The 72,089-nt window shown below is 38.3% G+C and overlaps 1 protein-coding gene and 1 non-coding gene across 2 annotated transcripts; one reads left to right on the top strand and one right to left on the bottom strand.

Moving 5' to 3' along the window:
- Nucleotides 1-16,081: 16,081 nt before the first annotated feature.
- LOC138897963 (uncharacterized) lies at nt 16,082-57,941 on the bottom strand. The gene is made up of 8 exons (XM_070183990.1): nt 57,860-57,941; nt 57,176-57,558; nt 56,946-57,089; nt 18,536-18,827; nt 17,973-18,396; nt 17,544-17,912; nt 16,965-17,126; nt 16,082-16,325 (listed from the first exon to the last, which is right to left on the bottom strand). The coding sequence occupies exons 1-8, from the start codon at nt 57,939-57,941 to the stop codon at nt 16,082-16,084; spliced, it is 2,100 nt and encodes a 699-aa protein (XP_070040091.1).
- A 1,057-nt stretch (nt 57,942-58,998) lies between these two features.
- LOC117280211 (small nucleolar RNA R71) lies at nt 58,999-59,103 on the top strand. Its single transcript, XR_004510697.1, has one exon. It is a non-coding gene; the product is annotated as a small nucleolar RNA R71 (small nucleolar RNA).
- Nucleotides 59,104-72,089: the final 12,986 nt, after the last annotated feature.

Genomic DNA, 72,089 nt, shown 5'->3' with positions numbered 1-72,089 from the left:
ACGGCAGTTGAACAAGGTCACAATCAAGAACAAGTATCCTTTGCCTCGTATTGATGATTTATTCGACCAGATTCATGGAGCGAGGGTGTTCTCCAAGATTGATTTGAGGTTCTGTTATCACCAGCTAAAGATTCGGGATTCAGATATTCTCAAGACAGCTTTCAGAACCCGATATGGCCATTATGAGTTCTTGGTGATGTCTTTTGGGCTGACCAATGCCCCAGCAACATTCATACATCTGATGAACAGTGTATTCCAGCCCTAATTGGACTCATTCATCGTTGTATTCATTGATGACATCCTGGTGTACTCTCGTAGCGAGGAAGAACACGCTCAGCATTTGAGGGTTGTATTGCAGAGATTGAGGGAGGAGAAGCTTTATGCAAAGTTCTCTAAATATGAGTTTTGGCTCAGTTCAGTAGCATTCTTGGGACATGTGGTGTCCAGTGAGGGTTTTTAGGTGAATCCGAAGAAGATAGAGGCGGTGCAGAATTGGCCCAGACTGTCCTCAGCCACAGAGATTAGGAGCTTTCTTGGTTTGGAGGGTTACTACCGTCGCTTTGTGGAGGGATTTTCATATATTGCATCGCCCTTGACCAAATTGACCCAAAAGGGTGCTCCATTCAGGTGGTCGGATGAATGTGAAGAGAGCTTTCAGAAGCTCAAGACTGCTTTGACCACAGCTTCAATGTTAATTCTGCCATCAATGTCAGGTTCTTACACCGTGTATTGTGATGCCTCGAGGATAGGCATTGGTTGTGTTTTGATGCAGGAGGGTAGGGTGATTGCCTATGCCTCGCGCCTGTAACGACCTAACCGGTCGTTTCGACTTTTAGAACCCCGTTTCGCTAAATAAAACTCACCGAATATGTTTTTAATGATTTATGACTTGCGGGGATGGATAATTCGGGATTTGGAAGTGTTTTGGTTGAAATCACAACACTTGGTTCCTTAAGTTAGCCTTAAAATGACAAATTTTACTTCGGTCAACACTTTGAGAAAACGACCCCGGAATCGGAATTTTAAGGTTCCAGCAGGTTCGTATGTTAATAAGTGAACGCGTTATATTATAAGTGATGTAGGGTCTAAGGAGAGCCCTAAGTCTTAATCAAGTTGGAAATTACATGATAGACTAAAGTTTCAAATAAGTACACACAAAAACCTAAATTTGGACGAGCATGCCCCTATATATATAAGGAGTTATATGGTGGACAACCTATCAAATGAAAGATCTTCGAGTCTAGTTTTTAACGCTTTTGACTGTTCGTCATTTGGACATTTCTACAAGGACTTATGGACGTTTTAGTAAATGGTGTCTAGCAGGGCAAAACTTGTAATACGAGGTACAACCTACACAGCGCAAGGTACAACTCGCTGAAGCACCTGTGCCTTTATAAGGTAGTCACGGGCAGCAGCCATTTTTGGGGATTTCTTTGAGCCAGGGATTGGTCTTTCATGGTGGATTCGACCTTGGGGACTACTTAAGAATACAAGGTGAGTTTATTTGGATATTTTAAGTTAATAACATCCTATTAACACTAGTATTAACATCCTTCAATTTTGAAATCCCTAGAAATCTTTCAAGTTGTTCAAGAACACCAAATTTCCCAAACATTGGAATTTCAAGGAAAAGTTTCAAGAAGGTAATACTAATGCTTCAAGCTCATTTCTTATGAGTCGGTGATAGTAATTCTAATAGTTATTTCAAGTTGTTATGGTTGGATAATTGATTTCATAAACTCTAGTTCATGGCATGAATAGTGTTCTTGAGAAAATGAGGGAAAGATAAATAGTGTTCTTAGAAATGAAATTAAAAGATGCAATGAACCTATGGAATCATATTCTAGCTTAGTTGAAAGTATTCAACTAAGTAATCACCAAAATGAATGTTTTGGAAATGTTGGTTAAGGAAGACGATGAATAGTAATTTGGCGGTGTTGGAGAATTAATGTAGTATCATTGATGACTTCAAATGAGTATTGAATGATAAGAGTGGAGTTGAATGTACTAGTAAGTGAACCTATTAGACGATTTGAGCTGGAGGCTTGTAGCCAACTTGAGAGCCATAAATGAATATTGATAAATATTTTTGAGTCATATTTTGATTGTAATTGGGATTGTAATTGTAGATATCAATTTGTTGGTGGCGTATGAGTATTTTACTCAATGTTACGATGTCGGAGGAGGATTAAAAGCTTGTGAATGTTAATAAAGCGAAAGCGAGTTTTGGAGCGTTGGGCATCGGTCGATTTATTTGAAAGGCTTGGGAGCCGGCTATGGAGCTTCGGAGCGAGGTAAGTCTCTTGTCTAATCTTGTGAGGGGAAAATTACCCCACAGGTGATTAAATTAATAATGGTTGTTAATTGTGGGGGCTATGTACGCACGAGGTGATGAGAGTCCGTACGTAGCTACTATTAATGCTAAAGTCCGGGTAGTTTAGGAAACAAAGCATAAATTACTTGTGTAAATTGTATTCTTTGAATTATTTGATATATAAATTGTGAATTGTTAGGAAATATAATAAAGATGAAAATTTCATATGCTTAATTTTCTGTTTAAATTAATTAACTGTTTAAAGAAATTGTTCATCCTTCCGAATTTATCTTATAATGAATATACTCTCCTTCCGGAGGTACATAAGAAAATGTCCTCCTTTCTCTTGGAGCGGGCCGAATGCCTCGGCAAGATAGATGTATCTATGGATCGTGCCGCACATCCCTCGGCAGTGTACACGAAACTCTGGATCGGGCCGTACGACCTCGGCATAAATCGTGCTTAATAATAATAATAATTACACGATACTTGGACAGTTTATTACAACTTGTAAAGCTATTTGATAAACTAGAAATTTATTGAAATTGAATTGCAGCTTGTAAAGCTATTTGATAAATTGGAAATTTATTGAAATTGAATTGCAGCTTGTAAAACTATTTGATAAATTGGAATTTTTATTGAAATTGAAGGATTTAATTAATAGACTAGAAATTATTTGAATTGAAGGAATTTAATTAATATATTGAGAATTATTGGAATTGAAGGAATTTAATTACCTCTGCTGGTACAATAAAATTATTGTTAACTCTGTGAATCACGTTGATATAAATATTTCTATTTTCATGATTATTTAATATTATTGACCCATAGTGAGTGTCATAGTCGGCCATCTCGTCTCTACCTCTTCGAGATTAGACTTGATACTTACTGGGTACACGTTATTTTCGTACTCATACTGCACTTGCTGCACATTTTATTTTGCAGGTACATATATGTATAACAGCCTTGTGGGCGCAGAGGTGTGGTTAATAATTGTGGGGATATAGGTGAGCTGCATTCTTTATTACAATCCGCAGCTAATAGAGTCTCCTTCAGAGTTATTATATTTTCCTATCTAATTTGTATTCTAGACAGATGCTGTATTTTATTTTAATTCCCTAATAAATGCTCATGCACTTGTGACACTGGGTTTTGGGATGATTATGGGTTGCAATGTATTGGAAATTTTTAAAGATATTAGTACGTATTTGGTAAATGTCATCTTCTGCTATTTAATTGAGGGGAACAACTATGACTTCAAAAATATTAAAATGAGAATTTATTTAGTATTTATTGTTGGCTTGTATGACAGCGGTGTCTGACGCCATCACGACCTATAGGTGAAATTGGGTCGTGACAACATGGTATCAGAGCACTAGGTTCACGTAGGTCTCACAAGTCATGAGCAAGTCTAGTTGAGTCTTGCGGATCGGTACAGAGACGTCTGTACTTATCTTCAAGAGGCTACAAGGCTGTTAGGAATACTTCCCTTTTTGATTCCATCGTGCGATTCGATTCCTTTGATGCTTATGCCTTCATTTCCTTCCTACTCAATCTTATGCGATGTGAAGCGCTTGTTATAAATTGGGGATCGAGAAAATTTTTAATGGTACTATAGATGTAGTACATGATACTTCTCTTTATGTAATTAATTGGGCTTTTGTCATCACCTTACGAAAGGCCGCTCTGTCATTTCAAATTAAATATCAGTACTACTTAAGGTTTTGAGATTTGGCATTGATTGTTATGACGATTCGTGCGTTGTTATCGCACAATGTTTATGAAATAGAAAAAAAAATGTCCGTTTATGTGTCAGGGCAGTAAACGACTTGAAAAAAAGGTTTTTCTCAGTACATAATTCAGAGGTTCCATGTTTTATTTCTAGTAGAGAAAAAGACAATCGGGCTATGAATGTTCAGGTTTGGGGTTGATAGAGTCACGAAGCCTGATATTTTCGAGCGTGGTAGAGTTCTCAATTTTGATGTGGTGTCATCGCCTTGTAAAATGCATTAAGGTTCGCCGGTGTTATGATTTTCTTCAACTCGCCTTCATGACGGGGTGTTAGGAATTGGTATAGGGGAAGTAGTCATTAGAGATCGCGGTGTGCAGTGATTCAGGATCGAAGCAACATTTCTAGTATTGATGTCTCGAGAAAGATGATCGTCAGAAAGGTTTAAAGCTGGTAATGAGCTATTGGTTCAAGTGCTACAGAGACGGATTTTGAGTTAAGGCAACAACTGGGCAGCGAAGGATGAGGAAGGACATGTGGAAGGTGCCTTGCGGTGGTTAGGTTCCGAAAAGGCCAAGTGTAAGAAAACAGAAGTCAAGTAGTTGCTTAAAGGAGAAGGGTTTGACCAAAGTGGGAGAGTGGCAAAGTAACATATGGGTTACATGGTAGGATGATTACACATCTCGAGGAAACGTTTGAGTGATTTGGGATGTAGAATGGATAGTGACTAGGTCTATGGACTTAAGTTGTAATATTAGCCGCTACATTGAGGAAGATCAGATACAACAGGAGGGAGTTTCTTGATATGAAGAAGGATACAATATGACTTTGGATTGGAATGTATTGTTGCACCTTTAGTTGATGTCCACGAGGAGTGAACGGACTGATGCAGCTGGTGAATGAGCTTGGACTCAGGATGATCTATTGATTTCGTAGTAATTATATCCAGTGCAGCGACATTGGAATATGTCAGCATGTAATTTCCACAGGTGGGTTATCTCCTGTAAACAGGTTAGCGGTCGCGTGGTGTTGACGAAGCTTCTGTGAAGAATTCTACTGGCTACCCGGTAAGAGATTTAATATGTAAATGTGGCTAGTTGTTAGGAGTGTCTATTAAAGGTTAATAGAAGGATTTCGAAAATAAATAAATAAATTGGCGAGTTGCGTGTACAGGATCATGTCAACGATGAAGAAAGAATCTCGGTGGATTACAAAATTTTGTAATTGTAGCTTCAAGCTAAGTGGGAGAGCCCCACTGTCTATAACTGGATTGCGTAGTGTCAACTTGTGCTGTTTCTGGTTACCGGTGTATTGGTGGGTCATTATGACTAAGGAAAGAAAACATCGGTGGTAACTTGAGCAAAGGATTTGGGGAATGTGTGCCACATTTGGCCTTATCAATTCATATTCAGGTTGGTGGGAAGACTCAGAGTTTATGCTTCGTGTAGATGTAATGCACAGGGAGAGTGAGACAATCGGGTGTTTCCTTGAGAAAGTGTCCATGTGCTAGCAGGGCCTTGGAGTTGATCATGTATGGGAACTAGTCAGAGTAAGTGATTCTCAATAACGGTCCTAGTGGATTCAAAAATTTATAGTGTGGTGTCTAAGGATCTCGAGTCTATAGTATGGTTGAGTATCGAGCTTTTCCAGCAGATTATTAAACGGGGCTTGAAGTACTCTACGTTATCTTTAGGTTGTGGTGTAGCATTGGAAAAACGGAAGAAAATAACTTCGGATTCATAAAAGAAGTATCAGAATGGGTGTACCAGTTGAAGATGTAAAAAGTGCGCACAAGAAGGGATATGAGATAATTAGTGGGTTTTGAAATAGCGTGGTCTCGTGAAATAAGGTCACTTGGGATGAGTGCGGATTTGAGTTCGTGATGTAATGAATGGAGCTATTATTATTTCTAAGGCAAGTTGAGAGTAAATTGAGAAAAGACGGATCGGCTAACAATGGTTGAATCGGCACGATAGTGGCAATGATCAGTTCCTTCAATGCATTGAATTATGCATGTGAATTGTGGCGGTACGTGCGAGGCTTGACGGCCGCCGTAATTGATTTTATTTGGAGGAATTCAAGTATTATAACATGTTATGTGTAGAGGGATCCCAGAAGAGTTATGGTGGTTTAGACCACTACTTGAGGCCGGTATTTTCTACGGATATGGGAATTCAGTCACGTGTTGCAATGGTTCTCTTGAAATGAGTTAAGAAGAAGGTTTCTATATGATGAAGTGTTTACCCTATTAGTGGTTCGGGAGTTATGATGGAATTCTTGTACTCCTGCGCATTGGCGTGGTTAAGTGCACTAAGTAGCATGGGATTCGAAAGTTGAGGATTTAAGATTTCAGTTCGGTGTTGACAAGGATGCCATGAGCTCGGATGAGCAGGAAAGGGATTTAGATGTTTAAAGTAAAATGGTATTGTTTTTGGCATCATCTAAGGTCGATGTCAGATGTAAGAGACCTTGTGTATTGATTTGTGGATTCTTGATATGCTTTACAATATTTTGTGTAACCGGTAGCATGAATGTGCAGACTTGTTACCTGGTGTGGAAGGTCGTGGGAGCATGTCTCACGGAAATATTGTGTAAGAGTGAATATTGAAACCAAGTATGAAGATTGTGGTAATATCGCTGATTCGAAAATTTATGCTTGGAGGCCGCTTGGTTCATTTGGTTGTGGATTGTGAAAGTTTGTTCCGATTATGACGGCTATTCATGTGTGTTATGGGAAAAAGGGTTATTATGGATCCTTGAAAGGTTATTAGCCTAGACCTCAGAATCGGCTTGAGATTTGTGGATAGATTTAAATATGAATACGGGCTCTATATCAGGCCGGATGTGTTCATTTCAGCATAAAAGCTCCCTATGAAGGAGTATTCGGACGTTGGATATCGTTCCGTCGTCCGTTATTTCATGTAATACTATATTGTTCCATGTGAGTTATGAAACGGCTTGATAAATTTATTATGTGTTGAGGTTCCGCATAGCGATGGTGTTTTGTGAGCAGGATGGCTCTCGGGATTCAGATTATATGTCGCACCTTAGTTATGCTTGAGTTTTGTAGCGTATGGCGATGTTGGTCCTTCCAGGGATGGTATTATGCACTTAGCGTGCTTGTGTCCGATATTCAGATATTTTGTAGTAATGAGCATTCTAGCTCGGTAAGTATTTCCTTATAGATTCTTTATGTGCGGATCGGGTGGCACGCCGCCACGGGTATGTTGTTTGGATTGGGTTGCACGCCGCAACAGTGTGATGTTGAGTACAGTCCCCTATATTCTATTTTGTGTGTTTTGTGTCCCATTTTCTGAGGAAGGTTCATGACACCTTTTCAGATGTCTAATTAGTCACGTGGGTCGAGAGATCCTTTCCAGAGTTCGTGTTTCTTATATATCGCAATCGAGTCCGTAGCTTATTAGCTCATTGTGGCATCATATGAGGTTTTTTGATCGTGTCTGAGGTGGTTTATTGCCTGAGCAGCTTATACTTGGTGAGGCGAGATTATTGGATTCGAGATTAGTGCGATCGGATTATATTAAGTGTAATAAAGAGCAAATACCATTATTTGGTTATAATGAGGCAATGATTCTTGTCAGAAGGAGAAACTCAATAATTATTGACTCGGCAGTTGGTTATGAATTTCTACACATTTCTTCCATCGTGGAAGTATTTCAAGAGTTAGAACAGGACTTATATGTATCATGAGGTGTGTTGTGAACATCAGATTCGTGGAATTTTAGCTATTGTTATCGGAGGATGTTATTATAGTCATGTGAATGATGCAGTGCATGGTCTAAATTCAACAAAGGTATGCAACCCTGTATTGGTGCATCATGTAATGATAGATACGACATTCATAGGTTGGAAACAGGCATGGTGGAAAATTCTTGATGTTAGAATTGGGCTCTAAGGCTTATTTGCCTAAATAAAGAGGAGAATTTTCAGATTGGCTCGAGTTAATGTGCTCAACTGGGTGTGGTAGCACGGGTAGGTGCACGAGGTGTTAAAAAATAATTTTGGATAACTCCGGAACACTCCTTAGCACGTTCGAGGACGAACATATATTTAAGTGGGAGAGAATGTAACGACCCAATCGGTCGTTTCGACTTTTAAAACCCCGTTTCCCTAAATAAAACTCCCCGAATGTGTTTTTAAGGATTTATGACTTGCGGGGATGGTTGGTTCGGGATTTGGAAGTGTTTGGGTTGAAATCGGAACACTTGGTTCCTTAAGTTAGCCTTAAAATGGCAAATTTGACTTCGGTCAACACTTTGAGAAAACGACCCCGGAATCGGAATTTTAAGGTTCCAGCAGGTTCGTATGTTAATAAGTGAACGAGTTATATTATAAGTGATGTAAGATCTAAGGAGAGCCCTAAGTCTTAATCAAGTTGGAAATTATATGATAGACTAAAGTTTCAAATAAGTACACACAAAAACCTAAATTTGGACGAGCATGCCTATATATATATAAGGAGTTATATGGTGGACAACCTATCAAATGAAAGATCTTTGAGTCTAGTTTCTAACGCTTTTGACTGTTCGTCATTTGGACATTTCTACAAGGACTTATGGACGTTTTAGTAAATGGTGTCCAGCAGGGCAAAACTTGTAATACGAGGTACAACCTACACAGCGCAAGGTACAACTCGCTGAAGCACCTATGCCTTTATAAGGTAGTCACGGGCAACAACCCTTTTTGGGGATTTGTTTGAGCTAGGGATTGGTTCTTTCATGGTGGATTCGACCTTGGGGACTACTTAAGAATACAAGGTGAGTTTATTTGGATATTTTAAGTTAATAACATCCTATTAACACTAGTATTAACATCCTTCAATCTTTGAAATCTCTAGAAATCTTTCAAGTTGTTCAAGAACACCAAATTTCCCAAACATTGGAATTTCAAGGAAAGGCTTCAAGAAGGTAATACTAATGCTTCAAGCTCATTTCTTATGAGTCGGTGAGAGTAATTCTAATAGTTGTTTCAAGTTGTTATGGTTGGATAATTGATTTCATAAACTCTAGTTCATGGCATGAATAGTGTTCTTGAGAAAATGAGGGAAAGATAAATAGTGTTCTTAGAAATGAAATTAAAAGATGCAATGAACCTATGGAATCATATTCTAGCTTAGTTGAAAGTATTCAACTAAGTAATCACCAAATTGAATGTTTTGGAAATGTTGGTTAAGGAAGACGATGAATAGTAATTTGGCGGTGTTGGAGAATTAATGTAGTATCATTGATGACTTCAAATGAGTATTGAATGATAAGAGTGGAGTTGAATGTACTAGTAAGTGAACCTATTAGACGATTTGAGCTGGAGGCTTGTAGCCAACTTGAGAGCCATAAATGAATATTGATAAATATTTTTGAGTCATATTTTGATTGTAATTGGGATTGTAATTGTAGATATCAATTTGTTGGTGGCGTATGAGTATTTTACTCAATGTTACGATGTCGGAGGAGGATTAAAAGCTTGTGAATGTTAATAAAGCGAAAGCGAGTTTTGGAGCGTTGGGCATCGGTCGAGTTATTTGAAAGGCTTGGAAGCCGGCTATGGAACTTCGAAGCGAGGTAAGTCTCTTGTCTAATCTTGTGAGGGGGAAATTACCTCATAGGTGATTAAATTAATAATGGTTGTTAATTGTGGGGGCTATGTACGCACGAGGTGACGAGAGTCCGTACGTAGCTACTATTAATGCTAAAGTCCGGGTAGTTTAGGACACAAAACATGAATTACTTGTGTAAATTATATTCTTTATTTAATTAAATTATTTGATATATAAATTGTGAATTGTTAGGAAATATAATAAAGATAAAAATTTCATATGCTTAATTTTCTGTTTAAATTAATTAACTGTTTAAAGAAATTGTTCATCCTCCCGAATTTATCTTATAATGAATATACTCTCCTTCCGGAGGTACATAAGAAAATGTCCTCCTTTCTCTTGGAGCGGGCCGAACGCTTCGGTAGGATAGATGCATCTATGGATCGTGCCGCACGTCCCTCGGCAGTGTACACGAAACTCTGGATCGGGCCGTACGACCTCGGCAGAAATCGTGCTTAATAATAATAATAATTACACGATACTTGGACAGTTTATTACAGCTTGTTAAGCTATTTGATAAATTGGAAATTTATTGAAATTGAATTGCAGCTTGTAAAGCTATTTGATAAATTGGAAATTTATTGAAATTGAATTGCAGCTTGTAAAGCTATTTGATAAATTGGAATTTTTATTGAAATTGAAGGATCTAATTAATAGATTAGAAATTATTTGAATTGAAGGAATTTAATTAATATATTGAGAATTATTGGAATTGAAGGAATTTAATTACCTCTGCTGGTACAATAAAATTATTGTTAACTCTGTGAATCACGTTGATATAAATATTTCTATTTTCATGATTATTTAATATTATTGACCCATAGTGAGTGTCATAGTCGGCCATCTCGTCTCTACCTCTTCGAGATTAGGCTTGATACTTACTGGGTACACGTTATTTTCGTACTCATATTGCACTTGCTGCACATTTTATTGTGCAGGTACATATATGTATAGCAGCCTTGTGGGCGTAGAGGTGTGGTTAATAATTGTGGGGACCTAGGTGAGCTGCATTCTATATTACGATCCGCAGCTAATAGAGTCTTCTTCAGAGTTATTATATTTTCCTGTCTAATTTGTATTCTAGACAGATGCTGTATTTTATTTTAATTCCCTAATAAATGCTCATGCACTTGTGACACCGGGTTTTGAGATGATTATGGGTTGCACTGTATTGGAAAATTTTAAAAATATTAGTACGTATTTGGTAAATGTCATCTTCTGCTATTTAATTGAGGGGAACAACTATGACTTCAAAAATATTAAAATGAGAATTTATTTAGTATTTATTGTTGGCTTGTCTGACAGCGGTGTCCGACGCCATCACGACCTATAGGTGAAATTGGGTCGTGACAGCGCCAGTTGAAGACAAATGAGAAGAACTATCCTATCCATGATCTTGAGTTAGCAGCCATTGTTCATGCCTTGAAGATTTGGCGTCATTATTTCTATGGGGTTCATTGTGAGATCTATACAGATCACCGGAGTCTGCAGTATCTGCTAAAGCAGAAGGATCTTAATTTGCGTCAGCGGAGATGGTTGGAGCTTCTTTAGGACTATGCTATCACTATTTTGTACCATCCAGGGAAGGCCAATATGGTGGCCGATGCTTTGAGTCGCCGGGCAGAGAGTTTGGGGAGTTCAGTATATCTTCTAGCAGCAGATAGACCTTTGGCATTAGATGTTCAGACCTTGGCAGGCCAGCTTGTCAGATTGGATATTTCAGAGCCTAGTCGGGTATTGGCTTGTGTGGTCTCCAGGTCTTCTCTTTATGACCGTATCAGGGAGCGTCAGTATGATGACCCTCACTTGCTCGTTCTTCAGGACAGGGTTTGGAGAGGTGATGCTAGAGATGTGACTATTGGTGATGACGGAGTGCTGAGAATGCAGGGCCGGATATGTGTGCCTAATGTAGATGGGCTTCGAGAGCTGATTCTTGAGGAGGCCCACAGATCGCGGTATTCCATCCATCCGGGTGCCGCAAAGATGTACCAGGATTTGAGGCAGCACTATTGGTAGAGGCGGATGAAGAAGGATATAGTTGGGTTTGTGGCTCGGTGTCTAAACTGCCAGCAGGTTAAGTATGAGCATCAGAGACCGGGTGGCTTGCTTCAGAGGTAAGAGATCCCAGAGTGAAAGTGGGAGCGGATCACTATGGACTTTGTAGTTAGGCTCCCACGGACTTCGAGGAAGTTCGACGCTATTTGGGTTATTGTGGATCGGCTGACCAAGTCCGCACACTTCATTCCAGTTGGTACTACTTACTCTTCAGAGCGGTTGGATGAGATTTACATCCGAGAGGTTGTTCGCCTGCATGGTGTCCCAGTTTCCATCATTTCAGATAGGGGTACTCAGTTCACATCGCAGTTTTGGAGGGCCGTGCAGCGAGAGTGGGTACTCAGGTTGAGTTAAGCACAGCTTTTCACCCTCAGATGGACGGGCAGTCCGAGCGCACTATTCAGATATTGGAGGACATGTTGCGTGCTTGTGTCATTGACTTTGGGGGTTCATGGGACCAGTTTCTGCCACTCGCTGAGTTTGCATATAACAACAGTTATCAGTCGAGTATTCAGATGGCTCCGTATGAGGCTTTGTATGGGAGGAGGTGTAGATCTCCGGTTGGATGGTTTGAGCCGGGTGAGGCTAGGCTCTTAGGTACAGACTTGGTCCGGGACGCATTAGATAAGGTGAAATTGATTCAGGAGCGGCTTCGCACGGCACAGTCTAGGCAGAAGAGCTATGTGGATAGGAAGGTCCGTGATGTGTCTTTTATGGTTGGGGAGAAGGTTTTGCTGAAGGTATCACCCATGAAGGCTGTTATGAGGTTTGGGAAGAGAGGCAAGTTGAGCCCCCGGTTCATTGGGCCTTTTGAGGTGCTTTAGAGGATAGGAGATGTGGCTTATAAGCTTGCCTTGCCACCCAGCTTGTCGAGTGTGCATCCAGTGTTTCATGTTTCCATGCTCCGGAAGTATATTGGAGGTCCGTCCCATGTTTTGGATTTCAACACGGTCCATTTGGAGGGTGATATGACTTATGATGTGGAGCCGGTGGCTATTTTGGATCGGCAGGTTCGAAGGTTGAGGTCAAAGGATATAGCTTCAGTGAAGGTGCAATAGAGAGGTCAGCATGTGGAGGAGGCCACCTGGGAGACCGAGTGGGAGATGCGGAGCAGATATCCACGCCTATTCGAGACTGCAGGTATGTTTCTAAACCCGTTCGAGGACGAACGGATGTTTAAGAGGGGGAGGATATAACGATCCGGACGGTCGTTTCGAGAATTATAACTCCGTTTTCCCCATTTCTACTTCTTTTTGTGTTATTCAACTATATTATGTTATATCGGGTTAGTTGGTTCGGGTCCGAAAGGAACTCTGAATGAAATGAGACACTTAGTCTCACAATTAAAAATTTTAAGTTAGAAAAGTGGACCGGATATGGACCTATGTGTAAACGACCTCGGATTTGAATTTTGATGATTCCAATAGCTCCGTATGGTGATTTTGGGCTTAGGTGCGTGTCCAGAATAGTTTTTGGAAGTCCGTAGAGGAATTAGGCTTGAAATGCCGAAAGTTTTATTTTTGAGAAGTTTGATCGGGGGTTTGACTTTTTGATATCGGGGTCGGAATCCGATTCTAAAAATTGAAATACCTCTGTTATGTCATTTGGGACTTGTGTGCAAAATTTGAGGTTAGTCGAACGTGATTTGATAGGTTCCGGAGTCATTTGAAGAAATTAAAAATTTCAAAGTACATTAGGCTTGAATTGGGGTGTAATTCATGGTTTTAGCGTTGTTTGAGGTGATTTGAGGATTCGACTAAGTTCGTATGATGTTTTAGGACTTGTTGGTATATTTGGTTGAGGTCCCGAGGGCCTCGGGTGAGTTTCGGATGGTTAACGGATCAAAAATTTAAATAGAACAGCTGCTGCGATTTCCTTCTGTTGGAAATTGCTTTTGCATAGAAATCGAGCCTAGATCAAGCTCAGGGTCGAGGGCCACGATTGAAGCCATGATCGAGCCCAGAGTCGAGGGCCATGATCGAAGCCATGATCGAGCCTAGAGTCGAGGGCCACGATCGAAGCCATGATCGAGCCTAGAGTCGAGGGCTACGATCGAATGCTTAATTGAGGGCCAGGACCGAGGACCAGGATCGAGGACCTCGATCGAAGGCCAAGATCGAGGCAAAACCGAGGATGTCTGGGCAGAATTATAAAAACAGGGACTTCGTCCCATTTGCCATTTTTGACAAATTAGAGGTTGAGGAGAGGCGAATTTTGATATATTTTCAAGAAAAAACTTGAGGTAAGTCCCTTGTGATCCTTTCTACTCCATAATATTGGATTATCATCGAATAATCCGACTAGATTACATGATTTTGAGGTGTAAATCGGAGATTGGAACTTAGAAATTTGAAAATAAGATTTGTAGATTTGAGGGTCGAGTTGGGGTCGGATTTTGGTAAAATTGGTATGGGTAGACTCGTGGTTAAATGGGCTTTCGAATTTTGTAACTTTTATCGGGTTCCGAGATGTGGGCCCCATAGGCGATTTTTGAACTAACTTCGGGTTTTAGTCTAATTTTGTACCTTTTCTTGTGGAATTCATTCCATTAGCACGTATTGATAGTATTGTACTGGTTTTGAATAGATTCGGAGCATTTGGAGGCCGAGTCTAGAGGCAAGATCATTGCGGGATAGAGATTTGGTCGGTTTGAGGTAAGTAACGATTGTAATCTAGTCCCGAGGGTATGAAACCCCAGATTTCGTATCATTCTATTATTTTGAAGTGACGCACATGCTAGGTGACGAGCGTGTGGGCGTGCACTGTTGGGGATTTGTGACTTGGTCCGTCCCGAGCAACTGTAAAGTTGCATACTTTGTTGAAACCATTGATACTTATATGATTTAGAAAGATTTTCTGTAAATTGGGCTGAATGCCATGTTTGGACCCTTAGGGGCTGTTTCTTATCATCCTCTCACTATTTTTGATTGAAAATCTATACTCAGTCATGTTTATACTTGTTTACCGCATAACTCAGTTTTATGACTCTATTTTGATACATATAAATGTTTTGGGCCGAATGCCCTATTTTACTGAAATGCCCGAGTGGCTTGATTTGTGAGGATGAGTGTGGATCGGGGCTACCCGCCTGCAGCATACTTTATGACTGAGTGTGCATATAACGGACTATCTTCTTGAATATCTTCCGGGTGAATGGAAGGTCCTATCATCGAAGACTCGCCTCTGAGAGATATTTTCTTATTAGTAAAACTTTTTCTTCCCATTTGTATAACTGGGGAGTTTGATGTGGATCCGTATGACGATCCTGAAGGGGATGTTCTTCCTTTAGAATGTAGGGACGAGATAAGAAATCTGGCAGAAAATTATCAATTCCCTTTTTGTATTGAATTTCAAAATCAAAAGGGGCCAATTGAGCCTGCCATCTTGCGAATATCATTTTTGAGGCATCATGTTTAAAATCTTTGTCAAACATATATTTAACAGATTGTGCGTCAGTTTTTATCAAAAACTTTTGATTGTATTAATCATCTTGGAATTTTAAAACACACTTAACTATGGTTAACATTTCATGAGCCACAGTAGCGTATTTTTTCTAGACTTCAGACCATTTTCCGGAGTAAAATCTAATCAAATATTCATGCTTATTATTAAAATTTATCTGTTTCAAAATTCCTCCGTAACTAATATTGGACGCATCAGTCTCGATAAGCTTTTGCCATGCATGATTAGCAAGGGTCAAACAAGGTAAAGATTTAACACGTTCCTTAATATTTTTAACCAAAATAGTATGACTATTAGTCTAAGGGTTTTTATAATCCCTTTTTAGCCTATCATATAAGGGGGCTAAATCACGAGATAAATCTTTATAAAAAGGTGATATATAGTTTAAACTTCCCAAAAATCTTTGTAACTGAGTTCTATCAGTAATAACATCGGAAAATTTTGAAGCAAAATCAATAGATCTTTGAATCGGAGTAATTTTTCCTTGACAAATATAATGTCCTAAAAAATCGAATATTAGTTTGGAATAAACTCATTTTTTATTTTGAAATAACCAAACCATTTTGTATAACAATTCTTTTAAAAATATCTAAATGCTTAATATGCATTTCAAATGTTTTTGAGAATATCAAAATATCATCAATATAAACAATGATAAAATCAAGATAAGGATTGAATATACCATTCATGATTTTTTGAAATTCAGAAGGGGCATTCTTTAAACCAAAAGGCATAACATTCCATTCATATTGCCCAAATGGAACATTAAAAGCAGTTCTATAAGTATGCTCTTTAAATATTTGAATCTGCCAATATCCAGATTTTAAATCAAAATTTGAAAATATATTGGCATCATATAATCTTGACAATAAATCCTTTTTATTGGGAATTTGATATCTTATCCACTTTAAAACTTATTTAAAGGTTTATAATTAATAACCAATCTAGGAATACCATGTTCCTTTTTAACAACATTATTAACATAAAAAGTTGTACAAGACCAAGGAGATTTTGAGGGTTTTATCAAACCCTTTTGTAGCAAATTATCAATCACTTTCTTGCAGAATTCTACCAGTTCAGCGTTCATCTGACAAGGTCGAGATTTAGTAGGAATATTATCCTCAGAGAAATTATCTTCATATGGCAGAGTGACAATATGCTTTTTTCTATTCCAAAAAGTACTGGGATGCTCAACACAAATATCAATAGCAATATTTTCGAAAATTAGTTTAATCTTTTCTTGCACTTTAGTGGAATTCAAAGTATAAAATATATTCATACTAAACAATTCCAATTGTAGTGAATCAATATGCCTTTGCTTCATATCAATTAAAGCATTTATATCTCTAGTTACGGGATCTGTAACAAAAGTATAACTTATTTCTTTATCCTTATAAGTAGCAGAAAAACCTTTTGAGTCTATGCTAGTGAAAGGATAAATAGCGTTAATAAACGATGTTCCAAGTATAATCGGAGGACATAACTGATTTTTCACTAAGAAAAAGAAGTGAGGAATGCAGACTTTATTCTGACAAATACCAATATTAGATAATTTATACTCTATATCTAAAGCATGTCTTGATGCAGACTTTACCATATGAGTAGTTTTTTGAAAATATTTAGTAGGTACTAAACCTTCTTGAATATAGCGAACATCAGCTCCACTATCAATCATAGCAATATTTGTGATAGAAAAACTATTATCAATTAGAATAGTACATTTAATATACCATCTATGAGCAGTAATAATTTGCATCATTCCCAAAAATATATCATGTTGAGAATCAATTTTAATAGGTTTTTCTTTAATATCATTTTCAGAAATACCTTTGTTTTTATCATCAAATTTCTCAGCTGGAGAATTAATTTTCTCAATCTGAGTAATCCTATGATCACAAATCATTTGATTTTGTTTAAGAGATTTGATCTCTCTTTTCAAGTTTTCAACTTCAACTTTTAAATCATCGAAAGAAGAATTTTTTGCTGGAGTTGTACTTTTATTTAAAATACGGTTATTAATCTCTAATAAAGAATAAGGAGCAGAATATTCAAATTCCTTTTTTGAGTTTTCGAAAGGTTTTGAAGAACTTGAACTAGTACTTGCAACCAAATTTATAAATTTATCACGAAGTTTATCATCAGTAACTTCTTTTAAAAGTTCTATTACATTATTAGATTTAATAGTTTTCATGTTCAAATCCTGGAACTGAGATTGCAATTTATAAAACTCATCATCATCACAGGTACATGTATTACCTTTGCAAGCTGCACAAGTATTATCAATATTATTATCACTATCAAATAAATCAAGTAAATCTATTTCAGCTTCAGATTCTGAATCAGAATAATAATAATAATCGGATTCTGATCCAGAAGTGTATAACATACCATAAACCTTATCACGTAACTCATTGTCTAGTTCTAAGGTTTTCAGCTTTTGAAGCTTACAATTTGGAGCTATATGGCCAAATTTTCCATATTTATAACACCTAATATCAGCAAGATCACGCTTAGACCTATTTTTGGTAAATCTAGTGGACTTGCGATGGACTTTCTTAGTGTCACGCTCTTCTTTGGATCTATATCTAGATCTCTTTTTCTTATAAGGACTGTCTGGGTTAGGGTATCTATGATACTTGTGTTTCTTCTTCTTATGAGTAGGAGTCTCGGGTAAATCGAACTGGGTGCAAAAGTCTCCTAATTGTTTTCTTTCCTTAAGCTTATCCATCTTAAGCTGTCTAGATAATTTTAACTCATTGCACAGGTTTAACCATTCCTGTGTGCAAATCCCTATCAACTTACCATAGGTATAATCTTTGTACGAAATTTCACCAAAGCTACCTCTTAGAGTCTTTCTAACTCTTTCAGCAAATAATGAGGGAAGGCCATCTATAAACTTAGCTTTCCAATGGTCGTACTTATTTTCTGGTAATTCCATAATTCTACTCATAAAGATGTCTTTATACAATCTGAATTCACCTAAGGTCCTACATCTAAGACCATTAAGTAGAGTACGAACTATCTCATGCTGATTGGTAAATCTACCATTGAAGTATTCTAATATTGTAAGAATAAAGGTATAAACATCATCTTCTCTATTTTTCACAAGAGCCATGCCTAAGTTATCAATTCCTTCGTCAGTGGCTATAACATTAATAACCATTAACTTTTCATCAGCAGTCAAATAATTATCCCACCAGCCACGAAGTTGGCCAGTAAAACCTGCAACAATTATTTTGTAAATAGTTCTATCTGTATTTTTCACACTCTTACAGATAAGCATACATAAGCATTCTATGCACAAGAATAGTTAATTGTCTATCAGTTAATCCATCAAGATTCCACTCATAAATTTCGGAACCACTATAAGACGTATTAGTCTGATTCCAATCACGTTCCTCTATCAAGACATCTTGAGGAGTAGGACGATCGTAATAATAAGTTTGCATTCTGGGTTTATCAGCATGCCTACTATTCTTTTTGGGATAACCTCTGAGTTTATTAAACTCTGACCAAACTTCATTTTTGTAATCAAAAGTAGTATCTAATTTATCAGCAAAATCTTTTGATAAATCAATAGGTTTGATATTCAAACCGGATAACTTTTTATCAAAAAGATCTTCTAAATCATTTAAAGACTTAAAATTAAAATCCTGAATCTCAAGGGGTCTTTGAACACGAGTAAGAACAATTTGAGGTTCTCATTTGCTTCCAGACGTAGAGGCAATATCAGTTGTCTTCTTGCTAGTACTCATATCTTTTATCAAAACAGTTAATTCATCAAGTTTTTTATCAAGAAAACTGATTTGTTCACCCAAAACTTTAACATATAAACTCAAATAATTATTTTGAGAAATCAAATTATTAATTTCTGCGATGCTGACTGCAGCAACATCTTCATCAATAAATTTTTGAAATACAGTAAATGTAATACCTGTATTATTGTCACGACCCCAAATTCCCTCCGTAGGATGTCGTGATGGCACCTAGTCTCTAAGACTAGGTAAGCCTATTAATGCGGAATAATAATAAATATCTGAAATAAATAAACTACAATTCAAATAATTTCAACTCCCAAAATCCGGTAGAAATAAGTCACAAGCTTCTAAGAATTTATTCTCAATGTGTCTATATGTCAAGGTCTAGATAAAATATAAGGAAGCAACATAAAATGATAGAAGGGGACTCCGGAGTCTGCGGACGCTGGCAGATATACCTCGAAGTCTCCGTGCGCAGGTAACTCAACGATGTCTAGGCTGGTAAAATGTACCTGGATCTGCACAAAAAGATGTGCAGAAGCGTAGTATGAGTACACCACAGCGGTACCCAGTAAGTGCCAAGCCTAACCTCTGTAGAGTAGTGACGAGGTCAGGTGAGACCCTACTGGAATATAATAATGGCATGGTAAAATGTTTATCAATGTAGTAAAATAAAATGACATTGAAAATGAATCAAATAGTATGTCACATTTAATGACACCAAATAATTGCAAATAATATCTCGTGGAAATCAAAACAGAATTTCCTTCAACTTTATGAAAATCACAACAATAATCAAAGGCAACTACGGCCATAAATCAATATCAACAAGGGCACTCCCGAGGTACCGCCTCGTAGTCCCAAATCATAAATAAATTCACAATATCTCATTTTCTTATATCACCGCGGGAGCCTTCACAATTTATTTAAAGAAAATATTTTTCCCGAAATAGCATCCCGCGTTTTATCCACCCTTATCACACCGCATGACTTCTAGTAGTTCCCCTACTAGCCACGCGTATCAAGCCACCCTTATCTCACCGCATGCGTTTCAACACCCAGACCTTATACCACCGCATGCGTATCAATATCACAATATATCACAATTTGCACCTCAAGTGCTCAAATAATTTAACTTGCCAAAATAATTCAACAACAATATTTTTCCACAATAAAGAGCTCACGGCTCATGCCAAAATAAATCATCAATAATAGTTTTCCACAATAAAGAGCTCACAGCTCATGTCAAAATAATTCATCAATAATATTTTTCCACAATAAAGAGCTCACGGCTCATGTCAAAATAATTCATCAATAATATTCTTCCACAATAAAGAGCTCACGGCTCATGTCAAAATAATTCATCAATAATATTCTTCCACAATAAAGAGCTCACGGCTCCCTCACAATGAGTATAAAAATATTCAGGAGTAAATAATATAGGAAAATAATATTTCAAAATCTTTACTACGTTGCTTCAATATCAAGTTTAAAAATGTCAAATACTTCATATTAATAATATTTAATTTAAAGAAAATCAACCTTCAAATAATGCACAGAATAAAAGAAACCAAGTTTCAACTAAACAGGTAAAGCAATTAGTAAGAAAAGATCAAACAAATTTGAAGTATATATCTCAGATCAATGATGAAGAATATAACAAGATAAAATAATTTAATAAATGCGCAACAGTGATCTACACAATTTAAAAATAAAATCTTTCGCAATTTATCCCGTGTACACACTCGTCACCTCGTGCACACGACTTTCAACACATTTCAATAATCACATCAATACCAATCCTAGGGGAAATTTCTCCCACACAAGGTTAGACAAGTCACTTACCTCGACTTGCTCCAATTTAACCAAGTATTATGCTTTTTCCTCGATTTTCCGACTCCGATCGACTCGTATCTAGTCATAATTAATTCGATACAGTCAACAAAAATTATAGTAATCACTTTCATAAGAAAATATTACATTTTCATTAAAAATCCGAAATTAGCTCAAAATTTGCCCGTGGGACCCACATCTCGGAATCCGGCGAAACTTATAAAATCCGATAACCCATTCAATTACGAGTCCACCCATACCAATTTTTACCAAAATCCGATAACAACTCGACCTCCAAATCTTAAATTTTTGTTTTTGGAAGATTTTGCAAAAATCTTGATTTTTCTTCCATAAATTCACGGATTCATGATGTAATTGAGTATGAAATCATGAAATATAATCAATATAGGATAAGGAACACTTACCCCAATGTTTTCCTTTGAAAATTGCCCAAAAATTGCCCAAGAACCGTGCTCCAAAAATCCAAAACGAAATGAATGAAATGACCATTTTTGGTCCTTAAGTTTCTGCCAATCCGTCACAAAAAGTCAATTTTTCGTCACTAAAAGTTCACCAGAAACAGCTCTACCAGTCTTATTTCAATTGATCATAACTTAATATACAAATGTCCAAATGATACATGGTTTAACTTTCTGGAAACTAGAATCCACCGACTACAACTTTCATGTTTTGCAATTATTCTCATTCCTTATGCATTGCGAGATATAAGCTCCCAAAGTCGGCTACATGCATCAGAATTTCTGGCGAAATTTCTGGCGAAACTGCTCTACCAGCCTTCATTCAATCCATCATAACTTTCTGTACAAATGTCCAAATAATGCATAGTTTAACTTTCTGGAACCTATAATCCAACGAATACAACTTTTATGTTTTGCACATTTTCTGGCTCCTTATATATTGCGAGATATAAGCTTCCAAACTTGGCTCCACGCACGGAATTTCTGCAACAGAAATTTCTGCAAACAGAAATTTCCAGCACTTTGTCCGAAATCCATTCCGTTTACCTTCCGAAATCCACCCGAGACCCTCGGGACCTTAACCAATTATTCCAACATGTCCCAAAATACCATACGAAGTTAGTCGAGGCTTCAAACTGCATCAAACAACATCAAAACGACGAATCGCACCTCAAATCAAAATCAATGAACTTTGAACTTTCAAATTCTATATCTTGTGTCGAAACACATCAAATCAATTTGGAATGACTTCAAATTTTGCACACAAGTCATAAATGACATAACTGAGCTACAGAATCGGATTTCGACCCCGATATCAAAAAGTCAACCTCTCGGTCAAACTTCCCAAAAATTCAACTTTCGGCATTTCAAGCCTAATTCTACTACGGACTTCCAAATAAAATTCCGATCACGCTCCTAAGTCCAAAATCACCATACGGAGCTGTTGGAATCATCAAAATTCTATTCCGGGGTCGTTTGCACATAATTTGACATCCGGTCACTATTTGAACTTAAACTTTTAATTTTTCATTAAAATTTCATATCTCGGGCTAGGGACCTCGGAATTTGATTCCGGGCATACGCCTAAGTCCCAAATCACGATACAGACCTACCAAAATTATCAAAACACTGATCCGAGTCCGTTTGCTCAAAATGTTGACCAAAGTCAACTTAGTTGAGTTTTAAAGCTCTAATTCACATTTTAATTCATTTTTCACCTGAAAACTTTCCGAAATATTTTTTTACGGACTGCACACTCAAGTCGAGTAATGGTAAATAGTGCTTAGATCACATAATTAATCATTAAATTTAAAGATGACATTTTGGGTCATCACATTCTCCACCTCTAAAACAAACATTCGTCCTCGAACGGAGTTAGAAAAAGTACCTGAGCTTGTGAATAAGTGTGGATAACGGCTACGTATATCATGCTCGGTCTCCCAAGTCGCCTCCTCGACCGGATGACCCCTCCACTGAACCTTCACGGAAGCAATGTTCTTTGATCTCAGCTTTCGAACATGCCTATCCAAAATAGCCATTGGTTCCTCAACATAAGATAGATTCTTGTCCAACTGAACCGAACTGAAGTCTAGCACATGAGACGGATCGTCGTGATATTTCCGAAGCATGAAAACAAGGAATACCGGATGACCGGCAAGGAGACTAGGTGGTAGTGCAAGTTTGTAAGCCACCTCTCCAACTCTCTCAAGAATCGCAAAAGGCCCAATATACCTAGGGCTCAAATTGCCCTTCTTTCCGAACCTCATCACACCTTTCATAGGCGAAACTCGGAGCAATACCCGCTCATCAACCATGAATGCAACATCACGAACCTTCCGATTCGCATAACTCTTCTATCTAGATTGGGATGTACGAAGTCAATCCTGAATCAAGTCTGTACCCAATAGCCTAGCCTCGCCCGGTTCGAACCAACCCACTGGGGACTGGCACCACCTACCATACAAGGCCTCATACGGAGCCATCTGAATGCTTGATTGACAACTGTTGTTGTAAGCAAGATACACAAGTGGTAAGAACTGATCCCAAGCACCCCCAAAATCTATCACACACGCACGAAGCATATCCTCCAGTATCTGAATAGTCCGTTCGAACTGCTCGTCCTACTGAGGGTGAAATGTTATACTGAACTATACCCGAGTACCCAACTCATGTTGTACTACCCTCTAGAACCGTGATGTAAACTGCATACCCCGGTCAAAGATGATAGATACCGGTATGCCGTGAAATCTGACAATCTCGCGAATATAGATTCGAGCCAACTGCTCGGAAGAGTAGGTAGTCATCATAGGATTGCAATGAGCTGACTTGGTCAATCTATCCACAATCACCCAAGCTGCATTGAACTTACTCTGAGTCCGTGGGAGCCCAACAACGAAATCCGTAGTGATCCTCTCCCATTTCCATTCTGGAATCTCTAACTTCTGAAGCAATCCATTTAGTCGTTGATGCTCATATTTCACTTGTTGACAATTTAGACACCGAGCTACATACTCCACTATGTCTTTCTTCATCTTCCTCCACCAATAATGTTGCCTCAAGTCCTGCTACATCTTTGCAGCACCCGGATATATGGAGTACTGTGAACTGTGAGCCTCCTGGAGAATCAATTCACGAAAACCATCTATATTAGGCATACATAGCCTGCCCTGCATATGTAATACATTTTCATCTCCAATTGTGACTTCCTTGGCATCGTCATGCTGAACTGTGTCCTTATAGACAAGCAAACGGGGGTCATCATACTGACGTTCCATGATACGGTCATAAAGAGAAGACTGAGAAACCACACAAGCAAAACTCGGCTCGGCTCGGAAACATCCAGTCTAACAAACTGGTTGGCCAAGGCTTGAACATCCAAGGCTAGAGGCCTCTCTTCTACCGGTAAATATGGTAAGCTGCCCAAACTCTCCGCCTTATGACTCAAGGCATCGGCCACTACATTGGCCTTCCCAAGATGATAGAGAATGGTGATATAATAATCCTTAAGTAACTCCAACTATCTTCGCTGCCGCAAATTAAGATCCTTCTATTTAAACAGATATTGTAGATTTCGGTGATCGGTGTAGACCTCACAATGGACACCGTAAAAATAATGGAGCCAAACTCTTTAAGCACGAACAATAGCTGCTAACTCAAGGTCGTGGACCGATTTTTTTTTTTCATGTACCTTTAACTATCTGGACGCGTAGGCAACCAACCTATTGTCTTACATCAACATTGTGCCGAGACCAATACGCGACACATCACAATACACAGTATAAGATCCTGAACCTATAGGTAATACCAACATTGGGGCTGTAGTCAAAGCTGTCTTGAGCTTTTGGAAGCTCTACTCACATTCCTCGGTCCATCTGAACGGAGCACCCTTCTGGGTCAATCTGGTCTTAATAGTTGTTCATAATCAATTACAAAATCATCAATTAACTTCATGTTAACAAAAATCTCGTTGCAAACCTTCAAAATACTGATAACTAGATGCGAGGCATGAAGACCTCATAATTAGTTATCCGAATTAACGAGTCACATTTAACGCCACCTAGGCGGGCACCTACCTCGTAGGTTAAAAATTAATAATTACAATAAGAATTTGACAACTATGCACAGAGAATTTCATATAAGAATTTTCAAATAAGCCTAACAAGCATGACTCCCTATTAGTACTATAGTATAAATTTAATTTCACAAGGGAGAACTTAAACACAAGAATTTTTCTCACAAGGATCTCGTCCTTATATAACTTCCACCGCAGCTCGTAGCCCGGTTTAAACATATCAATTTATATAAAAATGTGAGGATCTCGTCCTCAGTTCTGAATCACAAGTAATATGCACATCGTGCCAATTGAAAATTTCTATTTTCTCCTTTTAAATAATTTCGGTTATACCAAATCACAACACATAATGAACCCCACACCGGTAGGGCATATAATTCATAATTTGCAATTAATTATTCTGAATTTACATCAAAATTTACCAAAATGAGTAATAGAAAGCCACATTTAGCCTCGCAGCTCTTATTAGTGACCAACACGAAATGATAGGCGTAGTTATCTCCATAAAATCTCCCAACAGGGGTAAACACATAAGTAAATTATAGAATTATGAAGCTCACTCATAAGTGGAGCACAATAGGAAGACTCGTTTTGATATTGAGAACTGAATCAACTTAAGGAAATTATTCCTTTATATTAAATCGAGGTCGTACCTGTAACGACACCATCTGATGTAGCGACCTCCGCCATACCGTAAAATAAATATATCAACGGCTAGGTCTCCACCTCTAGGACGCCTTTTACCCGTCTGTCCTCCACCCCTAACTGGTCTTGTGGGTGGTGTAGTAACTGTAATGGGACACGTAGCCTGAGTGCTTTGATGAAATAAGTCTCTCCCAAGCTTTTGACAATTTTTCTCATGATGTGCCTAGTATCACCGTATTCATAACAACCCTTTTTGTGGGTTAGGCTGCACATATTGAGTCTGTGCCAGATAACTGGAATAACCATTGTAGGAACTCATGTCGGTGGTGCATTAACAGAACTTACTGGAGCACCCCGAGTAATCCGATGTGCGGACTGGGCTGGCCGACTGCCCGAGCCCCCTCCATAATGATTTATACTTGCAGAGTAGAATTCACTGAATCCCCCAGAACTTTGAGACGTCTTGGTCTCCTTAGTTTCCTTTTTTTCCCACCCCGAACACATTCTAATATCTTGGCTATTTGTACAACTAGCAGAAATGAAGTATCAGCTTGTAGCTCCCGAGTCATACAAAATTTTACGATCATAATTGAGTCCTTTAATGAGTCTATGGACTCACCCTCTGGGTGTAGGAAGCAAAGTAGGAGTATGACGGGCTAACTTATTGAACTTGAATGCATATTTTGACATCGTCAATGGTGACATGACGCAACCATTCAAACCCTATGCGCCACGCATTACGGATGTCAAAAAAACAAACTCTTTCAAAAGCGTTTCTGAGAACTGAGCCACGTGGGCGGTGTTGCATTGGCTGGTCTGCTCTCTTCATAGGCTTGCCACGAACACCGGTGGAGAATTATATCTCCCAAGGCAAATTTCTTCTTTTGTTATGCTGACTCAACACTGTTGAGCTGACCAATTGCTTAACATACTCTTCAACTCTTCTTTGGGGTAACCCTTACCCCTATTTATACACAACGATCACAAAAGTAGAGCTCCATACAGACAAATCTTGTCATGAACCACATAGTCCAGACTCTCGTCAACAAGTGTACTTACTCCAAAGCACCCCAAAATCTGCAACAGTGACGTCCACGCTGAGTAGACCTTCTACAAATTTAGAGTTGTTTCTATAATTCCTTTGATATTGAAGTATAAGATTATTAAGGAGGCGTACATACCGCAAGTCCTAACCTTATCCTCCACAAAATCTCAAGTCTTAAACATGTGTAAATTTTAGGGAACCTTTCAGTACCACATATATACATTTCAGGCCAAAACTGATATAATACATGACCCCGCAATCCACCCATTGGTAGTGGACTCCCCCCACTCAGCGCGAAGTCATAGGTCACAACGTCCAATGATCCTCAATAATAACCTTCACAGCTTGTATAAATCAACCAGACGCCAACGTCCGTTGCACCACCACATGATTCACTAGGTGATCTCTCAATACGTCCGCATCTTCAGTCGGAACCACACGTTGAGGCAATGTTTGAGCATCTCTGGCTCCCTCGTAGTCCATCTGCGGCATCACGAACCGTCGACACACAACTGATATTGAGTGCGCAATGTCATACACAAGTGGATACAAAGGAATATGAGATATATGTTTCAAGCTAAATCAATGTCGCACGATAAGGAATCAAAGAAGTGAATATTTTCCTAACAGTTCCATAGCCTCCCGAAGATAAGCACAGACGTCTCCGTACCGATCCACAAGACTCTACTAAACCTGCTTGTGACTCATAACACCTATGAACCTAGTGCTCTGATACCAACTTGTCACGACCCCAAATTCCCTCCGTAGGATGTCGTGATGGCACCTAGTCTCTAAGACTAGGTAAGCCTATCAATGCGGAATAATAATAAATATCTGAAATAAATAAACTACAATTCAAACAATTTCAACTCCCAAAACCCGGTAGAAATAAGTCACAAGCTTCTAAGAATTTATTCTCAATGTCTCTATATGTCAAGGTCTAGATAAAATATAAGGAAGCAACATAAAATGATAGAAGGGGACTCCGGAGTCTGCGGACGCTGGCAGATATACCTCTAAGTCTCCGTGCGCAGGTAACTCAATGACGTCTAGGCTGGTAAAATGTACCTGGATCTGCACAAAAAGATGTGCAGAAGCGTAGTATGAGTACACCACAGCGGTACCCAGTAAGTGCGAAGCCTAACCTCTGTAGAGTAGTGACGAGGTTAGGTAAGGCCCTACTGGAATATAATAATGGCATGGTAAAATGTTTATCAATGTAGTAAAATAAAATGACATTGAAAATGAATCAAATAGTATGTCACATTTAATGACACCAAATAATTGCAAATAATATCTCGTGGAAATCAAAACAGAATTTCCTTCAACTTTATGAAAATCACAACAATAATCAAAGGCAACTACGACCATAAATCAATATCAATAAGGGCACTCCCGAGGTACCGCCTCGTAGTCCCAAATCATAAATAAATTCACAATATCTCATTTTCTTATATCACTGCGGGAGCCTTCACAATTTATTTAAAGAAAATATTTTTCCCGAAATAACATCCCGCGTTTTAGCAACCCTTATCACACGGCATGACTTCTAGTAGTTCCCCTACTAGCCATGCGCATCAAGCCACCCTTATCTCACCGCATGCGTTTCAACACCCAGACCTTATACCACCGCATGCGTATCAATATCACAATATATCACAATTTGCACCTCAAGTGCTCAAATAATTTAACTTGCCAAAATAATTCAACAACAATATTTTTCCATAATAAAGAGCTCACGGCTCATGCCAAAATAAATCATCAATAATAGTTTTCCACAATAAAGAGCTCACAGCTCATGTCAAAATAATTCATCAATAATATTTTTCCACAATAAAGAGCTCACGGCTCATGTCAAAATAATTCATCAATAATATTCTTCCATAATAAAGAGCTCACGGCTCATGTCAAAATAATTCATCAATAATATTCTTCCACAATAAAGAGCTCACGGCTCCCTCACAATGAGTATAAAAATATTCAGGAGTAAATAATATAGGAAAATAATATTTCAAAATCTTTACTACGTTGCTTCAATATCAAGTTTAAAAATGTCAAATACTTCATATTAATAATATTTAATTTAAAGAAAATCAACCTTCAAATAATGTACAGAATAAAAGAAACCAAGTTTCAACTAAACAGGTAAAACAATTAGTAAGAAAAGATCAAACAAATTTGAAGTATATATCTCAGATCAATGATGAAGAATATAACAAGATAAAATAATTTAATAAATGCGCAACAGTGATCTACACAATTTAAAAATATAATCTTTCACAATTTATCCCGTGTACACACTCGTCACCTCGTGCACACGACTTTCAACACATTTCAATAATCACATCAATACCAATCCTAGGAGAAATTTCTCCCACACAAGGTTAGACAAGTCACTTACCTCGACTTGCTCCAATTTAACCAAGTATTATGCTTTTTTCTCGATTTTCCGACTCAGATCGACTCGTATCTAGTCATAATTAATTCGATACAGTCAACAAAAATTATAGTAATCACTTTCATAAGAAAATATTACATTTTCATTAAAAATCCGAAATTAGCTCAAAATTTGCCCGTGGGACCCAGATCTCGGAATCCGGCGAAACTTATAAAATCTGATAACCCATTCAATTACGAGTCCACCCATACCAATTTTACCAAAATCCGATAACAACTCGACCTCCAAATCTTAAATTTTCATTTTTGGAAGATTTTGCAAAAATCTTGATTTTTCTTCCATAAATTCACGGATTCATGATGTAATTGAGTATGGAATCATGAAATATAATCAATATAGGATAAGGAACACTTACCCCAATGTTTTTCCTTGAAAATTGCCCAAAAATCGCCCAAGAACCGTGCTCCAAAAATCCAAAACGAAATGAATGAAATGACCATTTTTAGTCCTTAAGTTTCTGCCAATCCAATTTTTCGTCACTAAAAGTTCACCAGAAACAGCTCTACCAGTCTTACTTCAATTGATCATAACTTAATGTACAAATGTCCAAATAATAAATGGTTTAACTTTCTGAAAATTGAAATCCACCGACTACAACTTTCATGTTTTGCAATTATTCTCATTCCTTATGCATTGCGAGATATAAGCTCCCAAAGTCGGCTGCATGCATCAGAATTTCTGGCGAAATTTCTGGCGAAACTGCTCTACCAGCCTTCATTCAATCCATCATAACTTTCTGTACAAATGTCCAAATAATGCATAGTTTAACTTTTTGGAACCTATAATCCAACGACTACAACTTTTATGTTTTGCACATTTTCTGGCTCCTTATACATTGCGAGATATAAGCTTCCAAACTTGGCTCCACGCACGGAATTTCTGCAACAGAAATTTCTGCAAACAGAAATTTCCAGCACTTTGTCCGAAATCCATTCCGTTTACCTTCCGAAATCCACCCGAGACCCTCGGGACCTTAACCAATTATTCCAACATGTCCCAAAATACCATACGAAGTTAGTCGAGGCTTCAAACTTCATCAAACAACATCAAAACGACGAATCGCACCTCAAATCAAAATCAATGAACTTTGAACTTTCAAATTCTATATCTTGTGTCGAAACACATCAAATCAATTCAGAATGACTTCAAATTTTGCACACAAGTCATAAATGACATAACTGAGCTATAAAAATTTTCAGAATCGGATTTCGACCCCGATATCAAAAAGTCAACCTCTCGGTCAAACTTCCCAAAAATTCAACTTTCGGCATTTCAAGCCTAATTCTACTACGGATTTCCAAATAAAATTCTGATCATGCTCCTAAGTCTAAAATCACCATACGGAGCTGTTGGAATCATCAAAATTCTATTCCGGGGTCGTTTGCACATAATTTGACATCCGGTCACTATTTGAACTTAAACTTTTAATTTTTCATTAAAATTCCATATCTCGGGCTAGGGACCTCGGAATTTGATTCCGGACATATGCCTAAGTCCCAAATCACGATACAGACCTACCAAAATTATCAAAACACTGATCCGAGTCCGTTTGCTCAAAATGTTGACCAAAGTCAACTTAGTTGAGTTTTAAAGCTCTAATTCACATTTTAATTCATTTTTCACCTGAAAACTTTCCGAAATATTTTTTTACGGACTGCACACTCAAGTCGAGTAATGGTAAATAGTGCTTAGATCACATAATTAATCATTAAATTTAAAGATGACATTTTGGGTCATCACAATTATTTGGTAAAACAAAAGGTGTTTGGGGAGGGTATATTGCTTTAGTAATATTGCCCTTCCCATCTTTATAAGATCTTTCTAAAACCTTTATATAAAGTGGTAAATAAGTGGTTATAAACCAAGAAACAAAATACATAATTTGATTATGTAGAGCACAAGTTTCATAAAACTCTTGAGAAATATTATTTAAATCCTCTTTACTATAAGTATCAAAAAATCAAGTTTTAAACCGGTTCCATTTATTACAAAAGAATTCTTTTTGAATATATTTTCTAGCTTGTGACCCTGGACTAAAATCTATTTGGTGTGAGATCATTAAGTATCATTGGGGTTGAAATTCATTTCGGATGCAGAAGGAATATCCTTTTCAGAAATATTATCACTATCCTGAACAATATTTGTTTGGGGGTTAATCTTAACCCTTTCAACTGGCTTATCACCCATTTTGGTAGAAATTGTATGCAAATATGCAGCACGATTTTTTAGCTGGTCCATAGACTGGTTCAACAGGTAAAATATGTTGAATATCAGGCAATAGTCTACGATTAGTAAATGAATGCCTATTATAACTAGGACTAATAGCAGACAAAAGTCTATTATTAGAAAATGACTTCCTATTATAAGTGAAACTATTTTCATCAAATTGAATGCAAATCCTACCATCTGAATTTTGAGTAATATGAGAATATTCCGTATTACTGACAGCATTAGTAATCTGGCTAGGGGATATAACCGAATCCAAAGTCCAAGTAGTCGGAAAATTAATTTCTTCCCACTTAATAGGTCTCCTCGTGGTGACCTTAGACTTTGCAAAATTGGTTTCCACTAATATAGTCTGATATGATGTATCATATAGTTTACATCTAGGGTTTAACGTAGATAGTAATTTAAAATAAATTCTATATGATAAACATATAAGTTCAGATCCAGGCGCATAATTATAACCATGCGTTTTCACATTTAATGTCAAGGCATCAAGTATATTAACATCAGATAGAGATAATTGAAGATTGGGTTGAGTATTAAAATATACTGGACCGTTGGCCATAGTAGATTCAATAGAACCCATCAGAGACTGTCTAAAATTCAGATTTCTAGCATTTCTGAGAGCAGCTAAAAACGTCTTTGGTAACCCTTTAAGGGTTAATGGCTTAAAAGCAATTTGAATCATACCAATATGCAGATAATTATACTGATTTTTATATAAATCTACATCTTGTTTGTTTAACAAACGAATAGTCTGTTAAGATGGTATCAGAGCCTAGGAACTTTCATGGTATATATGAGATAGAAATGAAATATTCGACATAGATATGATTTTGTTTCTATGAATTTGAGAGAAACTAGTATGAAAAATACTAGATTAGAAGAGGTAGATATACCTCAAAACCTTGATTTGATGAACAAACGGACAATTCCTAAAGTCCCTATTAGAACAATTTATGATTATGGATGGTTTGATAAACTTTCTTTAAAACAACTAGTTAAAACTACTACTACTACTACTACTACTACCACTACCACTACCACTACCACTACTACTACTACTACTACTATTACTACTATTATTAGTATTATTATTATTATTATTATTATTATTATTATTATTATCATTATTATTGTTATTATTATTATTATTATTGTTATTATTATTGTTATTGTTGTTATTATTATTGTTATTATTACTATTATTATTGTTATTGTTGTTATTATTATTACTATTATTATTACTATTATTACTATTACTATTATTATTATTATTATTATTATTAGTATTAGTATTATTATTACTATTACTATTATTATTATTAGTATTAGTATTATTATTACTATTACTATTATTATTATTATTATTATTATTATTATTATTATTACTATTATTATTATTATTATTATTATTATTATTATTATTATTATTATTATTATTATTATTATTATTATTATTATTATTATTATTATTATTATTATTATTATTATTATTATTATTATTGCGTACATGTTAATGTAAGTGACATGCCTTAGCCTCGTCACTACTTCGTCGAGGTTAGGCTCGGCACTTACTAGGTATATGGGTTCGGTTGTACTCATACTGCATCCCACACTTCTTGTGCAGATACCATAGTTGGTCTTAGCGGCATATAGTAGATTTGCTCGGATTCAGCTATTCGCAGGAGACTTGAGGTATAGCTGCATGACATTCGTAGTTCTGAAGTCCACTTCCACTTTATCGTAGCTGTGTATTTCTTTCAGATAGCTTCATTTTCATTAATATCTTTATTTGTATTATTCTAGTAGCTCGAAGACTTGTGACACCAGTTCTAGGATGGTATTTAGACATCACTATTATTATGGATTATTCACTTTATTTCAAACTTTATTTCCGCATTTGTTTCTTTGTTATTAGTTAATTTAAAATTCTTTTAAAAATGACTAATATTATTCTAACGCTGGCTTGCCTAGCAAGTGAAATGTTAGGCGCCATCACGATCCCGAATGTGGGAATTTCAGGTCGTGACAAGTAGCAAGCTAAAAAGAAGCCACTTGACAATTTTAGGACAAAATTAGTAATTAGGAATTATAAATGGAACATAATTAATGGAATTAGTTGAATGAATAGATCTTAGACATAATCTAAACAGATCTTAGAAAAATCTAATCTATATATGTCTATATACTGATCCATTCATAGATTTTCTTCTATGTTAGCTAGAACTACATAGGTAAATAATTAATTACAAAAACTATAATAGAAAAAAAATATAGACATGCGTAAATTGAGATAACCTATGACTATTTATACTTTGGAGCATATATATATATATATATATATTATTAAAAGAAGGTAGTATGCACTGTGCTTAAGCCAAGTGACAAGCTAAAAAAAAGTCACTTGACAATTTTAGGACAACATCTATATCTATCTATCTTTATGTCACGACCCCAAATTCCCTCTGTAGGATGTCGTGATGGCACCTAGTCTCTAAGACTAGGTAAGCCTATCAATGCAGAATAATAATAAATATCTTAAATAAATAAACTATAATTTAAACAATTTTAACTCCCAAAATCCGGTAGAAATAAGTCACAAGCTTCTAAGAATTTATTCTTTATGTCACTATACATCAGAGTCTAAAGCAAATAAGGAAGACAACATAGTAAGATAGAAGGGGACTCCGGAGTCTGTGGACGCTGGCAGATATACCTCGAAGTCTCCTCGTATAGCTAGTTTACTAATGCGTGGTCTGATAAGATGTACCTGGATCTGCACAAAAAGATGTGCAGAAGCGTAGTATGAGTACACCATAATGGTACCCAGTAAGTGCCAAGCCTAACCTCGGTAGAGTAGTGACGAGGTCAGGTCAGGCCCTGCTGGAGAATAAATAATGGCATGGTAAAATATTTAAATAATATTATAAGATAAAATGACAATGAAAATTAATCAAGTAGTATGTCACATTTAATTACATCAAATAATGGCAAATAAATACCTCGTTGAAACAAAACATAATTCTTTTCAACTTTAAGAAAATCACAACAATAATCAAAGGCAACTACGGCCATAAATCAATATCAACAAGGGCACTCCCGAGGTACCGCCTCGTAGTCCCAAATCATAAATAAATTCACAATATCTCATTTTCTTATATCACTGTGGGAGCCTTCACAATTTATTTAAAGAAAATATTTTTTTTCCAAAATAGCATCCCGCGTTTTAGCCACCCTTATCACACCGTATGACTTCTAGTAGTCACCCCTACTAGCCACGCGTATCAAGCCACCCTTATCTCACCACATGCATTTCAACACCTAGACCTTATACCACCGCATGCGTATCAATATCACAATATATCATAATTTAAACCTCAAGTGCTCAAATAATTTAACTTGTCAAAATAATTCAACAACAATATTTTTTCACAATAAAGAGCTCACGGCTCATGCCAAAATAAATCATCAATAATAGTTTTTCACAATAAAGAGCTCACGGCTCATGTCAAAATAATTCAACAATAATATTTTTCCACAATAAAGAGCTCACGGCTCATGTCAAAATAATTCATCAATAATATTCTTTCACAATAAAGAGCTCACGGCTCCCTCACAATGAGTATAAAAATATTCAGGAGTAAATAATATACGAAAATAATATTTCAAAATCTTTACTACGTTGCTTCAATATCAAGTTTAAAAATGTCAAATACTTCATATTAATAATATTTAATTTAAAGAAAATCAACCTTCAAATAATGCACAGAATAAAAGAAACCAAGTTTTAACTAAACATGTAAAACAATTAGTAAGAAAAGATCAAACAAATTTGAAGTATATATCTCAGATCAATGATGAAAAATATAACAAGATAAAATAATTTAATAAATACGCAACAGTGATCTACACAATTTAAAAATATAATCTTTTGCAATTTATCCCGTGTACACACTCGTCATCTCGTGCACACGACTTTCAACACATTTCAATAATCACATCAATACCAATCCTAGGGAAAATTTCCCCCACACAAGGTTAGACAAGTCACTTACCTCGACTTGCTCCAATTTAATCAAGTATTATGCTTTTTTCTCGATTTTCTGACTCCGATCGACTCGTATCTAGTCATAATTAATTCGATACAGTCAACAAAAATTATAGTAATCAATTTCATAAGAAAATATTACATTTCATTAAAATCCGAAACTAGCTCAAAATTTGTCCGTGGGGCCCACATCTCGGAATCCGGCGAAACTTATAAAATCCGACAACCCATTCAATTACGAGTCCACCCATACCAATTTTACCAAAATCTGATAACAACTCGACCTCCAAATCTTAAATTTTCATTTTTGGAAGTCCAAAACGAAATGAATGAAATGACCATTTTTGGTCCTTAAGTTTCTGCCAATCCGTCACTAAAAGTCCATTTTCCGTCACTAAAAGTCCACCAGAAACTGCTCTACTAGCCTTCCTTCAATCCGTCATAACGTTATGTACAAATGTCCAAATGATGCATGGTTTAACTCTCTGGAAACTAGAATCCAACGACTACAACTTTCATGTTTTGCAACTTTTCTGATTCCTTATGAATTGCGAGATATAAGCTCCCAAAATCGGCTCCATGCATCAGAATTTCTGGCAAAATTTCTGGCGAAACTGCTCTACTAGCCTTCATTCAATCCGTCATAACTTTCTGTACAAATGTCCATAAATAATGAATGGTTTAACTTTCTGGAAACTATAATCAAACGACTACAACTATTATGTTTTGAAAATGTTCCGATTTCTTATGAATAGCAAGATATAAGCTTCCAAAGTTGGCTCCACGCACGAAATTTCTGCAACAGAAATTTCCAGCACTCTTTGTTCGAAATCCATTCCGTTTACCTTCCGAAATCCACCCAAGACCCTCGGGACCTTAACCAATTATTCCAACATGTCCCAAAATACCATACGAACTTACTCGAGACTTCAAACTACATCAAACAACATCAAAACGACAAATCGCACCTCAAATCAAAATCAATGAACTTTGAACTTTCAAATTCTATATCTTGTGTCGAAACACATCAAATCAATTCGGAATGACTTCAATTTTTGCACACAAGTTATAAATGACATAATTGAGCTATGAAAATTTTCAGAATCGGATTTCGACCCCGATATCAAAAAGTCAACCGCTCGGTCAAACTTCCCAAAAATTCAACTTTCGGCATTTCAAGCCTAATTCCACTACGGACTTCCAAATAAAATTCTGATCACGTTCCTAAGTCCAAAATCACCATACGGAGCTGTTGGAATCATCAAAATTCTATTCCGGGGTCGTTTGCATATAATTTGACATCCGGTCACTATTTGAACTTAAACTTTTAATTTTTCATCAAAATTCCATATCTCGGGCTAGGGACCTCGGAATTTGATTCCGGGCACACGTCTAAGTCCCAAATCACGATACGGACCTACCAGAACTGTCAAAACACTAATTCGAGTCCGTTTGCTCAAAATGTTGACCAAAGTCAACTCAGTTGAGTTTTAAAGCTCTAATTCACATTTTAATTCATTTTTCACTTGAAAACTTTTCGGAAAATTTTACGGACTATGCACGCAAATCGAGAAATGATAAATAGTACTTTTCGAGCTCTTAGAATACAAAATTAATTATTAAATTTAAACATGACATTTTGGGTCATCACATTCTCCACCTCTAAAACAAACGTTCGTCTTCGAACGGAGTTGGAAAAAGTACCTGAGCTAGTGAATTAAGTGTGGATAACAGCTGCGCATATCATGCTCGGTCTCCCAAGTAGCCTCTTAGACCGGATGACCCTTCCAGTGAACCTTCAGGGAAGCAATGTTCTTTGACCTCAGCTTTCGAACCTGCCTATCCAAAATAGCCACTGGTTCCTCAACATAAGATAGATCCTTAACCAACTGAACCGAACTGAAGTCTAACACATGAGACGGATCGCCGTGATATTTCCAAAGCATGGAAACATGGAATACCGGATGAACCGTAGAGAGACTAGGTGGTAGTGCAAGTTTGTAAGCCATCTCTCCAAATCTCTCAAGAATCTCAAAAGGCCCAATATACCTAAGGCTCAAATTGCCCTTCTTCCCGAACCTCATCACGCCCTTCATAGGCGAAACCCGAAGCAATACCCGCTCACCAATCATGAATGCAACATCACGAACCTTCCAATTCGCATAACTCTTCTGTCTAGATTGGGCTGTACGAAGTCAATCCTGAATCAACTTAATCTTTTCCAAGGCATCCTGAACCAAGTCTGTACCCAATAGCCTAGCCTCGCTCGGTTCGAACCAACCCACTGGGGACCGGCACCGCCTACCATACAAGGCCTCATACGGAGCCATCTGAATGCATGACTGGTAACTGTTGTTGTAAGAAAACTCCGCAAGTGGTAAGAACTGATCCCAAACACCCCCAAAATCCATCACACACGCACGAAGCATAGCCTCCAGTATATGAATAGTGCATTCGAACTGCCCGTCCGTCTGAGGGTGAAATGTTGTACTCAACTCTACCCGAGTACCCAACTCACGTTGTACTGCCCTCCAGAACCGTGATGTAAACTACGTACCCTGGTCAGAGATGATAGATACCGGTATGCCGTGAAATCTGACAATCTCGCGAATATAGATTCGAGCCAACTGCTTGGAAGAGTAGGTAGTCATCATAGGATTGCAATGAGCTGACTTGGTCAATTTATCCACAATCACCCAAGCTGCATTGAACTTCATCTGAGTCCGTGGGAGCGCAACAACGAAATCCATAGTAATCCTCTCCCATTTCCATTATGGAATCTCTAACTTCTGAAGCAATCCACTCAGTCGTTGATGCTCATATTTCACTTGTTGATAATTTAAACACCGAACTACATACTCCACTATGTCTTTCTTCATCTTCCTCCACCAATAATATTGCCTCAAGTCCTGCTACATCTTCGCAGCACCCGGATGTATGGAGTACCGTGAACTGTGAGCCTCCTGGATTATCAATTCACGAAAACCATCTACATTAGGCACACATAGCCTACCCTGCATCCGTAATACACTGTCATCTCCAATTGTGCCTTCTTTGGCATCACCGTGCTGAACTATATCCTTAAGGACCAGCAAATAGGGGTCATCATACTGACGCTCCCTGATATGATCATAAAGAGAAGACTGAGAAACCACATAAGCCAAAACTCGACTCGGCTCGGAAACATCCAATCTGACAAACTGGTTGGCCAAGGCCAAAGGCCTCTCTCCTACCGGTAAATATGCTAAGCTGCCCAAACTCTTCGCCTTACGACTCAAGGCATCGGCCACTGCATTGGCCTTCCCAGGATGATAGAGAATGGTGATATCATAATCCTTAAGCAACTCCAACCATCTCCGCTGCCGCAAATTAAGATCCTTTTGTTTAAATAGATGTTGTAGACTTCGGTGATCGGTGTAGACCTCACAATGGACACCGTACAAATAATGCCGCCAAATTCTTCAAGGCACGAACAATAGCTGCTAACTCAAGGTTGTGTACAGGATAATTCTTCTCATGCACCTTTAACTGTCTCGACGCGTAGGCAATCACCCTACCATCTTGCATCAACACTGCACCTAGGTTAATACGCGATGCATCACAATATACAATATAAGACCCTGAACCTGTAGGTAATACCAACATTGGGGCTGTAGTCAAAGCTGTCTTGAGCTTTTGGAAGCTCTCCTCACATTCCTCGGCCCATATGAATGGAGCACCCTTCTGGGTTAATCTGGTCTTAATAGTTGTTCATAATCAATTACAAAATCATCAATTAACTTCATGTTAACAAAAATCTCATTTTAAACCTTCACAATATTGATAACGAGATACGAGGCATGAAGACCTCATAATTATTTACCCGAATTAATGAGTCACATTTAACGTCACCTGGGCGAGAACCTACCTCGTAGGTTAAAACTCAATAATTACAACACAAAATTGGCAAGTATGCACAGATAATTTCATATAGAATTTTCAAATAAGCCTAACAGGCATGACTTCCTATTAGTACTATAGTACAAATTAAAATTCACAAGGGAGAACTTAAACACAAGAATTTTCCTCACAAGGATCTCGTCCTTATATAACTTCCACCGCAACTCGTAGCCCGGTTTAAACATATCAGTTTATATTAAAATGCGAGGATCTCATCCTCGGTTCTGAATCACAAGTAATATGCACATCGTGCCAATTGAAAATTTCCATTTTCTCCTTTTAAATTATTTCGGTTACACCAAATCACAACACATAATGAACCCCATACCGCTAGGACATATAATTCACAATTTGCAATTAATTATTCGGAATTTACATCAAAATTTACCGAAATAAGTAACAGAAAGCCACATTTAGACTCGCAACTCTTATTTTGACCAACATGAAATGATAGGCATAGTTATCTCCATAAAATCTCCCAATATGGGTAACCACATAAGTAGATTAGAGAATTATGAAGCTCACTCATAAGTGGAGCACAATAGGAGGACTCGTCTCGATACTCAAAACCGAATCAAGTTAAGGAAATTATTCCTTTATATAATATCAAGTTCGTACCTGTAACGACACCAACTGATGTAGCGACCTCCGCCATACCATAAAAGAAATATATCAATGGCTGGGTCTCCACCTCTAGAACGCCTTCTACCCGTCTTTTCTCCACCCTTAACTAGTCGTGTGGGTGGTGTAGTAACTACAATGGGGCACGTAGCCTGAGTGCTTTGATGAAATAAGTCTCTCCCAAGTTTGGGATAATTTTCTCATGATGTGCCTAGTATCACCGTATTCATAACAACTCATTTGCGGGTTAGGCTGCTCATATTGAGTCTATGCCAGATAATTGGAATAACTATTGTAGGAACTCATGTCGGTGGTGCATTAAAAGAACTTACTAGAGCACCCCCGAGTAATCCGATGTGCGGACTGGGCTGGACGACTGCCTGAGCCCCCGCCATAATGATTTATACTTGCAGAGTAGAATCCACTGAATCCCCCAGAACCTCAAGACGTATTGGTCTCCTTAGTTTCCTTTTTCCTTACCCCGAACACGTTCTAATATCTTGTCAATTTGTACAACTAGCATAAATGAAGTATCAGCTTGTAGCTCCCGAGTCGTACAAAATTTTACGATTATAATTAAGTCCTTTAATGAGTCTGTGGACTCGCCCTCTGGCTGTAGGAAGCAAAGTAGGAGCATGACGGGCTAACTTATTAAACTTGGTGGCATATTCTGACATCATCAATGGTGACATGATGCAACCGTTCAAACCCTATGCGCCACGCATTACGGAGAGTCCGGAAAACAAACTCTTTCAAAAGCGTTTTTGAGAACTGAGCCAAGTGGGAGGTGTTGCATTGGCTGGTCTGCCCTCTTCATAGGCTTGCCACGAACACTAGTGGAGAATTATCTCTCCCAAGGCAAATTTCTTCTGTTGTTATGTTGACTCAACACTTTTAAGCTGACCCATTTCTTAACATACTCTTCGATACTTCTTTGGGTTAACCCTTACCCCTATTTATACACAATGATCACAAAAGTATAGCTCCATATAGACAAATCTTGGCACGAACCACATAGTCCAGAATCTCATCAACAACTGTACTTCCTCCAAAGCACCCCAAAATCCGCAACTGTGACGTCCACGCTAAGTAGACCTTCTGTAAATTTAGAGTTGTTTCTATAACTCCTTTGATACTGAAGTATAGGGTTATTAAGGAGGCGGATATACCGCAAGTCCCAACCTTATCCTCTACAAAATATCAGGTCTTAAACATGTGTAAATTTTAGGGAATCTTTCAATACAACATATATACATTTTAGGCCAAAACTGATATATTACATGACCCCGCAATCCACCCATTGGTAGTGGACCCCCCTACTCGGCGCGAAGTCATAGGTCACAACGTCCGATGATACAAAATAATAACCTTCACAGCTCGTATAAATCAACCATATGCCATCATTCGTTGCACCCTGCTACCTGATTCATTGGGTGATCTCTCAATACGTCCGCATCTTCAGTCAGAATCACACGTTGAGGCAATGTTTGAGCATTTTTGGCTTCCTCCTAGTCTATTTGCGGCATCACGAACAGTCGACGCACAACTGATACCAAGTGCGCAATGTCATACATGAGTGGATACAAAGGAATATAAGATATATGTTTCAAGCTAAATCAATGCCGCACGATAAGGAATCAAAGAAGTGAATATTTCCTAACAGTTTCATAGCCTCTCGAAGATAAGTATAGACATCTCCGTACCGATCCGCAAGACTCTACTAAACCTGCTTGTGACTCATAATACCTATGAACCTAGTGCTCTGATACCAACTTGTCACGACCCCAAATTCCCTCCGTAGGATGTCGTGATGGCACCTAGTCTCTAAGACTAGGTAAGCCTATCAATGCGAAATAATAATAAATATCTTAAATAAATAAACTACAATTCAAACAATTTTAACTCCCAAAACCCGGTAGAAATAAGTCACAAGCTTTTAAGAATTTATTCTTTATGTCTCTATACATCAGAGTCTAAAGCAAATAAGGAAGACAACATAGTAAGATAGAAGGGGACTCCGGAGTCTGTGGACGCTGGCAGATATACCTCGAAGTCTCCTCGTATAGCTAGTTTACTGATGCGTGGTCTGATAAGATGTACCTGGATCTGCACAAAAAGATGTGCAGAAGCGTAGTATGAGTACACCACAGCGGTACCCAGTAAGTGCCAAGCCTAACCTCGGTAGAGTAGTGACGAGGTCAAGTCAGGCCCTGCTGGAGAATAAATAATGGCATGGTAAAATGTTTAAACAATATTATAGGATAAAATGACAATGAAACTGAATCAAATAGTATTAATTACATCAAATAATTTCAAATAAATACATCGTTGAAACAAAATAGAATTCTTTTCAACTTTAAGAAAATCACAACAATAATCAAAGGCAACTACGGCCATAAATCAATATCAACAAGGGCACTCCTGAGGTACCGCCTCGTAGTCCCAAATCATAAATAAGTTCACAATATCTCATTTTCTTATATCACCGCGGGAACCTTCACAATTTATTTAAAGAAAATATTTTTTTCCGAAATAACATCCCGCGTTTTAGCCACCCTTATCACACCGCATGACTTCTAGTAGTCACTCCTACTAGCCACGTGTATCAAGCCACCCTTATCTCACCGCATGCGTTTCAACACCTATACCTTATACCACCGCATGCGTATCAATATCACAATATATCACAATTTGCACCTCAAGTGCTCAAATAATTTAACTTGCCAAAATAATTCAATAGCAATATTTTTTCACAATAAAGAGCTCACGGCTCATGCCAAAATAAATCATCAATAATAATTTTTCATAATAAAGAGCTCACGGCTCATGTCAAAATAATTCATCAATAATATTTTTTCACAATAAAGAGCTCACGGCTCATGCCAAAATAATTCAACAATAATATTTTACCACAATAAAGAGCTCATGGCTCCCTCACAATGAGTATAAAAATATTCAGGAGTAAATAATTTAGGAAAATAATATTTCAAAATCTTTACTACGTTGCTTCAATATCAAGTTTAAAAATGTCAAATACTTCATATTAATAATATTTAATTTAAAGAAAATCAACCTTCAAATAATGCACAAAATAAAAGAAACCAAGTTTCAACTAAACAGGTAAAACAATTAGTTAGAAAAGATCAAACAAATTTGAAGTATATATCTCAGATCAATGATGAAGAATATAACAAGATAAAATAATTTAATAAATGCGCAACAGTAATCTACACAATTTAAAAATATAATCTTTCACAATTTAGTCCGTGTACACACTCGTCACCTCGTGCACACGACTTTCAACACATTTCAATAATCACATCAATACCAATCCTAGGGAAAATTTCCCCACACAAGGTTAGACAAGTCACTTACCTCGACTTGCTCCAATTTAACCAAGTATTATGCTTTTTCCTCGATTTTTCGACTCTGATCGACTCGTATCTAGTCATAATTAATTCGATATAGTCAACAAAAATTATAGTAATCAATTTCATAAGAAAATATTATATTTTTATTAAAATCCGAAATTAGCTCAAAATTTGCCCGTGGGCTCACATCTCGGAATCCGGTGAAACTTATAAAATCCGACAACCCATTCAATTATGAGTCCACCCATACCAATTTTACCAAAATCCGAGAACAACTCGACCTCCAAATCTTAAATTTTCGTTTTTGGAAGTCCAAAACGAAATGAATGAAATGACCATTTTTGGTCCTTAAGTTTCTGCCAATCCGTCACTAAAAGTCCATTTTCCGTGACTAAAAGTCCACGAGAAACTGTTCTACCAGCCTTCCTTCAATCCGTCATAATGTTATGTACAAATTTCCAAATGATGCATGGTGTAACTTTCTGGAAACTAGAATCCAACGACTACAACTTTCATGTTTTACAACTTTTCTGATTCCTTATGAATTGCGAGATATAAGCTCCCAAAGTCGGCTCCATGCATCAGAATTTCTGGCGAAATTTCTGGCGAAACTGCTCTACTAGCCTTCATTCAATCCATCATAACTTTCTGTACAAATATCCAAATAATGAATGGTTTAACTTTCCGGAAACTATAATCAAACGACTACAACTTTCATGTTTTGAAAATGTTCTGATTCCTTATGAATAGCGAGATATAAGCTTTCAAAGTTGGCTCCACGCACGTAATTTCTGCAACAGAAATTTCCAGCACTCTTTGTTCGAAATCCATTCCGTTTACCTTCCGAAATCCACCCGAGACCCTCGGGACCTTAATCAATTATTCCAACATGTCCCAAAATACTATACGAACTTAGTCGAGACTTCAAACAACATCAAAACGACAAATCGCACCTCAAATCAAAATCAATGAACTTTGAACTTTCAAATTCTATATCTTGTGTCGAAACATATCAAATCAATTCGGAATGACTTCAATTTTTGCACACAAGTCATAAATAACATAACTGAGCTATGAAAATTTTCAGAATCAGATTTCGACCCCGATATCAGAAAGTCAATCTCTCGGTCAAACTTCCCAAAAATTCAACTTTCGGCATTTCAAGCCTAATTCCACTACGGACTTCCAAATAAAATTCCGATCAAGCTCCTAAGTCCAAAATCACCATACGGAGCTGTTGGAATCATCAAAATTCTATTCTGGGGTCGTTTGCATATAATTTGACGTCCGGTCACTATTTGAACTTAAACTTTTAATTTTTCATCAAAATTCCATATCTCGGGCTAGGGACCTCGGAATTTGATTCCGGGCATACGCCTAAGTCCCAAATCACGATACGGACCTACTGGAATTGTCAAAATACTGATCCGAGTCCGTTTGCTCAAAATATTGACCAAAGTCAACTCAATTGAGTTTTAAAGCTCTAATTCACATTTTAATTCATTATTCACCTGAAAACTTTTCGAAAAATTTTACGGAATACGCACGCAAGTCGAGGAATGATAAATAATACTTTTCGAGCTTTTAGAATATAAAATTAATTATTAAATTTAAAGATGACATTTTGGGCCATCACACTTTATATTAAAAGAAGGGTAGGGAAGCATGAGGTTAAGCCAAGTGGTGTATTGAGAAAATGTCACTTGGCACTTTTAAGACATAATCTAAATAGATTCACACAACTCTAATCTTTATATTAAAAGGAGGGTAGGGAAAGGTTAAGCCAAGTGGTGTATTGAGAAAATGCCACTTGACACTTTTAAGACTTAATCTAAATAGATTTAGACAACTCTAATAAGAATTAAGACAAAATAGACTTGATCAAATTTAATTTAAGGTAAAAATCAATTAAGATTGACTCATATTTTTATAGTTAGTAGATTATAAAAGCTTTCCAAAAATAAGAATTTCTATTTTAATAGTTATTCGCTAATAAAATAATACATTTTCTTCAATTTTATAATTTTTATATTTTACATAGAAAAATAAACTGCTAGTGAAAATATTATTACAATATTTAAATAATTAAATAAATATTTAAAAATATTATTAATATATTTAAATGATAAAAGAGTTACGAGTAAGATAATAAAAGCATAAGATATATTAAATTTCAAGAATAAAAAAAATTATATTTATCGATGATTATTAAAAGGGTACTAAGTAAGACATTAAGTCAATTGGTAAGCCAATAAAAGATCAAAAGACTATAGCAATATTAAATAATGAGTAATACAATAATTATAATAAAAAACAAAAAAGAAAAAAGAATTATATAAAAATATAGAAGAATAAGACTTACTTGATCTTGTGATTAATAACAAAGTGGTAGTAATTCTCAAAAAACAAATGGTAGTAAATTTTTGATAAAATAATAAGTATGTAATGTGCTCAAACAAGATAGATCACAACATGATATGTTTAGTATTCTTTAATATTGACATAAAATAAAATGTAAGCACTAAAATCAAAGGGTTGAGTTGTTACAAATATAAAAGAAAGTAGGTTATTTACTATGAAATTTGAGAAATAGTTTCATGTCTAGTTTCTTAATTAATATCTAATAATTATATATAATTTTATCTAGAAGGTGCATATTTTAAAATTATTTGCACATAATTCAAATAATCCATATATTACAAAATGATATGATTTGTGTCTGCGCATCGCGTGGATATTAATACTAGTTTATTAACAAGGCTTCCAATTATAGAATTAATTTCTAATTTTTGAAATTAATATCTACCATAATTAATTACGAATTATTCCACTAAAAATTCGTAATTGCACTCCTTATTCAATTTCGAAATTCATCCATTAAATCTTCTTTAAACTCCACATGTTAAGATTAATTCAGATACTAATCAATTAAATTAAATTAGTGACGATTTAATTTATTGATTATTTATTTAGACTTACGCTTAACTTATTTCATGTGTCGGATACAAAATTCACCGGCCGGGTTTACACATGATAACTTATAAGTTTTCATAAAGGTGTATCATCAATCTCTAAATTGAGACATGGATTCCATCAACTAACTATTACTTCGTCAATGTACATTATTATTATTATCCAATTTACTAGGCATATTGACTCACGAAAGGATCTCTCATTTTAATAAATTAAAACAATAATAATATACATAACTAATAATAATTATATCAAGATTAAGAGTATAAGAATATTTAATGGCTAAGGAGTTTATTTTATTAAGTCAGTATGAAATACTTATCTCTACTTGGTCCGTTCAATACATACAAAATGTACTAGCACAAGAAGTTAAAATTAAATCATTCCCATAATCAAGATAAATTATATTTAATTTTGTGCTACAATAATCCATGATGGTTTGTCCAATCCCATCATTAGATTGTGAACTCAAACTTCATACTTATAAGAACCGATGATTTAATCTTCCGTGTATAAGCTAAACTCTATACACTAAATCATCTACTATATAAGCAAAGTACACCGACTAATATATGATATATTTATAACGTTATTAAAACTGAATAAATAATTATTTCATAATAAATACTACTATATCTAAACCAAACTCATGGTTAATACATATATCAAAACAGTCTAGGTTTCAGACATTGATATTAGCCTGTAAGCACAAGAAAAAAGCTACAAAACATTAGAGTTTACAAAGCAGGCATCACCACCAAAGCTTATAGTCTATTGACACTAGTGAGCGTCTCCTACACAGTAGGTGTAGGTTCAATTCTAATCGTTCCTTTTCCCCTTTCTTGATCCGCCAACGTAATAGAAAATCTTTAAGAATAAATTTATCAAATGTCTCTTATAAAAAAAAACAGTCATTTGCATTGCAGGAGAAAGTGATAAGATGTTTTAAGGACCAAGAAAAATTGCTTCAAATACTATCATGAAGTATTACGTTTCTCGTATTCTTGTATGCTTCGTTGTAAAAGATGATACAGTTAAAGGATCAACCTTCACTGGCACTGTTCCAGTTCTGTATGTATATCATTCCATTATTTCACCCAAAACAAACAAAAACAGTAAAAATCAACAGGAAACTGAAGCAGTACGACTTGTTTAGTATGTCAGAGACAAATACCTGTGAAGGAATTAAGGGGAAGCGACCCTTGGAAAATAGTCGAATTCGACATGTTGGCAAAGTCAATACAGAGCGCAGGGTGTGATAGGATAAGGTCATTGATTTAGACGTCAGAGCTTTAGAGTTTGAATTCGATGGAGCTACAAAAACCAAAAGTTTTATCAGGCAACATTTCTGAAGATAGCAGATCTAGCAGTTAACAGTAAATTACTAGCTCCAAATAATTAGTCACAATTATAAGATAACAAACATTAAACCATCTTATAGTTGCAAATGAGAATTTTGTTATTGCTGCATCCAGAATCTGACTAGTTTAGGAATTCCCAAACGAGAAAACTGCAATTGAAGCATAGACATTTACTAGTTCAAGGTCATGCACGCACATATAGGAAGGAGGGTAGTTCTCAAGTTTATTTGACAACTACACGCAATTGATTAAAACTGTTTTACATTATTGAGGCAAATTCAATTTTCAAGCATCAGATGAGAATCTAGATATATCTGGTTAGTATCATAAATACAGAAAAGCTATAAAAAATTAATATCCATTGCTATGACCATTGAACATAAGGCACTCTTTTGTTTTTTCTTTTTCTTTTTTGGTTTTGATAGCCAAAAAAGCACTCATTTTTCACTTGAACATTGGGACTGGAGCGTAGTTGTGTTGTATTCAACGGGTTAACGGGCCTAATAGAATTCTCAATCCTCAATGAACAAATTTTTAACTACAATTCAAAATTAAATTAATTTGTAATGTACAAAGGCTTCAAACTGACCTTCTTCTTGCACATATCCATCAAATTTTATACCAAAAACTATTTAAACACACAAAGACACAGTGATACGCAGATAAAAAGAAGGGGTTGTAAGAAAATTATATTTGGTAGCGAAAAATGGTGAATGATAACACCTCAAACATAAAAATCTTCCATTTTCCTCAAAATATAAAAGAATAATATGAAAAGATTCTTACTTTTAAGAAAAAGAAGAAGGTTTTCAGTTGAAACTAAGCTGAATAACTTTGATTTGGCCGAAAAAGAAGAAAGGTTATGGATATCATGACCGATCACCATCGATAAAGAAGAATTTTTCTAAATCACTTCGTGTCAGCGGGGCCTTCAAGCATCCGAAATACGCCGGGATTGAAAGTGACATAGCGTTCCTGATAGAAAATGACGACTCCTTAAAAAAAAAAAAAAAACTTATTCAAGTTCTTTTTCCCAAAGAAGTTATGCTCCGACTGCCCGACGAGTCATCTACTTAAAAGGACCCTCCCCACAGTCCGCCCTTCCTTGAATTATTCGGTCATACAATACTTATTGAATACAAAAGAACAAAATTCAGTTCGACCCCGTCGTAGTTCATATTAAGACTATTGTGACACATGGAAAATTGCTTACTAGAGATAGATTAATACAATGGGGGAATGGAGGTTCCATTGGCTTGTCCACTCTGTAATAGTTGGAACGAAAGTATTTCACACTTGTTCTTTTAATGTGATATGTCTTCCTATATCTGGAAAAAGGCCCTAGCTTGGCAAGGGATAAGCAGAATGGTAATGGGTTGGCAAGAGGAACTAAAGTGGGCTGAAGTTTATGCAAGAGGAAGAAGAGTCGAGACAGAGATATACAGAATGACACTTGCAGCAAGTGTGTACTACATTTGGAAAGAAAGAAACCAATGGGTATTCGCAATCAGATTCGAAGCATATTATGAAGCAAATTATCCAAGAGGTATGTTGTAGAGGAACAATGCATGCAAGATTAGCTAGAAAACTTGATCAGTTAAATTTCTATCCTTAACTTTGTGATTGTAGTAGTTAGCGATGGTGTAGTTGTGAGATGATATGGTTGACTTCCGTAGATCCTGATGTTGGGGCATCCTGTCCAACAGTCAGTTTTTTTTCTTCTTTTTTCTTGTGTACATATTTTCAATTGGTAATAAAAATTTATTTACCCAAAAAACTGAATTCTTTGAATGCAGTTTCAGAACAATGTGGAAAAGCCCTATGTGTTGAAATAAAGACAAAAGACGTAATCAGAAATAGAGTAAGTATGACGTGTCGCATCTAACTGTAGTTTGCATCTTTATATGCATAACTGTTTTTACCTTAGACATACCCCATGGTTGTACTTGTACAATATTTTTGACTTGTTAATATAGGACTTTATTAATACACGTACTTTCTTGATAATAATTTTATTGCTTGCATAAATATTTTATTTGAATGATTATTATGAAAATAAAGAATTATTAATTTATTATGGCAAATTGACATGAATATTTTATTTGAATATTCATTTTTATAAGAATAAGAAGAAGCAGCTTAACTTATAGGCTTAAAATTGAATATTCAAAATATCCAAACTAAGTATTATGAAACATAACTTAAAAAGGCCGATCCAAATGTAATTGGATTAGATTTAGATTGTAATTTTTTAAATCCGAAAACCTAAAATCCAAATTGAAATTCTCAATATTAATCAGAACTGCTCAAATGCGCACCCACTAGATTACGCTCTCATTTTCATTCTGTTCTTTCTCTTCTTCATCCATATTCCTCATCCTCTTTCTTATTTTTTCATCATTTCATATTAGATTTTATTTTTTCATCTTTTCAGTAATTTTTCTTATTGAATAAATGGTAAAAGTTCACATATCAGATTCATAAGGTCGTCGAGATAAATCCATGAAACATAGTGACGGGCTACGTGACTGACCCAATGTATTGAAAAGATTCGTTAGAGATATGAATAATTGAATAATAAAGGTAAGAATTGCCCATCTAGTAAAATTTGTAAACATTAAATAAAATAAATAAAATGAAGGTAATGTCAAGTGCATGTCCGACAAAACGTGTAAACAACGTAAATAATATTTTTCTACCCTATAAAATTTGTGAACAATTTAACGCAGAATGAAGATAATATTAAATTTTACTCGTGTGGTTGTTTGACCAAAATATATAAATCTTTGATTAAACTAATTAATTTTATATAAAAAAGAGATTAAACCTAGTTAATAATGATATCCTTAGATTTATAACTAATCAACTCAAATAAAACCGGTAGTGTTGGTGGAGGATTAAATGTTGTGTACATTCAATATTTCAAGATCATTAATGATGGAAGAATATCAAATAATAAATAATAATAAATGAAATTAACGTAAATACAGAGAATGATCCACCCAATATTGAATGGGGTGGGTGATTCCTCCTTCTATAGTGATGAGTGATAAGCAAATGCTATAATATTGGAACTATTCTCGGATCTGATGGAAAAGTGTGGAATAATAGATAATCGAATCTTTAGTGTTTGTCTCTTTTCTAGAGAGAAATTATTCTTCTCAAAAAGTGTTCCTATCCGAGAATCTTACATGCCCCTTCCCCTATCTTTTTTTCTATTTATATGGAACATACCCTAGTTAACTCTAAAAGTACATACAACAAGAATATTCAATGGAATATTTTCTTGAATATCCTATTACAAATACTAGTCGTTAGCACTGCCCTTGGTACTCGACCTCGACCGTTATTGACTGCTCGGCTACTGTTGCTCCCAAACGCACACGCAAGTATACGTGATCGTACAAGTAATAAAATGATAAGTCGAGTGTCGAACCCACAGAGACTTGTATCAACTACCTACTAAATTCACCAAGATTGTTATTCAGTCGAGCCAATTCGAGTTCAAGAGTTTAATTATACTAAATTATAATTCGAAGTAGTAACTAAATTATCAAGCAGCAAAATGATTATTTTTAGTAGAGACAAATATTTCAGGGTTGTGATCGATTCACCAATCCTATTGCGTTCTAGTTAACTCTCCCTTTCATACAATTCACTCATGGTTGTTAATTAATCGAAAAATTGCTCTCGTAGCCTTCTCCCAAAGTACTATTCGCCTATTCAAAATAGATTAACGCTTATATTCCTATGAAATCAATTTATTAAGAATTCATTAAGATTACGATATTTAATTAAGCATGACGACTAGATATATTCCTATCCTAACCACAAATCTGCCCCCTCAGAGTTAAGATCATGCTCTCTTTAATTCTTCTCTAATCTAAATATGGTTTTTCCAAGTATATCATAGATAGTAAATAGAACCTAACTGCTGGCCAGAAAATTAAGCAATTAATCACAGAATTGAAGAAACAACCATATATTGGCGAATTATAATCAAGGTTAAGTCAATGTTAAACAACAATATTCATGACTAAATCGCAACCCCAGAACTATGGGTTTTAGCCCCTCATGATAGTATCAAACAAATTTATAAGTGTTGTATAATTGAAAATATTAAGAAAAGATGACGAAAACTGAGATCTCTTCGCTCCCGGATGTTCCTCGTGTGTATTCCCTCTTCAAAGTGGCGTCCCCTCTCCAAAAATATGCTTAGTTTTGCTTTTATACACGTTGGTTAGGTCTAGGGCCGAAATAACCTTATCCCGGGCAAACTTGAATAAAATCACGTCGCCAGCGTCCAGCCCAGTGCCCCACGCTGGCCCTGGCGCTACTTATGAGACTTTCTGCTAAGGGCGCCACAGGTGGCGTGAAGCGCTGCCTGTGGCGCCGAAAATCAAACTTTTCCTTTTTTCGTTTGTTTTGGCTCTAATCTTGCACTTTTCGCCCCCAATTACTTCAGAATGATTCCTACACATAAAACACCCCGAATTAATATAAATCAATATATTTTACATCCGAATTCCACGAAACACGAGTAAAACATGAGGCAATATACATATAAATATATATACTTTAAGCTAAATATCAACACCCCATAATTAAACTCTTGCTCATCCTCGAGCAATAGGACTATCAAATATACCCTAACTACGTACAAATCTCAACTATAAAGGAGCACTTCAACTTTTAACCATCCACTTGTAACGATCCGATCGGTCGTTTCTAGAGTTATAGTCCCATTTTCCTCATTTCTGCTTCCTTTTGTACTTTTTAGCAATGTTATGATATATTGGGTTAGTTGGTTCGGGTCCGGAGTGATTTCGGAGTAGATTAAGACACCTAGTCTCTTATTTTAATCTCAAGTTAGAAAAGTCAACTGGATGTTGACTTATGTGTAAACGATCTCGAAATTTAATTCTGATGGTTCCATTAGCTTCGTTAGGTGATTTTGGACTTATGAGAGCGTCCGGAATGTGATTTGGAGGTTCGTAGTGGAATTAGGCTTGAATTGGCGAAAGTTAGAAATTTGGTGATTTCGATCGGTAGTGAAAATTTTTTATATCGGGGTCGGAATGGATTTTCGGAAGTTGGAGTAGGTTTGAGGTGTAATTTTTTATGTGTGTGTAAAATTTGAGGTCATTCGGACGTGGTTTGGTTGGTTTCGGCATTGGTTATCGAATTTGAAAGTGTAGAAGTTCTTAGGCTTGAATCCGAGGGTAATTTAGTATTTTGATATTTTTTTTGAGTGATTTGAAGGCTCGACTAAGTTCATACATTGATATATGACTTGTTGGTATGTTTGGTTGAGATCCCGAGGGGCTCGGGGTGATTCCAAGTGGTTAACAGATTGTTTGAAGTTGGAAAAATGCAACTGAAGCTGCTGCTACTGGTATTTCCACACTTGCGGATGGGGAGCTGCATGTGCGAGGTCGCAGGTGCGCGTGAGAGTTCGCAGGTGCGGATAATGTTGAGGTAGGCTGGGTCCGCATGTGCGTAGGAGAGGTCGCATCTGCGAGTCCGCAGATGCGGATAGGTGCCTGCAGAAGCGGAAGTGAGGAGGTTAGGCAGTGGCCGCAGGTGCGAGGTCTTTTCCACACATGCGTGGTCGTAGATGCGGATATGGAGAGCATGTGCGAAGTTGGGGTTTTTAATAATTTTTCACAGGTTCGGAGGTTCTTGCGCAGATGCGGCACCGCAGGTGCGCATATTTAGCCGCAGGTGCGAAAGATCTGGGTAGAAACTATAAATAGAATACTTTATGAATTTTGGTTCATTTCCACCATTTTCAAGTCGGGTTTTGGAGCTTTTGGAGTGATTTTGAAGGGAGATTCAAGGGTTTTCAGTGAGGTAAGTTTCTTGGGCTCTAATACTCCTATCTATGGTGTTTTTCTATTGTATTATCATCTAATTAGTGGAATTTAGGGGTGAAAATATGGGATTAGGGCTTGGGATTTTGGAGAGTTTAATTTAAGGATTTGAGATATCAAATGATGTCGGATTTTGATAAATTTTGTATGTATAGACTCGTGAGTGAATGGCCTTTCTAGTTTTGTAAATTTTGTTGGATTTTGAGATGTGGGCCTGGAGGCCGGGTTTGAACCAATTTCGGGTTTTGAGTCTAATTTGGTAGTTTTTCTTGTGAAATTTATTCCTTTAGTACATATTGATGGTATTGTACTAGTTGTGACTAGATTTCCAGCATTTGGAGGCCGAATCGAGGGGCAAGAGCATAGCTGAATAGAGATTTGCTCGGTTTGAGGTAAGTAATAACTTTAAATCTGGTCTTGAGGGTATGAAACCCAGAGTTTGGTATAATGTGACTGTTTGGAGGTGGAACCCATGTTAGGTGACATGCGTGTGGGTGTACGCCATGAGGGATTGAGACTTGGTCCATCCCGGGAGACTGTGAAGTCTAATAGCCTTTAATTGTGTTTATATGCATTCCTCTCTACTAGGACTTGACTGTTTTCATGTTAGAAATCATGCTTAGGCTATATTCCTGCTCATGGTAGTTATACTCAGTCATAGTGATTCTTGTACATGTTTACCTCAGTCTCTGTTATTTGTTTTCCCTGATGATATACTGTAACACTTTGATTTGGGCTATTTTCCCTTTCTTTATTGAGAGCCGTGAGACTAGAGAGGTTCATGACTGAGTAAGGCCGAGGGCCTGGTTGTGAGGTATCAGTTTTATGGCACGTGAGTTGTCCGTGCAGATCCTTATAGTTTATACTATGGCACGTGAATTGTCCGTGCAGCAGGTGAGTTTCCGTGAAGATCCAGATATGATATTGTAGCACGTGAGTTGTCCGTGCAATACGTGAGTTGTCCGTGCAAATTATAGCGCTTGGGATGTAGGAGACCCTCATGAGTCTGAACACCCCCAGTGAGCGCAGGTACCTATTGAGTGTGTGCATCGAGGGCTGAGAGTTAAGTGTCAAATTGTTGAGAGTTGGAGTGACTGTTGCCCTAAGAGGCTGTACTTGTTTTTTCATTGTTGATGCACTTAGTTTCTATCTGTCTTTGTTGTGAAATTTCTGAAAATTTCTATATCCGGAGTACCTGCATTTTAAGTGTATAAAATTGATTTGACTTAAACTGCCGGATTTGAAAGTATGTCTAATCCTTGCTGGAATTATTGAAAATGGACTGTACTGTATAGCTCGTCATTGCTTCTCAGTTCCTTATTTATTTCTGTTACTTGCTGAGTTGATTGTACTCACACTACACCCTGCACTACATGTGCAGATCCAGGTGTGTCTGAACACGTAGATTGTTGAGTCCAGGCTTGTTAAGTTCCGGAGACTGCAAGGTAGTTGCCAACGTCCGCAGGACCTTGTTACTCCTTCTACATTTCTTTCTGTTTTATACTGATATGTAGACATTGGCTGTAATAGTTTTAAATACTTAGACCCTCATGACTTAGTGACACCCCGATGTCGGGCTATTTTTCCGCACTTATGTTTTATTTGGGTTTTACCCCATATTTTTGAGAAACTCCGGTTATTTAAAATGTCTTAATTCACTTCTGTTAAATTCTGAAAGTGTTTTGGAAAGGTTGGCTTGCCTAATACCACGATAGGCGCCATCACGATGGGTTAGGTTTTGGGTCTTGACACCACTCTACCCTTGATTATGATCAATACCGACAATCAATCTTGAACATGCAAAGTTCACATTCTTACCCTTTTAAGCACGCCCAAGTATAACTATTTCAATTCAATACAAACAACCTATCTATAACCACCCAACCTCAAAAGTCGACTCATTACCACTAAGCACCCTCAACTCGCGCACTCACCCAACAAGAAAAGTTTACAACATTACCAATCATTCATGAGATCATGTGCCCTCACCAACAAACAAAAGAGTGAATATAGAATAGTCCACACATTCAAATATGCTTTTGAATATAAATTAAGGACATCACACAATTGAACAAAATTTGCTCACTATCACAAAGAATTCATATGCATCCCGTGGTCGTACCATAAGCTTGCCCATAGTGTACATCTCTACTAATCTAAGCTAGCCAAATCTAGGATCAATTAGGACTTTAAAGTTGTAATGTAGGCTAAGGGACGGGTATGATATATTTAGGAATAATGACTAACTCTCCTAAGCACTTTAATATACTACACTCATAATTCGAGCACATCTTCTTCTCAACCAATTCGCTTGCCACAAACCATATACAACATAGTCCCTTTTTTTCATTAAGCACTTCCATACCCTCACTAGCACAAATTAGTAAGATTAGAAGGTGTGTATTTTTTCTACATACTTTGACTATCATTTTTTTCTCTTCTTGCAATTCTTCTTTTTCTTTTTTCTTCTTTGTTTTTTTTTCTACGCACACTCCATACATTAATGTTCATCAGTTAGTGACTTTTGATTTCAACTTTAGTGCACCAAGGGCCTGTCCATGGTTCCACTTAGAAGCAACTCCCCAATCTCTCACCTTACTTCTTTTAGCGACTAAGTACCTTAGGAGGTAAAGGTTCAACAAACTCAAATTAATAACAAAATAGGGATGCGACTTGTAATGTGGGTGCCGAAAGAAAGGTCTATAGGCTCAAAGGGGCTAGCAACGGAAAATTTTATCTTCAAGTGACAAGCATATCTATGCTCTAGCAAAAAACGCCTACGTCGTCTCCTAGATTAGCACAACTTAACAATTTCGCTTCGATTAACACACGGGGCAAGTTCTAGACTACACAGGATAGCGCAGAGAATCACAATTCCTCAGACACACATTGCACATGACTCAATCAAGACGGTTTTGTTCAACTCTCAAGTCAAGCAAGCACATATAATTGAGAAATTTAAGCAATAATGCACTATGTGGCATACAAATTGAACAACTGAGAGAAAGCGTCACAGAAAAAGCTATTTATTTTACATAGGCATCACAATTCAAACCAAATGCACGGGAAGATAGATCGCATGTCATGGCCTAATGTTCCAGCACCAAACATGTCACTAGGCACCTCAAAGCAACTCAGTTTCTTCCTAACCTACTCCAAAAAAAAAATAAAGTACCCGGTTCGAGCTACACCCTTGGAAAAGAACCGGTGCCCAAAGAAAACCCAAGGGATACTACTTAACTATCTTAAAAAAAAAAAAAATCTTTTTGGTGCTTTTTTTATAAGACTTTAACCCTCAAGAAAATTGTCCAACAGATCCATCGTCGGGAAAAGTTCGAGCTTTTTCCATTTTTTTTTTAAATTTTTGTTTTATTTTATTTTATTTTATTTTTGAGAACCTAGACTATGTCTACTACGAGTTCTAAGATAAAAACTAATAAAAAATAGTTTTATACAATTACACTTCAGAAAGTAGTTTTTCCACCCCACACTTATATTATGCATAGTCCTCGATGCATGATCACAGAGAAAAATATTAAAACAAGGGTGAGAAATACTCCCTGAGACCCTCTCGGGCCTAGCTCGGACATGATCCTCAATATTAAGGGTTGGGATGACCCCACACTTAAGCTCAAACATGCTCCTCAGCTTCAACTTCGGGTACTCAGACTTCCCCTTCTCTGCAAAATAAAAACAACATAAAACTTTACACTGTAAAAAAAATGAATAAAAAAAAATATAGGCTGGGTTGCCTCCCAACAAGCGCCTTATTTATAGTCGTGGCACGACTCTGGTACTTTGCTCAGTCTGGGCATTTTCTCTTCTTCTTTCTCCCATGAAGTCTTAGCCTTTTTGCACGCTCTCAAAAGATCTCCTCTTTCTTCTCTGGCTCTTTTCTCAATTGTTCTTACACACTCAACTTGCAACACCACCTCCTCTAACTTAGTTGTCCCATCTGGACCACTATAATTCACATAAGAACTCTTCTCTATCTCCTTCAATTTGACCACATTAATCATGCACAAGTCTTCATAATGCTTAGGGAGCTTAAGTGCCTTGTACACATTAAAAGTGACTTCCTCATCGTCAACTCTCATCTTCAACTTCCCTTCCCTTACATCAATAATCGCTCCACCAGTAGCTAAGAATGGTCGCCCCAAAATAATGAGCACTTCCTCATCTGCCTCATAATTAAGAACAAATCAATCAGCAAGAAGAATAAACTTTCCCACTCGAACTAGCACATCCTTAATAATTCCTTCTCGCATAACTAGTGACCAATCTGCTAACTGTATAAGTGATTGTAGTAGGTCTAAGCACCTCCAATCCAAGTTGCTTGAACAAAGAGGATGGCATCAAATTTATACTAGCCCCTAAATCACACAGGGCTCTACCAACTTCTTGTTTTCCAAGAGATAGAGGAATTGTGAAACTCCGAGGATCCTTCAACTTAGGAGGAAGCTTACTCTAAACTCTAGCACTGCACTCTTCAGTAAGTGCAACTGTTTCAAACTCTGTATGTCTTCGCTTGCTGGCCACAATATCTCTGAGATTACCATGCATACTTAGGCACTTTCTACAAAATTTCCACCAAAGACAAATTCACACGAACTTGGCTCAAAATATCTAAGAATTTCTTGCACTTAGCATAATCTTTTTGCTTCTGCAGTCTTTGTGGAAACGGAGGTGGTGGCCTTGTCACAATTACTGGCTATGATCCTTTGTTCTCTTTCTCATTCTCCTCAACTGGCTTGGGAACTAATTCTCCTTCAAGGCTAGCCGTATACTTCTTTTTCTTTGGAATTTCTTCTAACACTCCTCTATTTCTCAAGGTAACCGCATTGACTTGAGCTTTAGGATTAGGCTCGGTATCACTAGGAAGAGCCCTAACTGGTCGAGTATTTTGGGCACTGGCAAGTTGTCCCATTTGTCACTCCAAATTTCTTATCGCTGCTGCTTGGGCCTGCTGGTCAGCCATCACTTTCTTCATCATTTTTGCTGTTTGGGCCTGCTGGTCAGCCACCAAATTCTTCATCATTTCCTCAAGGTGACTTGTCGAGTTTGCATGTTGTTCAGCCTGAGGTGGTCTATATTGTTGTTGAGGTGCTTGTGGCCTGTACTGATTCTGAACACCTTGGTTTCCACCCCAAGAGAAGTTTGGACAGTTCCTCTAGTTAGGATTGTAAGTGTCCCTATACTGATTTGCCTGGCCTCGATTTGCATTACCCATAAAATATACAGACTTTGGATTTGCTGGGCATAGATTACTCATGTGACCTTCTCCACATACTTCATAAAACAATTGAACATGTTGCACTGACTAGGCTTGTTGCTTGTTAATAACCAAGGTCATCTGATTGACTTGGTTGGTCAATGTGGAAATCTGCGCTGATAATGCAGAGACGACATCTAACTAGAGAACCCTTGCAGATTTTTGCATTGTGTATCTTCCCATCTCTCCTTGCCAATCGGGATTGCTTTTGGAGAATTTGTTCAATAACGCATATATCTCATCAAAGATTTTCTCCAACACTTGACCTCCAGCTGCAAAATCTACCACAATCTTTTTATCAGGATGTAGCCCTTCTATAAAAGTGTGAGCTAACACTTCGTTTGTCTGATTGTGATGAGGACAGTCTTTGAGCAGCCCCTTGAACCTCTCCCAAGCTAAGTATAAAGACTCCCCCACTTTCTGTTTGAAGGCGACTAACTCACTTCTGATCTTTGCAGTTTTTCCTGTAGGGAAGAATCTTGCCAGAAATTTCCTTGCCAGATCATTCCATGATGTAATAGATTTAGCTGATTCTGCCTTCAGCCATCGCTTTGCTTCACCCAACATAGAGAACGGAAAAAGTGTGAGCCTCACATAGTCTGGAGTGACCCTGTTAGTGATGTAAGTATCACTAATCTCCAAGAAATTCAGGATGTGCTGTTGTGGATCCTCGTGTGGAAGACCCATAAACTGCCCATTCGCATGAAGTAGCTGGATCATGCTCTATTTCAGCTCAAAGTGCCCAGTGATTCTAGGCTTCCTAATGCTGGAGGTGACATTAGCAATGCTAGGCATCGCCACCTCCTGAACAACCATATGTTGCTCCTCTTCCATGTTCACAGGAAATTGAACAAGTGCCTGAAGATTATTTGTATCCCTTGCTTCCCTCAACCTCCTACGAAATGTTCTCTCAGGTTCGGGGTCAAAGCCTTGAAGTCTGTCCTGGCTTCTGACCCTGCGCATTCAATCAAAGTTTCTGAGAGCAAAGCAACAATCAAGTAACGTTAGACTTGACGAGATAAACAATTAATGCAAAAACTAGAAAGTAGTCAATATTCAAGCCCCCGGCAACGGTGCCAAAAACTTGTCGCTCCCAAACGCACACGCAAGTATACGTGGTCGTACAAGTAATAAAATAATAAGTCGAGTATCGAACCCACAGAGACTTGTATCAACCACCTACTAAATTCACCAAGATTGTTATTCAGTCGAGCCAATTCGAGTTCAAGAGTTTAATTATACTAAATTATAATTCTAAGTAGTAACTAAATTATCATGCAACAAAATGATTGTTGTGTATTCGGTAGAGACAAATATTCTAGGGTTGTGATCGATTAATCAATTCTATTGCGTTCTAGTTAACTCTTCCTTTCATACAATTCACTCATGGTTGCTAATTAATCGAACAATTGCTCTCGTAGCCTTCTCCCGAAGTACTACTCGCCTATTCAAAATAGATTAACGCATTAAGATTACGATATTTAATTAAGCATGGCGACTAGATATATTCCTATCCTAACCACAAATCTGCCCCCTCAGAGTTAAGATCATGCTCTCTTTAATTCTTCTCTAATCTAAATATGGTTTTCCCAAGCATATCATAAATAGTAAATAGAACCTAACTGCTGGCCAGAAAATTAAGCAATTAATCACAGAATTGAAGAAACAACTATATATTGGCGAATTATAATCAAGGTTAAGTCAATGTTAAACAACAATATTCATGGCTAAATCGCAACCCCAGAACTATGGGTTTTAGCCCCTCATGATAGTATCAAACAAATTTATAAGTGTTGTATAATTGAAAATATTAAGAAAAGATGAAGAAAACTGAGATCTCTTCGCTCCCGGATGTTCCTCGTGTGTATTCCCTCTTCAAAGTGGCGTCCCCTCTCCAAAAATAAGCTTAGTTTTGCTTTTATACACGTTGGTTAGGTCTAGGGCCAAAATAACCTTGTCCAGGGCAAACTTGGATAAAATCACGTCGCCAGCGTCCAGCCCAGCGCCCCATGCTGGCCCTGACACTGGCTTATGAGACTTTCTGCAAAGGGCGCCACAGGTGGCGTGGAGCGATGCCTGTGGCGCCGAAAATCCAACTTTTCCTTTTTTTCGTTTGTTTTGGCTCTAATCTTGCACCTTTCGCCCCCAATTACTTTCGGATAATTCCTACACATAAAAACATCCCGAATTAATATAAATCAATACATTTTATATTCGAATTCCTCGAAACACGAGTAAAACATGAGGCGATATACATATAGATATATATATTTAAAGTTAAATATCAGCTACGAGCTTCGTTATTTACTAGTCAACCTCGACCATATCGCTTTCCAAGATATCGCTCCATGCTAAATCCCACTGATGCTGATTTTTACCTATACAGTTAGTCCCTCCGCTTATTGGTGTCCACCCTGGGCGACCTTGATGAGCGGACTCTATTAGGGTTGAGAAGTTTTATGCGAGCAGGTCGAGTAGTAGCGCTTCAGACGGGATGGAAATGTGGCCTTCCGTGAGCCGCAACCTAGGGTCGTATCATTTCAGAGTGACGTCATGTCATCATGCATCATTATTATGCATTTTCGTGATACTTGTATTGTTTCTCGTGCCTCTGCCATTTCGATTCTTGAGCTGGGTAACGACGGTTTGCTTCCTCGATATTGATGCCCTAACTCTTATAAATAGGGATATTCAATCCTTCGATTCACTCTTTGCATTCTAAAAATTGGATTTTCATATCTTCTTCTTCTTTCCTCATTCAGAATCTCTGTTTTCTTGATCTTACTTCATATTCCTGCCTTCACTGATTTTGGTGGCTACTGCTACTCTTGACTCTTTTGCGTTTACACCTCCTCTATGCATAAACCAATATGGTTAACGTGTCTTCCAGTTCTGGGGGGTACTTGACCTTGTTCCCTTAGCTGTGCGCATGCCTCCCAATGACGATGGGGCTGCCATTGTTGTAGAAGATGAAAGCTTTCCTACGGTGGAGGAAATAATTCCCTATAGAGAGAAGGCTAGAACTGACTTCTCTAAGCTGCCCGAGGATGACCCTGAGGCCGTGGAGTCTGAGATGAACACGACTGCCCTTGCCAATTTGAGGGCGAAGTTCAAAATTCTAGTCCACATTGATCTGGTCCCGGTTGGATGCGATGTGGTGCAGATTCATTGCCCTGGATATTGCGTGTTCTACGCATATTCGTTCTATTCCTATTCTTCTATTGGCAGAGGAATTCTGCCGCTACTACGGAATCTTCCCGGCTCAGCTTTCTCTTTATATCTACAAGCTCATCCTCATGTTGACGAAGTACGCGGAATTGGCTGGCCGCGGGGTCTCTCTTCACCACCTAATGCATCTCTTCGCGCCCAAATTCCATAGGGGGACGATGTTGCACCTTCGTTACCATGGAGGCAAGAGCTTGGTAGTGAAGATGGACTATAAAGCAAATCATCAATTCTGGTTTAATTACTTCTATGTCAAGACTAAGGATGTGGTGGAAAATGCAAATGGATTTCTTGAGGCGTGGAATTATGCCCGAAAGTATTTTTACTAAGTGCTCATTTTGCTTGTTCTGGTCGTAGCCTAACCGTTCTGTCTTTTTCTCGTTCAACCTAGACCGAGCCCCCTCCTTTGGTTGCGGATATTCATGATTGGGTTAGCCAGGTCTTACCTCACATAGTGAGGATTCGTGAGTGACCGGCCATTTTCAAGAAGTTCGGGCCCAAGCTTTCAGCGACCGGTGAGTTTGTCCATCTGTACTCATATATAGTGACTTTTTACATATGTCGTCCTGACCTTGTGGTCACATTTTCATTATGAATTTAAGAGTTGACGTTCTAATTTGTTTTATAGGCCGGGGGTCTTCGAGAAGGCAAAAATCTCCTGCTCTGGCATTCCGTAAGAGGAAGGCCATTTCTGTTCCTGCTGCTGCGATGGGACCTGCTCGGTTGTCGACTACTACGGCGGGTGTTTCCATTTCCCCTCTGCGTCATCTAGTTGACGAGGACGATAAGGAAGGATCATCCCCGAATGATGATAATCTGCTTCCCCGCAAGAGGCGATCTCTCGATATCGGCGAGGGATGTGTTCGCGTGGGGAGTTTAGTGATGGAGGACTTTGTCATCAGAGAAACGACGACCATAGATCTAGGAGATGATGTCGAGCTGCCGTTTACGATTCCGCCGTCGTCGGGGGCCGAGGTATGTAAATGCTCCCTAAGGTCAAAATAGGTTTTGAAGGGTCGGTGGTGTGAGTCCCTGATGCCTTACAAGGGAGGTGAGCCATCGACCTCGTTACCAGCCGAGGATCCTTCCTCTCGGGTCGGTACAAAGGGAAAAAGTGTAGCCGAAGAGGATTATGAGACGGGCTCTGATATGGACACCGATGAGGTTAGGATGATGAGGGAAGGACTCACTCGGCTTGAGGTGAGGTTGGAGGGGACCACACAGACTATTGCGATCCCTCTGGACCGGGATCTATTAGTTGACACGGAGGATGTGGTCCATTCTCTTAGTCTACTCTGTTCCGATGTGAAGGGTAATACCCTCGAGAAGCTGAAGGATTCCACTTTGTCGAAGAGCATAGTCGGCCTTGCTCTTAGGGTAAGTTTGGTATTCTGTTTCCATATTCCACTTTGTCATGTCGAATATGACTTTGTTCTTACTCTCTCTGGCCTTTTATTTTTAGACCGTGATATTGGATATTGAAAGTTCCCACCGAGAGAAGAGGCTTAAGGCCATTTTCCAAAAGATGGAGCAAAAGTATCGCGAATATCGTGATAAGCACCATGAGCTTTGCCGGTGACTTGGTGGCAGTAGCAACTTCCGGGCCCTCCGAAATGAGCTAAAGGAGAAGGATGATGAATTGGGGAAGGTCATCGAAAAATGTTGTGAGCTCGAGTGGGCGTTGAAGGAAAAAGAGGAGGAGCTCGAGGTGAGTAGAGGGGTCGAGGCCCAATGCGCCAACCTTCAGGCTCAAGTGGTCTCGTTAAGTGCCGAGATGGAGGAGTGTCAACTTCGAGTGGCCATTTTCAGTGGCGAGGTCGCTAGAAGGTAGCGGGTTTGGAGAAGGCGGAGTCGGCCCAGTTATCAGCTGCACGTAAAGCGGCAACTTTAGAGGACATGATCTGTGTTATCCTTATTGAATGGGATTGCGCCATGGAGACGGCTAGGCTCAGAGAGGAGCGGCTTGATGAGCGGATAGGGGAGTTAGAAAAAGAGGTTGCAGACCTTAATGATCGAGTTGTTGCCCTCGAGGACGAAAAGGCACAGTTACTGGCTCAACCGTCCTCATCCCGCACTTTCACTTTTCTTGATGTTCCTCGGGATCTGTATGAGGAATGGATTAGCACCGAGGCCCAACTGGATATATTCAGGGATCTGATGGGGTCGGGGGCTATTTCGGAAGCCGACTTAGAGAATGCATGTGCTAAGGCACGTGAAGCTCGGTTTTCTTGTGGCTATGAACCCGCTACACCACAAGCTGGTGATGATGAGGAAGATGTGGAAGGGATTGAGCAGGATGCCTGGTACGAAGATGAGTATCCCGCCGGCGACGACGATGGTGGGGAGACGAGTGGAGATGGTGCTGCTGGGTTAGGTAGCGCGTAGTTGCTTCTCTTTCTTTTGCTTGTAACTTTTGTATATACTTTTGCTAGCATCTCCTTTAGCCTTTGTAAGGAGTATATTTGAAGTATGAAATGTCATTTTCGTTGTTTTGTATCTGATTCTTTTCTTTCTGTTCGGGTTTGCATGCTTCTTTCTTTTGTTTTGTCGTTTGGTTTCTTCAATCATAAAAATTTGGTTTTGGTCATGATCAAGGATTAGTAGGTGTTAATTCGAATGAGGTTGAATGTAACCTGTATTGAGTTGGGTCGAGCGTGATCGAATATGAGTTAATTCGAACGAGGTTGAATGTAACCTGTATTGAGTTGGGTCGAGCGTGATCGAATATGAGTTAATTCGAACGAGGTCTAATGTGAGTCAATTCGAACGAGGTCGAATGTGAGTTAATTCGAACTAGGTCGAATGTGAGTTAATTCGAACGAGGTCGAATGTGAGTTAATTCAAACGAGGTCGAATGTGAGTCAATTTGAACGAGGTCGAATGTGAGTCAATTCGAACGAGGTCGGACGTGATTTAATTTGAACGAGGTCGGATGTGAGTCAATTCAAACGAGGTCGGATGTGAGTCAATTCGAACGAGGTCGGATGTGAGTCAATTCGAACGAGGTCAGATGTGAGTTAATTCGAACGAGGTCGAATGTGAGTTAATTCGATCGAGGTTGAATGTGAGTTAATTCGAACGAGGTCGAATGCGAGTTACTTGATTATGGCTGGGGGCCGAGTAGATATTGAGGCAATGTTGTTCTAGCAAAAATATGGGCGAACTTCATATATTTGTGTATTTCTCATATACTTGGAGAAATTTACATCATGTTTCTCGGGCTGGCATCCCAATCCTGGTCTATCTAGTCCCTTCATTGGGTGACCTGGCAACGTGTTGAGGGGTTGGGCAATAAACTGACCGTCTGGTGTCTCTTTCCATATGTATTTCGACTTGAAGTGTCCCCATTGTCTCCTCGTTAAAAACCTCCTTGAGAAAACCCATTTGGGACAAAACTCAAGCGGGGGAAAAAGAGTACGACTTGGAGGACCCTTTTCCTTAAAAGTTGAAGTACTTGAGGTGCGCGACGTTCTAGTTGTTTGGTAGTAGTTTTCCTTCCATTGTTTCTAGTTGAAATGACCCTTTATTTGCTGCTGCCATGATTTTGTATGGGCCTTCCCAACTCGTCCCTAGTTTGCCTTCCCGCGGGTCTTTACTTGCCTATGTTTTGGCCTTGAGGTAGTCCCCGACTTTGAGTGGTTTGATCTTGGCCTTTTTGTTATAATAGCGTTCTGCCTGCTGTTTTGGGTGATCATCCTTATGCAGGCCATATCTCTCCATTCTTCGGCTTCGTCGAGCTCTTGCCTTCTGCTTTCATCGTTCCTCGTCCCGCTCTCATGGGAGTATCGTAAACTGGGCTCTCCGACTTCGACTAGTATTACCGCATCAGTCCCATAGACTAAAGAGTAGGGCGTATCTCTTGTACTCATCTTTGGCGTTGTCCTATAGGCCCAAAGCACTTCTGGTAATAGCTCCGGCCATAATCCCTTGACATCCTCAAGCTTTTTCTTCATGATGTTCAGTATTGATTTATTGGAGTATTCCGATTGCCCGTTGCCCTCGGGTTGGTAAGGTGTGGAGAGTATTCTTTTGATATGCCACTTCTCAAAAAATTCGGCGACCTTTTTCCAGTAAATTGGGGTCCGTTGTCGCAACTGATCTCTTTAGGAAGGCCGAAGCGGCACACAATATTTTTTCATATGAAGGCGGTCACTTCATGTTCGTGTATTTAGGCAAATGCTCCTGCTTCTACCCATTTAGAAAAATAGTCAGTTAAAACCAAAAGAAATCGTACGTTACCTCGCCCCGCAAGGAGGGGGCCGACGATGTCCTTTCCCTATTTGATGAAAGGCCAAGGGGAACTGACCGAGTGGAGATGCTCGCTCGCTTGATGGATCATTGGGGCATATTTTTGGCATTGCTCGTATTGTTTTACGAAGTCTGCGACCTCTTTTTTCATGGTAGGCCCGTAGTAACCTGCCCGTATGAGACATCTGACCAGAGCTCGATTGCCTGAATGAGCTCCGTAGTGGCCTTCGTGAACTTCTTCTAGGACGCGCCGCATTTGGTTCGGGCCTAAGCATTTCACTAGGGGGCCGCCATACGTCCTTTTGTATAGGTCGTTGTGAATGATGATGTACCTGGCCGCTTACATCTGGAGCTTCTTGGCTTCCTTTTCATCATCTGGAAGTACACCGTCCTGCAAGTATGTAAAAATATGGTTGCGCCAGTCCCAAGTTAGATTTATAGTTCTTACCTCGATTTGATATATCGATGAGTGGAGGAGGGTGACCACGTTTCCTTCTACGGTTATGCTTTTAGTTGCTGCAGCTAATTTGGCGAGGCCGTCTGCTTTGATGTTTTGTACTCGAGGGATCTGGTCGAGATGGCATTCGTCGAACTCGGGCAGTAGTTTGCAGATCTTGGCCTAGTATTTTGTAACCTTTGCTCTTTGATCTGGAAAGTCCCTGTGACTTGGTTGACGACGAGTTGAGAGTCGCAACGTAGGATGACCCACCTCGCCCCGTACTTGAGTGATAGCCTTAACCCTGCAATCACAATCTCATACTCTGCATCATTGTTAGTCATGTCCGGGCACCTTATGGACTGATGAATGACTTCGCCTATCGGGACTTCGAGCAGGAGTCCCAATCCGGCCTCGACGCATTGGAAGCACCGTCGGTGTACAAAATCCATAGATCTTGTATTTGTGGAGAAGCGTGGGCGACTTCTTTTTCGACTTCGGGTATTATTTTTGAGCTGAAGTCGGCGACGAAGTCGGCAAGGACTTGTGATTATATCGCCGTCCTCGGTTGATATGTGATATCATGCTCACTTAATTCTATGGCCCACTTGGCTAACCTGCCCGATAGCTCGGGCTTATGCAAAATACTTCTCAAGGGGAAAATTGTGACTACTGAGATGGGGTGGCACTGAAAGTAGGGTCTAAGCTTTCGTGAAGCTACGACCAAGGCCAGGGCCAATTTTGTGAGGCAGGGATACTTCGTCTCGGCATCAATTAAGGTTTTACTAATGTAATAGGTGGGAGATTGTGTATATTTATCATCTCGGACCAGGACTGCACTCACCACTACTTCAGATACGGCGAGGTGGACGAGAAGGCGTTCCCCCGGTTCTGCTTTGGAAAGCAACGACGGTGATGACAGATAAGCCTTTAATTCCTTCAGGGCTTGAACGCACTCGGAAGTTCACTAGAGGCCGTTGTCTTTCTTGAGAACACTGAAAAACTTATAGAATCTGTCAGATGATAGCGAAATGAATCTTGACAGGGCGACGATACGGCCGGTCAGCCTCTAAACCTGTTTTTTGCTGGTTAAGTGCCCTGGTATTTCTTCTATGGCTTTGATCTGGTCGGGGTTGACCTCGATACCTCTTTGTGATACTAGGAAGCCCATAAATGTTCCTGAGGTCATGCTGAATGCACACTATTCAGGATTTAGCTTCATTCCGTACCGCCTGAGTATATCGAATGCTTCTTTCAGGTGGTCGATGTGATCTTCTTTCCTCTTGGACTTGACCAAAATATCGTCTATGTAGACTTCCATGGTCTTGCCGAGTTGGCCTTTGAATATTTTAGTCAACAACCTTTGGTATGTCGCCCCCGCATTTTTCAGTCTAAAGGGCATCATCCTGTAGCAGTACGTTCCTTGGTGGGTGATGAAGGTGGTATTCTCCTAGTCCTCCTCTTCCATGAGGATCTGATTGTAGCCCGAGTAGGCATCTAAGAAGCTCAACAGTTCATGCCCGACCGTTGTGTCAATGAGCTGGTCGATATAAGGTAGCGGGAATGAATCTTTGGGGCATGCTTTGTTTAAATCTGTAAAATCTACGCACATCCGCCACTTTCCGTTCTTCTTTTTCACCACGACTACATTGGCGACCCATTTGGGGTATTTTGATTCCCTCACAGAGCTATTTTCCAACAATATTTTGACCTCCTCGCAGACTACATCATTTATTACGGAATTGAACTTTCGCCTAACCTGCCTTACTGGGGGGAGTGGTAGAATGGGTCGACATTCAACTTGTGTGTGGCGACCTCCTTCGGGATACCTGGCATGTCTGCATGGGAAAAAACAAACAAGTCTGCATTAGCAGTTAAGAATTGATGGAATTTACCTGGTTCTTGAAGCTTGCAGCTGACGTAGGCTTTCTTGATGTGGTCATTATTATCAAGTTGGACGGGGTCGAGGTCTTCTACAGTTGATCCCGTAGCCTCTATTGTTTTGGGATCTCTGATGACGTCCGCTTTTTCATCACAGCTTAACCTCGACCATGTTAATTGCTATGCATCTTCTGCTTTGTCCTTCATTTGTTGGGTATATGTATAATCCTAGGCGGTGCGACAATCTCGAGATGTGCCTTGTTCTCCTCGTATGCTGAATACTCCTCATAGGGTTGGAAATTTGATAACTTGGTACAAGCTGGAGGGGATAGACCTCATGGCGTGTATCCAAGGTCAACCTATTGTGGCGTTATACACCGTATCCTGGTCCATGATGTGGAATGTGGTTTCCATAGTGACGCCGCCGGCCAGGACGGGGAGTGTGATTTCCTCGGACGTTCGTTCAACTACATTGTTAAAACATGTTAGTGTGATGCAGCGAGACACTATCTTATCCTCGAGTTTCATTTGTGCAAGTACTCGAGGGTGGACAATGCACGCGCCGCTCCCATCATCCACCATAATGCGTCTTACATCTGTATCTAATATTCTAAAGTGATAACAAGGGCATCATAGTGAGGGAAAACCAAACCGTGGGTATCTGACTTATCAAAGATGATACTTTCTTTGAGTTCGCCATACCATTCATGTGTGATTGACCATTTGAGCTTGTGGGTTGTGGTGAACTTTACGCCGTTGATCGAAGCGTCTCCACCTCCCCCGATGATCATTTGAATGGTGCGAGTCGGTGAGGGTGGTTTCGGCGGTCCCTGATGTTGTTCACGTCCTCGGGAAAAGTTGGTCCTCCCTGGGTTTCTCAACAATTCTTTGAGGTGTCCTTGATGAAGCATGTTCACGATCTCCTGCCTTAGGGCGATACAATCCTCAGTTTTGTGACCTCACTCTTGGTGGAACTCGCAGAGGGCATTTGAATTTCTAGTGCTTGGACCTGACCTCATCTTTTGTGGCTACTTTACTTTTAGTCCGAGCTTCTCCAATGCGTAGACTATTTTTTAGGGCGACACACAAAAATTATGAGCGGATAGTAAATGGGGCATACCTCTCTCGTTCTGGTGAGTCCCCGCCCTCTTCGTGGCGGGGGAGGGGGGATGGCGCTTCTGACATATGGCTGATGCCTTTCTCGGTTGGATCGTGGAGCTGTAAGATTTCACCTGGCATCATTTCTTCAATTCTTCCTGGTTTCGGTTTGTACCGAGGTCAATCGATGGGTTGGCCCATTCAGGTCGTCTTCATCTGAACGGACCTCGACATAGTAGGCGTTGTGTATTTTATCCCAAGTGGTTGGAGGATATTTCATAAGCCGAATTAATAATTTTCTGGTCGCCCTTGAGCCATTCCTGCTCAGCCCGTTTTGGAAAGCTGCTATAGCCATTCCTTCCGATACATTTGGTAAGGTCATCCTTACTCTATTGAATCGAGCGAGGAAGTCCCTGAATCCCTCTTCGGGTGATTGTTTGATGGCAAATATATCGTTCACTCTTGCCTCCGCCTTTTTAGCCCCAGCATTGGCCGTTACGAACTTATCGGCCATCTCTTCGAATATTTCAATGGAACGCGTGGGTAGCTATGAATACCAAGTTAATGCTCATCCGGTAAGGGTCTTGCCGAACTTTTTCAGCAAGATGAAGGACACTTGTTCTTTGGCGAGATCATTGCCCTTTACCGCAGTGACATAGTGAGTCACATGATCTTCGGGGTCGGTCGTACCGTCATATATTTTCAGATAAAGCGGCATCTTGAATGTCTTGGGTATGGCATATGGGGCGACTTCATCACTGTAGGGTGGCTCAATGAACCGACCAACGTCTCTTTTTGGCAAGAGTTTTGGGGCACCCGGTATTTTGTCGACTCTTTCTTAGTTCTCTCTCATTTGATCCCGAAGCATTTTGGTTTCATTTTCCATTTCTTCCATTTTCCTTAGAATGGTCGTGAGGGTGTCGTTACCTGCATTATTAATATTGTGAGCGATACCTGTTACTGGAGGGGGAGGGTTGTGGTGCTCTACCGTTGCTGGTGCAATGCAAGTCCTTGCATTTTCTCTAACTGCCGCCTGAGTGGGCTTGTCGAGGATGCCGATCAACGTATTTGTCAGTCAAGCCTCAAGTAGTTTCTTCACTGCTGGTGGCGCCTCTTCCACTGTGGATGTGGAAGCTCCTTTACCGCGGGATGTCGTTATACTGCCGTGAGGGAGGGGCGACCCACTTCGCCTGGTAGAGGCGTTAGGCGTTATGTCTTCGCCTTCTATTTTAGAGACCTCATTGATGGTGTTTAAGAGGTTGGTAGTGAGATCGGCCACTGCCTTCATTCTTTCTTCTCCATTACCTGCCATGTTAGATCCGTGTGTACAAGGAAGTAGGAGTTTATTTTTTGTGAACTGTACCAGTTATAGATCTAGAAGAAACTAAAAGCTTAACTAGGAAATCCCCAAAGACGGCGCCAAATTGTTTGACCAAAAGATGTAAATCTTTGATTAAACTAATTAATTTTATATAAAAAAGGGATCCAACCTAATTAATAATGATATTTCCAGATTTATAACTAATCAATTCAAATAAAATCGGACAGTGTTGTGGAGGATTAAATGCTGTGTACATTCAATGTTTCAAGATCATTAATGATGGAAGAATATCAAACAATAAATAATAATAAATGACATTAACGTAAATAAGGAGAATGATTCACCCAATATTGAATGGGGTGGGTGATTCCTCCTTCTGATAGTGATGAGTGATAAGCAAATGCTATAATATTGGAACTATTCTCGGATTTGATGGAAAAGTGTGGAATAATAGATAATCGAATCTTCTTAGAAAGGTAGTGTTTGTCTCTTTTCTAGAGAGAGTTTTTTTCTCAAAAAGTGTTCCTATCCGAGAATCTTACATGCCCCTTCCCCTATCTCTTTTTCTATTTATATGAGACATTCCCTGGTTAACCCCAAAAGTAACACCAAGAATATTCAATGGAATATTCTCTTGAATATCCTATTACAAAGACTAGCCGTTAGCATTGCCCTTGGTACTCGTCCTCGGCCGTTATTGACTGCTCGGCTACGAGCCTCGTTATCTACTAGTCGACCTCGATCATATCGCTTTCCACGATATTGCTCCATGCTAAATCCCACTGAGGCAGATTTTAACCTATACAGTCGCAAAATTAAACTTATGAACAATTGACCAACACATGCAAGATTTGTTCATCCGGCAAAAGCTTGTGAACGATGGAACAAGATAACTAGAATGAAGACAGTACCAAATTTTGCTAAGACGGACAATTGAATAAACACATGCAAAATTTGTCCATCTAACAAAATTTGTGAACAATTGAACAACACAACAAAGATTTTCTCATCAAGAACAAGTTAGAAGATTGGTAGAAGATAGTACCATGATTTGCTCGTCTAGCAGCACTTATAAACAATTTAGCATGATAGGTGCAATGAATTAATAACGTACTAAGTTTTGATTGTCCGACAAAAATTATGAACATATTAAACAACACATGAACGATTTGGACATCCGGCTATACTTGAGACCCAATTGAACACAGTACCAAGTTTTGGCTGTACCTA

The sequence above is a fragment of the Nicotiana tomentosiformis genome, chromosome 8 (assembly GCF_000390325.3).
Source record: "Nicotiana tomentosiformis chromosome 8, ASM39032v3, whole genome shotgun sequence".
Lineage (NCBI taxonomy): Eukaryota > Viridiplantae > Streptophyta > Magnoliopsida > Solanales > Solanaceae > Nicotiana > Nicotiana tomentosiformis.
This window is presented reverse-complemented; position numbering and strand designations above follow the sequence as displayed.

What these genes read in the sequence shown, in the direction of transcription:
- LOC138897963 (XM_070183990.1), bottom strand. Translation starts at nt 57,941, where the DNA reads ATGCATGGTAATCTCAGAGATATTGTGGCCAGCAAGCGAAGACATACA. An exon ending in TCCGAGCTAGGCCCGAGAGG is followed by an intron (nt 18,828 to 56,945) that starts GTCTCAGGGAGT and finishes CTTGAGATTCAG; the next exon opens with GATTTTAATTTTAAGTCTTT. An exon ending in ATTAAAGAAAAACCTATTAA is followed by an intron (nt 16,326 to 16,964) that starts AATTGATTCTCA and finishes AAAGCATATTGT; the next exon opens with CACTCTGCCATATGAAGATA.